General features: G+C 40.6%; 2 protein-coding genes across 2 annotated transcripts; both read right to left on the reverse strand.

Moving 5' to 3' along the window:
- Positions 1-2,806: 2,806 nt before the first annotated feature.
- On the reverse strand, positions 2,807-19,907 carry LOC148341924 (uncharacterized). Its single transcript, XM_088287996.1, has 2 exons — positions 19,860-19,907; positions 2,807-4,126 (listed from the first exon to the last, which is right to left on the reverse strand). The coding sequence occupies exons 1-2, from the start codon at positions 19,905-19,907 to the stop codon at positions 2,816-2,818; spliced, it is 1,359 nt and encodes a 452-aa protein (XP_088144122.1). The 3' UTR covers positions 2,807-2,815.
- Positions 19,908-20,058: 151 nt separating this feature from the next.
- On the reverse strand, positions 20,059-36,480 carry LOC148341925 (uncharacterized). The gene is made up of 3 exons (XM_088287997.1): positions 36,295-36,480; positions 25,711-27,423; positions 20,059-20,066 (listed from the first exon to the last, which is right to left on the reverse strand). Exons 1-3 carry the CDS (start codon positions 36,359-36,361, stop codon positions 20,059-20,061), a joined length of 1,788 nt encoding a protein of 595 aa, XP_088144123.1. The 5' UTR covers positions 36,362-36,480.
- Positions 36,481-72,089: the final 35,609 nt, after the last annotated feature.

Below are 72,089 nucleotides of genomic sequence, written 5' to 3' on the forward strand. Positions count from 1 at the left end.
GCTTGGGAATTAGGTGATGGGGACATGCTTTGAAGATTACGGCACTGACGAACCGGGAAGGGACCTGCTCTTCCGAAGTCGTCTTCATGCAGCGCCTTTTCTGATTTCCTTATATTTCAGCACTTCATTGAACTACTTGTTGGCCTGTTTGCTATTTCTGTTCTTTCTTTTCTGTTCCCAATTCCCCGAATTAGGTGATGGCGATTCACTTGGAAGTGGCTGTACTGAATTTACACCAACTGACCGGTACAAGATCGAAGGCTCATCTTCGGATATGCTTCCATGGATATTACGGCCCTGGATGAGGACCCAGTCCACTGAAGTCATCTTCCTGCAGCACTTCATTCAATTGACTCTTATATTATCTCATCTATTATCGCATAGCATCATTGTATGTGTCAAATGTTGCCCAGTTGGCATCCATTGCAGCCTGGTCATCCTGGAAGGGGGATTCCCCCATCTGTGGTCCCTTCTCAAGGTTTCTCACTTTTCCCCTAATGAGGTTTTGTGAGTTTTTCCTTGCCCTCCTGGGGGTTAAGATCGGGGATGTCGATTGTGGCTATGTAAAGCCCTTTGAGACTGTCTGTGATTAAGGGCTATACAAATAAAATTGACTTGACTTGACTATTTTTGTATTTATTTAATTACTTCTTTTTGTATTTATTTAAATACTTTGACTTTTACTTGCTGGTACGCCGTCCGGTGTGCCCTGTGAATGTTATGATCCTCCAGCTCACGGAAAAAAAGGTGGTGATACAAAGATATTTATTATAATCACAATATAGTCAGTATCCATTTACAATCTAGGACAATGAGGCTATGATATATATAATACCAATCTATCGGCGGAAAGAACGTAAAGCGCTGGTGGAACACTCGCACCAGGAAAAGGGAATAACTGTAGAACGAAAAACGCTTGCAAAAGGCAAGGAATGACTAACGAAGATTGCTTACCACGGAAGGATAAGAGGAGACCAATCATCGACAGAAAAAGAGAACAGAAAACGAGCCGAGCTGTAGCTGATAACGAAATGAAAGAAAAACGCGACAACAAGAAACACTTGAACAAGATAACGATCGAAGTACGGGAGCATGAGCAAGTAGGATAACAATCCGACGCCAGGTAGTCAGTGTAGGTGGATTATATAGTGAGTGTAATCAGTGAGTGAATGGGAATCCGGTGCGGGGCTGGTGGGCGCGTCTCGCAGCAACTGACGGCATGGCGCGGGACGATCGCTGGAGGAACGCCCACACAGCTGAAAAAACAAAAACACACGCTGCACGGATCATGACAGTGAAATGAAAGGTGGCATTCTTCATTTATTTATTTATTCATTCATAACTGACAGCCTCGCGCTCCGCTCGTGCCCGGGCGGAAGAGGTGCTCCTCTTCGGCTTAATTGTCACGCACGCCGGACCTGCTCCCCCGAAGCGCGTCTCCGTTCGGTTGAACTCGGTTTCATTTCGCCCCGCTCGTGCCCCGGGCGGAAGGTGCTCCTCTTCGGCGTAATTGCCACGCACGCCGGCCGGCCTCCTCCGGAGCTCTCGGAGCTCTCGTACGGTCCCGAACGGAGCGAAATGTCGCCCCGCTCGTGCCCAGGCGGAAGGCGCTCCTATTCGGCTTAACTGTGACGCACGCCCGCCCTCCTCCTCCGGAGCTTCCATTCGGTTATACTTAGGGCCCGCTTGGCACCGCCTGTGCTCGGGGAAGGTGCTCCTCTACGGCTTAACTGTGACACGAGCATGCCCTCCTCCCCCGGAGCTTCCATTCGGTTAAACTTAGGGGCCGCTTGGCACCGCCCGTGCTCGGGGAAGGTGCTCCTCTACGGCTTAACTGCCACGCACGCCGGCCGGAGCTCTGGTACGGTCCGAACCGCGCGAAACGTCGCCCCAAATCTTGCCCGGGGGACTTGCTCTTCTTCGTCCACTCTCTTCTTCGTCCACTTTCTTCTTCGTCCACTCCCCTCTTCTGCGCACGCCGGCCGTCTAACCGCTCCAGCGCCCCCTCGTGCCGCTCGGCGAAACTACAATGCCCCCGAATATTTTTTAGACCCGCGAAGCACTGAACCCGCGAAAGGTGAACCGCGAAGTAGCGGGGTATTACTGTATTTGACAAAATGATAGTTTTTCCAAAGTGAGATTCTGCTTAGCAACAAACCCCAAACACTTGATAGAGCTCAACCTAGAAAGTGTTTTAGCAAGTCAGAAATTTATTCAGAAAGTGAAATATTAAATGTATGTGAGGGGATATTTGAAGAGTTTGAGTTTTGTTCAATGGACCATACATATACGAGCCAGCCAAACACAGCGAGAAAATCAGCGCTGACTCCAGTCGCTATCAAGTTGCCAACTCCTGACATACCAAAACCTTTGAGAGAAACTGAGACTGCTTGCGTTTCTCTTTCTGGTTCTTTTTCGAGTTCAGTTTTTCACCTTTTCACAGCGTAATGAAGGCCAGTTGAGCAAGTGGAACAAGTGATTTTATTGATGATTGTGCAAGGCAGCAATTTCATAAGCACAGTTTCTTCTCACACCTTTTCCATTAAGTACGATTAAAAAGACAACTGAAAAGCATAACGTTAACAAATGTTGTTCTAGGCAAAGGCAATAAATTTTATTTATAATGTTTGATGTGAACACACAAAAAAACTCATCCTCACTCAGACACAATGGTTCTTCTGGCACTGATCACATTGGCTTTGTGTCAATAAAAGATCTTTGCAAAATTCAATTTTATCATATTTTATTGAAAATCACATTCACATCTTACCACAAAGAGTCGGTTCCTTCAGTTTTTTTTGTCATTTTTTAAGCTTCAAGCATCGCTGCTTTTGTCACCAACACAATTGTGTCTCTCAGCACTATGTTTAGTGGAGAATGTTTTAGCACAAACGCTGCAACTGAATGGCTTGTCTCGACTGTGTGTTCTTGTATGGCTTGTTAAATTCGACTTTTGAGAGAAACTCTTGCCACAAACTGAGCATGAAAAAGGTTTTTCTCCACTGTGTGTTCTTGTGTGCATTTGTAAATGTGACTTTACAGAGAAGCGTCTACCACAAACTGAGCAGGAAAAAGGTTTTTCTCCAGTGTGCTTTCTTGTGTGGCTTATTAAACTTGCCTTTATAGAAAAGCTTTCACCACAAACCAAGCAGGAAAAGGGTTTTTCTCCAGAATGTGTTGTTGTGTGTTTTGTTAAACTTGACTTATCAGAGAAACTTTTGCCACAAACTGAGCACGAAAAGGGTTTTTCTCCACTGTGTGTTTTTGTGTGGCTTGTTAACGTTGACTTGACAGAGAAGCATTGTCCACAAACTGAGCAGGAAAAAGGTTTTTCTCCACTGTGTGTTCTTGTGTGGCTTGTTAACGTTGAGTTTTGAGAGAAGCTTTTACCACAAACTGAGCAGGAAAAAGGTTTTTCTCCACTGTGAGTTCTTGTGTGGCTTGTTAACGTTGACTTTACAGAGAAGCATTTTCCACAAACTGAGCAGGAAAAAGGTTTTTCTCCACTGTGTATTCTTCTATGTTTTGTTAAAGTTGATTTTAGAGAGAATCCTTTGCCACAAACTGAGCAGGCGAAGGTTTTTTCTCCACAGTGCGTTCTTATATGTTCTTTTAAACTTGACTTTTGAGAGAAACTCTTGCCACAAACTGAGCATGAAAAAGGTTTTTCTCCAGTGTGTGTTTTTATGTGACTTGTTAAATTTGACTTTAAAGAAAAGCTTTTGCCACAAACTGAGCAGGAAAAGTTTTTTTCTCCAGTGTGTGTTTTTATGTGACTTGTTAAATTTGACTTTAAAGAAAAGCTTTTGCCACATACTGAGCAGGAAAAGTTTTTTTCTCCACAGTGTGTTTTTATGTGACTTGTAACATTTGACTTTCCAGAAAAGCTTTTGCCACAAACTGAGCAGGAGAAAGGTTTTTCGCCACTGTGTGTTCTTGTGTGTTCTGTTAAACTTGCCTTTTGAGAGAAGCATTTTCCACAAACTGAGCATGAAAAAGGTTTTTCTCCAGTGTGTAATCGTGTATGTGTTTTTAAATTTGACTTTAAAGAAAAGCTTTTGCCACAAACTGAGCAGCAAAAAGATGTTTCTCCACTGTGTGTTCTTGTGTGAATTGTCAAATGAAACTTTCGAGAGAAGCTTTTGCCACAAATTGAGCAAAAAAGAGTTTTTTCTTGACCGTGGTTTCTTGTGTGTCGTTTTAAAGACAACTTTGAGGTTAATGAGTCAGTGTGACATGCCCTTTCAGTTTTGGCTTGCCCATCATCATCATCATCATCGTCTGATGTGTCCTCATTATGTGCTTGTGATGGCCCCCAGTGGTCTTCATCACCTTCTGTTGTCACGTGATGACTTGAGCTGCTGCTTGGAGGCTCCGCCCCTCTGTTGTCCTCACTCTCATCCTTGTTTTCATCTTCAGTCTTGATAGGGACAACGTTCACTGGTGACTTGTTGATCTCCTCCTCCTCCTCCTTTTTGATATGAGTCAAGTCTGGCTCCTCTTTCACAGAACGGAGATCGTTTTCACTGACGTCTGTAGGACACAAAAAGACAAATTTGGTTTGGTCAAGTCAAAGCTCAGGCGGCAACTTTGTCTGATATTGTTTCTACCATGCTACCTTGACTTGTGCCTGCCGCACACAGAGCAATGCGTGCGACCCCACTTTGGACCGGACCATGGGGGTATTTCAAAAAAATTACGTCCGATGATGTCAACCTCCCTTTCTTAGCAGCACAGCTGTGATAAACGAGCATTTAAAAAGGAAGCACGTTGCGGCTGATGCCCGATTTCATTCCTGACATAGTCACAGACGTTTTTGGAAGCGAGCTGAAGTTAGCACACACAGGCTCTTGTGTGCGTCTGATGGAACACCTGTTGTGGGACTCTAACATCTTGATGCAGACCACTGGGGGCCATCGCAACATAATGTCATTGATAAAATAGGAATCCTTCAAGCGAAATATGTTTTCAAGTATTTCATTTTGCATTTAGAGATAGTTTCATCGTGGGTACTTTTTGCTTACATTATAATCTGGATCCCTAAAAGAATTAAAGGGGCCCTGGAATCAGAGTGGCTATTTATTGCATGATTTAAGTTTGGTTTTTTTTTTTACCCAAAATGACATTTAGCCTGCTAGTACGTTCCGACATTCCCCTTTTTATATTTAAAAAAATTCTGTTTCTAAATGAACTTTAAAACAAAATTAACGTTCGAAGAGTCAAAACCCCTACACATAAATTAAGCAACAACACTTTCACTCTGACTTTCATGTTGACATATTTGAATAATGACTGTTTATATTAAAGTTATCCAATACATATTCAAATTAGACTAAGATACACCATAATATGATAAGAGTTCCCTGAATTATTTTGTAACTGCAATGATGCTTAACAGCCATCGGGTGTCAGTAATGAGTAACAAAGTAACACAAGACATCCCACTGATACATCATCAATGTCATTTGGATAAATTACCAGGAACTACGAGTTGCGGGGGAGATGCAAACCACCTGAGCCACAGGAACTTTATTACCAGGAACTAAATGTTCCTGGGCTTGTAGGTAGAAAAGGGGGTTTTGACGTTCTCCCTTTTTAAGCGCATAGTAAGCCAAAGATGCAGATGCATTCCTTGCAGCATGCGCTTGTTCACTGATGAGATCCGTGCAACCCTGGATGGATGCATTCAATGTATTTTAAATGTTTGGATGAGGTGAAACTATGCACACGTGCACAAAACAGTGCAGAGCCACCGGAGGTTCATTGACCGAGCCAGTAAAAATTTCATAAATAAGACCAATACGTACTTGATTTCTTAAAAAAACGTCATCATTTGTGTTTTATTCACGAACATTGATCAACCTCCATTGATCTTATTGCCGCAGTGTGCACAGTTTTTAGAGTCAGGTTGAATCATTCCATAAGGAATTGCTTGAACTAGATATGTCAGAGAGGTTGTGAAAAACGAGACAAGCCTGCACAAATGAATAACCCAGCCAAGATTGTCTTTGTCACTTGCGAGGAGCAGTCCGGCAAAGAGAAAAGCTTTCCCGCTCCTGTGCCGCGTTTTATTGAAGCACAGCAAAGTAATTTGTATATGCAAACTCATAAAGAATGGAAAAACATGAACACTTTGACTTTATCACACTTCTGTTCAATGCGAGCTAAACGGTTTTCTGTCAAACACGGTTCAAGACGTGCATCTGTTTTTGTGGCTTCCTGCTAAACTGCCAGCATAGACAACTCTGTTACCACTGAACTCACGTTTTCCTGTTTAAGAGGTCCATGTTTTTGTGACCTTCTATTAACCCGTAAGCATAGTTTTGAAACATGATGACATGACAAACTTAATTTCTTTCAAAATAATATAAAAACATTTGCAGATATAGCAAAAACAAATTGCAGAAGCTGTGGAGCAGAGCACATCAGTCAGACCCCGGGTCCACAACCCCTCTGGCAGAGACGCAAACAGATTTCGCTTCAGAGTGACCCATTCACTGTCTACCAAAGTGTCGAAATTCGGAAAATGTTCCATAACAGAAGAATTCGTAATGGGTGCTGAAACACCACACCCTGGTCGTGACATGGAGTATTCAACATCTGAAATTAACTCTGCCAAAAGTCTTCACCAATGGGCCGAAATCTTTAGTATGATGATGCGCACCGATAGTTAATGTGATTTGTGGCTCAGCGAACAGAGACAATTCATAGCGTTTCCTCTGCTCTGGGGCAAGGCACACATGCGAGGCAGCACCGGTAGACATCACAAATACATAATCCTAATGCAAGACGCACTTCTGACCCTCGAAATTGGGTGAATGCATCCTGAAAAACCAAATCATCATCACTCAGTGTTCAATGCAAAGGACCAATTGGTGGTTTGAAAGGGTGGAGGCGGCTACACCGCGCAGACCAGAGCAGGAACAAGACGTACCACTCGCGGGAGGATGGAGACCATGGTCTCAGAGGTGCCCAGTCTACTGGAACGGAGGACAACATATGCTTCCCCTGGCGGATGTGCACAGTCAAATTCAGTCCCTTCTGGAAATTTTAGTCCCATTCGAATTCCAGTGTTTGTTTCACAGGTGTGGGTTCGGTCCATGGCAGTGACTCGGCCAATCTCAAGAGTCCCACAAACGTGACAGTGTTGTTGCTCATTGGGATATGCAGAAGGAACTTGCAAAGCGTGAAATATCTTGTTCCACCATCTAAAACTGTTGTCCATCAGTCGTCATCGGAATGCTAAGACATGCCGGTCCTTGAATGCTGAGGCTCCGCGGGCACCCCTATCGTGGAATGTGGTCCCAATCGGGTTGAGGCGTCAACTGTGCGTTTGGAAGCCATAGAAGCGTTGTCGAAGGAGGGGGTAGCGATGGCGCCCCGTGCTAGAGGAGCTCTTTGTGACAGGCATGGCGCTGGACCACAGGATGGCACATTTCAGGAAGTGGCTCGGTTTGGACCGCTCATCACCCAGTGACACCACAGCAAGAGCACGTCCCACTCACAACCCATGTCTATAACCACCCCTACTTCTGTTACGTGACCTTGTTGACCGGCAGGTGCGGACAACAAGCCTGCTGTGGCGCTGCGTCACCAGAACCTGGCCCAGGAGCAGCGGAAATGGAAAGAGCAGACGCAATGGGAGCTGCATGCGTCGGCTGCTGCATGAGCTGCTTCCGCCCCGTTTTATTTAATCTTTTTCCCCCCATATTCTTTTTTCCTTTTCCCGGTGAATTAGCACTCTTGGCGCCCTGAACCCGCAAGTGTAACAATTCTTTTTCTCCATCTAATACAATATTTTCTTTCATCGATGCAGAAACGGGAGTTCTACTCATACTGATTAGCAGTTTCTCATTGACGGACTGTTCTGCATGATGTCAGTAACTGGGAGGCGCACGCCCTCGAGGACGGCCACTAGCACAGCTGTGTGGTGGTGACACTATTGGACGGGTCACTGGCGGAAGCTTCAATCCATTCGCGTCTCGCCCCGTCTCCCATAAGAGCTCACCAACTTAATCCCTCATCATATTTTACAAATGCCAATGCCAATTGGTTTTGTCTTCTGTTTATGATTCATATTCAATCCCCATGAACACGTCAATTATAATTTAGCTATTCTTTTTTAACTAACTAATATAACCCCGTTTTCCTCAACCAATGAGTCAGTATTCTTTGAAGTGGATTATGCGCAGACTAAAAATTTGTAATTTAATTTAAATCAATTTACTGAATCTCAAAAGGCCCCTCATAACATGATAATTCATCATATTCCTGTCATTTCCATCTCAAATGTCGTTCCATTAATTGAATTACCGTAGTACCTCGGTCGCAAAACTGAAGTATGGAACATTAGATGGGGTTTTTTTTGTTTTGCATGACCTTTAACCTTGCATGTTCTGTTTCAACAAAATTGTATCTCTTATCAGTATCCCTGTTTCATGAGTTGCTGCCGGGGGCACAAAGGAGGAGTTCAGAGAGGAATTTCACCGTCAGGGGCAATCCCAAACTTTTGTTTCCAGGACATTGTAACACTCTGGGCTGGTTTATTGTTCTTCTTATTGCAATTTTACTGCGTTCAGTCTTCCTCGAGACTGAATATGTTCTAGTGTTTGCCAAATAGTTAATCCTAGTTTCTCACTTTAGCTTTTCACTGTCAATATATGAACTTTTTAACTGCACAATCACTTCATTGAGGTCTAATTATCAATTGTTTACCATAGTCAGACTTTTGCCGTCAAAGAGACCTGTTCCTGAACCATATGTTCACGTTTTCATCACTCAGGGCTTTTCCGTGTTGACAAATCACATTCCACGGAACATGCATTCATCCTTTTATGATCTTAGATTTCTTAATTTAAATTACCCCTTTTTGCAATTAAGATTAATTTCACCCCAATGATTATGTAGCCAATTATCTTTCTCGTTCTAATTTTGCTTTAGTTATTCTCCAAATTTTTGAACATTTTTTATGCTGCATCTTTCAATGCACACTAGGACGCACACGCGTTAGTTGAACTGATAAAACTGAATATTAATGCAATCACATTTGGGTTTTAGAAGGGGCATTTCTTTCTACAAAGGAGGGACTGGCACTGGTTTATAACTATCACCGCTTTTCTCCTGCGTGGGGGCTGCCTGACTTCCTGGTCCCACAGTAGATGGTAGCCAGGTTTTTGATTTTGTGTGGCCTTTACCAGAACACGAGTAATCACAGGGTACATGTCTGAACAGCGTATCTCTTCCTACGTACCAGCGAAACCGTCGGGACCTCCACACAACGGTACGCCTCGATCCTTGCTGTGTTCCATGCCGCAAAGTGCCCAATACGATACGTGGAAGCGCGCTTCTCTTCATTATTTCTATTTTCAGCTCATAATTTTCCTGCTAAAATTTACACCATGGCCAGGGTCTGTGCTCAAACTGAGCTTATTCACGACTATGTTGTCTATAGCTATAGTTTTAAACTTCTTATTTCTCATCTCTTTAACCACTAGACCTTTCTTTTCTTTATCTTCTGCACATTTCTCCCGCACTAGTCCCCATTTACTTAGTTCCTATCATCATTTTTTAAATTTATTTTTTTTATACTTTTTCTAATGTTCTTTCGTAGTGCGGTACTTTGACATCTTTTTATGTTTATCCTTTGTCGCCTCAGAATAAAATCTTCACTTCTTCCACACTGTCAGACGAGACAGGTTGTGTGCAGTTATTCCTCTGTCAATACAGAAATTCTGGTTTGCTGATCCTGAAAATAGTTGGACGCGATACGACTGCTGCGTAGTACCACTCTGCCAACATTGATTAAACAAAAAGCATTTCTCAAATGAAAGTATAAGTGCAGTGCATCGATAAGATTGACTGGGATTGTAGTCATGGTGTTTACTGATGCATTCATATGCTAAATTTATATGACTTAGTTTAAATGTAAGACCTCAAAATTGCACACAGAGTATTTTCATGACCCACACTCTCATTCAGAACAAACAGATTCAGTCTGCTCAGGTCAAACTGATGACAAACCAGATAGCACTTCATGGACAAATACGACGAAACACATTCTCCACATAGGCCATCGAAGATTCAAACATATCAAGTTGGGCAGGGGAGGACGTCACAGGGACGCGATCAAGAACACCAAAAATACATAATTTGAACTGTGAAAATGTTACACCCTGAAACAGGGTGAAATAATCACAACAGTGTTGTGTGTTGTTTCCTCAGTAGACTTTACTAGAATGAGGAAAGTCTCCAACGGCCGCCTGCTAGGTTCATACAGACATAAATAATCGATCTCAGATTGTTCTTATTACAAACTATAGGAGAACCCAGATCGACAGCGTCACTAATGTGAAAAGCATGGAAATATTCAAAAGACAAAATTAATATTTAAATTCCTATCGTATTACAAATAATACATTATTTTATTTATACTTTAATATTTCAACTTGTTACAAAAACATACACCACACAATCTGAACACTGACAAGATTACAGGGGAATGTGAGCAGGAGAGACGGAGAGACTGCCGCCTGCCTGAGAGGGTCAGCCTTGGACCTGGAACGTGGGCCGGGCCGGGGGAAGGAGCAAGGACGACCGATTCAACCTACATGACCCTTGACATAGGAAACCTCCTATAAAATGTCAGGCTGGGCTGAGATCAGCGCGCCATTTTTCGATTGTACTCGTCAGTTTCTCGTCAGATTAACAAAAGGCCGCCCAGATACTATTTCCTGAACTCCAGAAATCGAAGAAACTAAAATATCGCAACCCTAATCAGCTGTTGTTGAGTCTTTATTTGGCCCTTTTCTTCTTGAGTACAAAAAACGAACACGCATTGGAGTAAGTTTGGCTTTGAAGATTCATTTACTAAATGTTTCTCATTTTCTCAGTGGCTCAACTCCAACAGTGGATATAAAAATACACTACATCTGTCAGCGTAGTTTTGAAACATAATGACATGACAAACTTAATTTCTTTAACAACATATAAAAACTGGAATATGTAAAATGTTAAATAATCAGTTCAAATTTTAAACTGGAAAAAAAACACGGAGTTTACCCCCCACTATTGGTTATTCTTTGGCATCCATTTTCTGCACTGATTTCATTTGGCATAAACAAATGTTCAGCAAACTGGCAAGTAAAAGGCAACATTTAAAAATAAAACGGCAATAACCTTGAACGCATTTCCCCAAACAACTTGATGTTGTGACGCATATTTTTAACGATAGAAAGTCGTTCTTTACAAAGCAAATGAGAGTAAGACGTGTACAAACCTGCTTTGTGTAGCACAACACGAGGCTGCTTGCAACCTTCGCCCAGAAGTTGAAGATGTTGCTCGTTCTCTTCTTTTATTTCACAAAGTTCCTCTTTGTACTCGGGTGTCGTTCTTTCACACATTTTCAAACGCCAATCTCAACAAATCCGCACTTGGTCTTTGCTTGGCGATAACTCGTGAGCTTCTCTTTGTGCGACGAGACGAATGAAAGAGAAAATGGCAGTCTGTTCAGCACTAAAGAGGAAGAACAGGCCACACCCCGCTGTGATATGATTGGCTGCTGGCTGTGTGGAGCACTGTCACCAACTCACCGACAGATGTCGCCATTTGCTATGCAAATCATCGTTATCTTCCTCTCAACATAGAGAAATACCTAAGATGCACATGAACAAACATTTTAGTTCCCAAATATGAACTTGAGAGATGTATTGAATTTTACTTTTGTTGCTGGTTTTATTTATACATCGGACACCATGTTGTTGGTTGGATAGTATTCCAAATGTATTTCTCTATTATTAACAGTTGACATGATGAAGTGAAACTTTATGTCAACATGTTTGCCTTTTTACAGGGTTTTTCGCCAGCGACGTGGTTGCGAATTTTAAATTAAAATACATCACTGTTTTATTCTCTAAATGTTAGAGTCTTAAAAAATGATTTCAGTGTTTATAACTTAACTAACTTAAAAATGTCATTATTCGTTTCAGTATTCATTAAACTACGGTGATTCATTATTTATTTCAAGATTCATTGAACTGTTTTAGTAATAATTTAGTATTCAATGTTTAATCGTGACTAAATTTACTTTTTCAATATTTGTGTCACTATTTTGTTCAATCTTAATATTATGGACAATTATTTTGCAAGTAAGGTTTTTGTTATTTATTGTGGCCACTTGCTTTTGAAGAAAGTGCCTTTAGCTTCTTGTACGAGAGGATTCTTTGTGAAGCCAAAACAACACGACCTTGACTGATAAGTAGGCTCAACGCAGAAAAAGTATCTTTTTGTTTTAAGATTACACAGTTCCTGTCAAATAAATCTTCATCTTCCTGTGTGCATCAGTATCTTCCCACGCACTTCTCCCACTGAGATCACTCTGCAGACTGACTCAAAAGACAATTTATTTTCCAGACTATCTCATTGATCTTCCCTTACTGCTGAAAATTCCACAACAATCTGGGGTCAGACGTGGGATAGCTGAAGATCCGCCGGTGAAATTCAGGGATGCTGGCAGGTAACCTCCGGGGTTCAATTCAGACAGCAGCAGCAAAAAACTGCGTGATGCGGATCATCTCCTCCGTGGTGACAAATAAATGCTGACTCCAGTCGCCATCAAGTTGCCAACTCGTGACATACTAAAGCCATTGAGAGAAACTGAGACTATTTGCGTTTCTCTATCTGGTTCTTTTTACAGTTCAACTTCTAGTTCAGTTTTTCACCTTTTCACACAGCGTAATGAAGGCCATGAGCAAGTGGAACAAGTGATTTTATTGATGATTGTGGAAGATACCGATTTCATAAGCAACGTTTCTTCTCACACCTTTTCCATTAGGTACGATTTAAAAGACAACTGAAAAGTATAACGTTAAAAAATGTTGTTCCAGGCAAAGGCAATTAATTTCATTTCAATGTTTGATGTAAACACAAAAAAATCATCATCACTCAGACACAATGCACTGATCACATTGGGCTTGTGTCAATAAAAGAGCTTTGAAAATTCAATATATCATATTTTCTAAATCACATTTACATCTTACCACGAAGAGTCAGTTCCTTCAGGTTTTTTTTTGTCTTTTTTTAAGCTTCAAGGATCGCTGCTATTCTCGTAGGGCTGGGCAATAAACCGAAAATTTACCGTGATCGAAATTTAATAAAATCATTTTGCCCATGTCGGTTAATTCGGTGTTTTAAAAAAAAAGAAGTCCTTTTAGTCTGCAGCTATGTTCATGCCCCTGTAAGACGGCTTGAGCGGCTGTAGTCATGTGACTCCACCCAGCTGAACAAGAAAGAAAACTGACGACGCGGTCGTAGCTGTCGATTCAAATCTAGAAGCAGCTGACACGGCTGAAGACGACGTAATGTTCGTTGAAATTGTTCCTGACTGGCTTGTCCCGAAAAGAAATTCGACATCTGTCGTTTGGAAATGTTTTGGGTTCCATAAAGACGATGTTTGAGCAAAAGAACATGAACTACAAAGTGCGTCGTAAGCACCTGAAACAGCGCGTCCAACCTTTTCTTTTTCACCACCCACAACACAACCATGCTGTTGACTTGGAGCTTGTGCTAAAAGTTCAAAGTGAGGAGCAAGTTTGGACAAGTGACAACAGCCCATAACGGAGGCGACACCATACGAGAGAACGTCTCAGAGGTGGACGCGATAGCCTAGCACATAGCTAAAGATTTAGCTCCTCTAGTTACAGTGGAGCGCACAGGATTTAAACGCCTCATGAAAGTAGCCGACGAGAGGTACGAAAATATTTGTCGCAAACCGTACTTCCCAATATGGACAACATCGGGACGGGAGCGGAGACATGTCAAGCATTTTGCATCCACATCCGACTTGTGGTCAAGTCGCAACATGGATCCCTGTTTGAGCCTGACCGTGCATGACATAGACGACAAGTGGCGACCGCGCACCAGCGTACTTGAGACAGCATTTTCCTGATGAAGTACACTTTTTTTATTTGGCACTGGCATTGCATTGACATTTTTTTCCATTCTAATGAGCATTTTGTTTACGGGCGACTAGCTCCTTTGCACATGGCATTATTTATATTGTTTTCAACATACCTTTACATAAATCTAGGCCTTTGCAAATGGCATGACAGCATCTCGGCACAATCGATTTGCAGAAAAAGATTTTGTGAGAGTTACCCTTTTTCTCCTGTTCTTTGTGACATTGTTCAAATCATGCAAAGCAAGATATTTGGAATGTTTATACAAATGGTTTTTGTACTATTATTTTTCATTGAAAGTAATGTGTACCAGTTGGTTAAAAAAAAAAACAGTTAATATGCATTTCCTGCATTTATTTTGATTTTAGGGGGAATTTATCGTGCATCGATCATTACCAAGGTGAAATTGCTCAATTTATCGCAATATTGATTTTAGGTCATATCGCCCAGCCCTATATTCTCACCATCACAATCGTGTCTCGCAGCATGCTGTTTAGTGGCGAATTTTTTAGCACAAACGCTGCAACTGAATGGCTTGTCTCCATTGATTGTTCTTGTGTGGCTTTGTAAATGTGACTTTTCAGAGAAGCATTTTCCACAAACTGAGCAGGAAAAAGGTTTTTCTCCACTGTGTGTTCTTGTGTGATTTCTTAAATAAGACTTTTGAGAGAAGCATTTTCCACAAAATGAGCAGGAAAAAGGTTTTTCTCCACTGTGAGTTCTTGTGTGCCTTGTTAAATTTGACTTATGAGAGAAGCTTCTGCCACAAACTGAGCAGGAAAAAGATTTTTCCCCACTGTGTGTTCTTGTGTGGCTTGTTAAATGAGCCTTTTGGGAGAAGCTTTTACCACAAACTAAGCAAGAAGGAGGTTCTGCAGTGTGTGTTCTTGTATGTTCTGTGAATCGGGACTTTAGAGAAAATCTTTTACCACAAACTGAGCAAGAAAAAGGTTTTTCTCCACTATGTGTTGTTGCGTGTTTTCTTAAATTAGACTTTCCAGAGAAGCTTTTGCCACAAACTGAGCAGGAAAAGGGTTTTTCTCCAGTGTGTGTTCTTGTGTGTTCTGTTAAATTTCCCCTTTCAGAGAAGCATTTTCCACAAACTGAGCAGGAAAAAGGTTTTTCTCCAGTGTGTGTTCTTGTGTGGATAGTAAACGTTGACTTATGCATGAAGCTTTTGCCACAAACCGAGCAAGAAAACAGTTTTTCACCACTGTGTGTTTTTCTGTGCCCTTTTAAAGACAGCTTTGAAGTGAATGAGTCAGTGTGACATGCCCTTTCACCTTGAGCTTGCCCATCATCATCATCATCATCATCATCATCATCATCATCATTGTCATGAGCGTCTGATAATGTGTCCTCATTATGTGCTTGTGATGGCCCCCAGTGGTCTTCATCACCTTCTGTTGTCACGTGATGACTTGAGCTGCTGCTTGTCGGCTCCGCCCCTCTGTTGTCCTCACTCTCATCCTTGTTTACATCTTCGGTCTTTGTTGGGACAACTTTCACTGGTGACTTGTTGATCTCCTCCTCCTCTTCCTCCTTTTTGATGTGAGTCAAGTCTGGCTCCTCTTTCACAAAACGGAGATAGTTTTCACTGACGTCTGTCGGACACAAAAAGACAAACATACATTTGGTTTGGTCAAGTCAAACCTCGTGCATCGACTTTGTCTTCTTTTGTTTCTACCGTGCTACCTTGACTTGTGCCTGCCGCATTAATGTTGTGATGCATGCAATGCGTGTGACCCCAAATTGGACCGGACCATGGGGGCATTTCACAAAATTACGGCCAACGATGTAAACCTCCCTTTCCTAGCAGCACAACAGTGATAAACGAGCATTTAAAAAGGAAGCACGTTGCGGCTGAGGCCCGATTTCATTCCTGACATAGTCACAGACGTTTCTGGAAGCTAGCTGAAGTTAGCACACACAGGCTATTGTGTGCGTCTGATGGAACACCTGTTGTGGGACCCTAACATATTGATGGGGCCACTGGGGGCCATCACAACATAATGTCATTGATAGAATAGAAATCCTTCAAGCGAAATATGTTTCCAAGTATTTCATTTTGCATTTATGGATAGTTTCATCGTGGGTACTTTTTGCTTTCATTATAATCTGGATCCCTAAAAGAATTAAAGGGGCCCTGGCATCAGAGTCGCTATTTATTGCATGATTTACGTTTGGTTTTTTTTTGTTTGGTTTTTTTTTTGCCCAAAATGACATTTAGCCTGCTAGTACGTTCCAACATTCCCCTTTTTACTTTTTTATAAAATTTCTGTTTCTAAAACAATTTTAAAACAAAATTAACGTTTGAAGAGTCAAAATCCCTACACATAAATTAAGCAACAACACTTTCACTTTGACATATTTGAATAACGTATATTTTAAAGTTATCCAATATGTATTAAAAATAGACTAAGATACACCATAATATTTTAAGAGTTCACTGAATTATTTTGTAACTGCAATGACGCTTAACAGCCATAGGGTGTCAGTAATGAGTAACAAAGTAACAACAACTCCCATTGTTCCGTCATCATTTTCATTTGCAAAAATTACCAGGAACTATGAGTTGCGGTGGAGATGCAAACCACCTGGGCCACAGGAACTTTATTACCAGGAACGAAATGTTCCTGGACTTGTTGGTAGAAAAGGGGGTTGTGGCGTACTCCCTTTTTAAGCCCATAGCAAGCCAAAGATGCAGATACATTCCTTGCAGCATGCGCTTGTTCACCGATGAGATCCGTGCAACCTTGGATGGATGCATTAAATGTATTTTAATTGTTTGGATGGGGTGAAACTACGCACATGTGTACAAAACTGTGCAGGGCCACCCGAGGTTCTTTGACTCTCACCCGACCAAGCCAGTACAAAGTTCATAAACAAATAAGACCAATACGTACTTGATTTAAAAAAAAAAAGAAAAAAACTTAATATTTTGTGTTTTATCCACTAAAATTGATCAACCGCCATTGATGTTTTCGCCGCAGTGTGCACATTTTGTAGAGTTAGGCAGAATTCCTTCCGTAAGGAATTGCTTGAACAAGATATAAAAACCAGAAAATTGAAAATGTAAAATAATCAGTTCAAATTTTATTTTAAAAAAACATGGAGTTTACCCCCCACTATTGGTTATTCTTTGGCATTTATTTTCTGCACTGATTTTATTTGGAATAAACAAATGTTTAGCAAACCGACAAGCAATATTTAAAAATAAAACGGCAATAACATTGAACGATTTCCCCAAACAACTTAATGTTGTGATGCATATTTTTAACGATAGAAAGTCGTTCTTTCCAAAGCAAATGAGAGTAAGACGTGTACAAACCTGCTTTGAGTGGCACAACACGAGGCTGGTTGCAAACTTCGCCCAGCAGTTGAAAATGTTGCTCGTTCTCTTCTTTTATTCCACAAAGGTCCACTTTGTACATGGGTGTCGTTCTTTCACACATTTTCAAATGATAATTCCAAAAAATCCACACTTGATCTCTGCTTGGCGATGAGTCATGTGCCTCTTTTTGTTAGCGGCTAGCTAGCTAACAAGCTAAGCTAACTACGCCGAAAAGCATCAACGCGCGAAGATGAGGTTATCGGACACAAAGACTTAATGAATTATGTCGTAGTCCTTTAGAGCAGCACTGGAAATCCTGTGAGAAAATTACAGTCAGTTCCACACTAAATCAGAAGAATTTAGCGGTGTTTGTTTTTATTTCGGCGTGGACGGGTCGGTGCATGTGGTCGAAGTCCTTTTTTTTTTTTTAACTTTATTGAACACTTTGAATAGACAGTACTACAGTATTACAAGATCAGTTCAGGTATTGAACGAACATATACATTTTTCATCCTTAAATAGAATTCACAACAAAGGATAATGAATGTAGAAAAAAATTATATTATAAAATAAAAATACACAGTAAAACAGGAACAATGTCTCTGGATATGTAATTCAGGCTTTTAAAGGAAAAAGGCACTCAAAAATGTCAATATCTTGTTGCTTTTCTTGTTGTTAATTAATTTAATCGAATTAAATATGGATTTCAACTCTATCAGGAAAGGCATAAATCTGGGAGAGGATCTTGAGAATTTCTGTTTGTGGATAAAAAAAAATTTGCATCAACAATGATTAAATTAATTAAGTATGCAAAATTGTTATCGTTTGGGTGACTATAATCGCAAATAATATCCTTCAGATTAAGAACACAGGGGGTTTCAGATGGTTTAAAGAAATGAAACGTTAAATCAGCCCAAAATTGCTTTGTGATCATACAGTCAAAGAATAAATGAGATATTGTTTCAGTTTCATTCCCACAGAAAGAGCAAATATTGCTAATATCAATAAATTTGGAAATTAAGGAATTAACCGGATATATATTATGTAAGATATTAAAATGTATCAACTTGGCTTTATTAGTAATACAGTGGTCGAAGTCCTTTTTTTTTTTTTTTTTTTTTTTTTTCTTTATTGCAAACTGTAGAAAATACAACAATTAGACAAATGTAAAAGTCATTATAGTAAATCGAACAATTGAACAAGAAAACGATCATGAATATAGTGGAAAAGAATAATATAACTATTAAGTAAAAATACAGATAGATTAACGGAGAAATAGAAACAAATAAAATAAATAAAGAATAAATAAAGATATTAGGGAACAACTTGCTTGGGGCAGAAAAAATAGGACTATATAAACACCTTCAAGTTTTTGCAGATCTCTATTGTTTTATGAGCCTTTTGTTTAAGAGAATATTTGATGGAATGGATGTACTGTTGAAAATCGTTGTAAAAAAACAATAAAGCATGGTTTCTTTCCACGAAATTTACAGGAGTGAATATGGTATTTTACCATTATAATCAAAAGATTTATCAAATAATATACATCTCTTTCGTCCATGTTATCTTCAAAGAAACCAAACAATACACAGTGGTCGAAGTCCTTCGGAAGCTGCGCGCTTGCTAATGACGTCATGCTTTAAGCACGTATTTTTCAAATATATTTCTTTGCCTCTGTGTTTTTTTTTAACCCTGGCTAGTCTATTTTAATATATATTTTATATAATATTTTAATTCGGTTGATTAAAAAAAAACTAAATTAACGCCACATTGGCGAGTCAGCTCCGACGTCACTTCCGCCTATGCCCCGAGAAGCCGCTGCTGGAACAGCAGTGGGAAGGTTACGTTTCTCCTACCGAACTTGCAACAATGCTGTGGTTCAATTGGGCTGCAAGATTGTATGAATATAATGTCTGCATATACTAGCAGTGCTTCTCAAATATTTCACGCCCGCCCCTACCAAGAAAAAAAAGATTCGCGCCCCCCCACCACCATTTTTTTCTGTCTTTTTATATTGATGTTAGATTGTCAATAAAATATCCCTTAACTAAGCTAAATTGACAAGAAATACAATTTTGAGAACGATTATCGCAAGCATCTCGAAACTCAGTACTCTGTTGTCCAAATATTGATGAGATGATAAATATTTACGAATATTTGTTTATGTTAAAAAAAACTTTATTAACATTAACAAACCAAACACAGTTATTAATACGTACAAAATAGAGAAAAGACAAAAAGAAGAGCAAGGGCGATTTTAAACAAAAATTCTACATAAATTACAAAGCAACAGCTTTAGTATGTATACGCGACATTTTTATTTTTTTTTCATTTATGGTTACTATGTGGCAGTCGGATGAACACACACGTCTGACTGGAAACTCGCATTTATTTGAAGACTAGCAACAACAGAATAATGCACAATCATAAATTTGCACCAAAAAACATTTTCATGAACACGCCCCCAAGCACTATGCCTGCTGGGTGAGAGGCATAGTCCTAATGTCTGCCACACAGAGGACAGCAGGGCCGCCGCCACGCATCACTACTTCAAGTTTAAGAGCCGTACTCACCGTCTTGAGGTTGCGGGTGTCATGATCATCGGACTGGTCGGCAGCCATTTCTGAAAAATCAACCCCGAGCTGGACTGGACATACGATCGCGCGCGATAGACAATCAGCTACAGGGTTACATTTACCAGCCACGTGCCCAATGTCTGTCGTAAACTCAGAAATGGCCGCTAAGTGCTGTTGCTGGCGGGCCGACCATGGTTCAGTGACCTTCGACATTGCCAATGTAAGTGGCTTATGAGCCACATAAGCCTTGAAACGGCATCCTTCAAGAAGGAAACGAAAGTGGCGCGTCACAAGGTACAATAACAACAACTTTCGGTCAAAAACGCTATACATATATATAAATATATATTTGTACATTGATGTTAGATTGTCAATAAAATATCCCTTAACTAAGCTAAATTCATAAGAAATATGATTTTGAGAACTACTATTGTGAGGATCTCGAAACTCAGTACTCTGTTGTGCAATTATTGATGAGATGATAAATATTTACTCATACGTTTTTTTGTAAAAAAAAAAAAAAAACATTATTCACATTAGCAAACCAAACAGTTATTAATACGTACATAATATAGAAATGACAAGAAGAAGAGCGAGGGGGATTTTAAACAAAAATTCTTTGTAAATAACATAAAGCAACAGCTTTAGTATGTTTGCGATACGTTTTTTAAAATAATTTTATGGTTACTTTACGTTTTTTTAATGGTTACTGTAATGTTCCGTCTTCTATCTTAAGAAGTCACGCAGGCAACGTGACGCTGCAAACTTGTGTCTATTTATTTATTGACTTGCATTCTCGTCGATGTGCAGACACACTTGTTCGTCTGGTAACCAAAACACACGTCAGGCAATACTGCCAACTAGTGGCCAATGATATAACTGCTATCATTACATCTCCCTTTCAAACGTTAAACAATGCCTATGCCTTTTTTTATTATTATTATTGTTTATTATTATTTTTATTTTGTTTTGTTCTCAATTATTTTCACTTCTTATCAATATCCACACATTTTTATGACAACAAGCAGCTCTACAACAATTTTAGCAACAATCACACAACATTAAACATTTTCAATCAGCCTGTCCGGTTGTCGTCTAACTCTTGTTGATCTTCGAGGAGGTTCAGTAATCCCAGAAATTGCTGGTGGTTGAGGTCTGTGCTCCTTCGATGTATCCACCTGCTTTGCAGCCTCAGCCGCATCAGAAGATTTCTTCCAGTCCTCGGGAACCTTCAGAAGACTCCTGTTCCTCCTCACTCTTTGTCCATACTTTGTTTCCACAATGTAAGTTCTCGGTCCGGCTTCGATAAGGCAAAAGATGTATGCAGATTGTGCTCGATTGGACTTCATTTTCATCACATTTCTCTCTTATTGGTGATCTATTATTATACTTCCTGCTTCTGCGACATCCGATTTGATGACGTCATTTCCGGGTACGAACTACACTGCTCCATAACGAAACTAAAGTTGCGTTTTACAAAAAACATTTAGAAAAATATTTAACGTCACACTTCACAGTAATTTGAATGCAATAACAGGATTTAAATGAACTACAAATTGAAAACAGAAAAGCAATACTTTTCTAGCCACTCAAAAGGTAAACAATTTGCACGCTAGTATTATACAAAAACATTAACAGTAGGGACCCATATTGCTATTATTAAGGTTATATCGTTAGAGCAGGGGTGTCAAACTCATTTTTGTGGACGGGCCACATCGTAGTTGTGGTTTCCCTCAGAGGACTGTGAACCCATATAAATTGAATGGAAAGCCAGTTTTGAAATCAGAAGCTCGTAAGTAATTGTTCAACAATTTTTCCATTTATTTTAAAAGGGGAGGACTGCTAACAAATAAATGGCAATATCTCATATCTCAGTGTTGTTAAAAGTGAAGAAAATATGATAGAAACAGGAAGTTGATGCAGATGATTTGCCCTTTGCGGGCCACATAAAATGAGGTTGCGGGCCAGATCTGGTCCCCGGGCCTTGAGTTTGACATGTGCGTTCGAGTGAATTGTATGTACCTTGTTGCTTTTCATGTGCAGAATGTCACCGTGAGGGACATCTCTTGACCGCAAGAAACGTTCCAAGTCCCCCTCTAAGATTATTGCCGCATCTGACGTACTGTCGTCTCTCGAACAGCCGCGCATCAGAGGCTAGGCAAGCCAAACTGACCCGGAAGTACATAAACACGTATTGGAAAAATAAATAAACGAACATTCACTCAAAAAAAACCTACTTTGCATTTGCGAGGGAACGCAATCTTTGCAAGGGAAAGCAAAGATTTGTTGTTGTTTTTTTTTTCTTCCATGTCCCCTAAGGGGCTCCGGAATTTCCGAACGCCGTCAGAGGAAAAGGAGAAATAAAAAAGGAAAATCTGGATATCAGTCTGAATCGTGGCCTTTTTGCTGGACTACACTCCTGCCATTCCAAAAACCCTCAAGGACGAGAACAGATGTGGACTCCCCTTATGTTGCTCCTCTGCGCCATCTCGTCTAAACCGGGACCCATTCCTGTATATCCATCCCTTGATTTGTCGGGGACCCCTGTCGAAATCCCTGACCTGACATAAACTATGTTGAGGCCCGCTGCAGTTCAGAATCGTAACTCATTGTAGTGGCGGCTCAACGCAAGATTATACATTCACCAGACCAACAGTTGCGCTATGTTAGAAGTAGAAATGAAGAATTATTACCATCCATAAATTACAACGTATGGAAATACAAACGTAAAATGTTGTAGGGTTTCTCACCTGTTTCACACTCTTCACTTTGCCAGCTTTCTTGCTTGTCACTTTTTCCTGTTTGCTTGTCTTTTGGGTTGCGATTTTTGATTGGCTCTCTTAATCACTGAGGTCAGCGTCGATCTGGAGTAACTCAATGTCGGTGTAATGTGTGCAAAAATATACTTTATTTCTAAAGCGCATGTCACGTATATGGGTTTAAACTTGAATTGTTGTCTGTTTTGTTTTTTCAGCGTTACCAGTTTACATTAAGTACACTAAAGTCCATCAAAGGCTATTAATTACATAAATCCTACAATAAAGCATAACTTTAACTCTATTCATGGAAGTAAAGTTTAATTTAGGCTATTAAGTAACTCAGTGGTGGGCCTTCAAGGCCTTCTCTGTTGGCCGAACAAAATCAATAAAAAAAAAAAGATCATAATCATCGCATTGATGTCATATTATAGCTGAGCGTTTTATTTTTAGGTGAGAGTTTTGAATCCAATCGGAATTCCGCTCGCTCGTGTTGCTGGGCAGGTTTCACAATAGCAGGGGCACGCATTATGCGTTCCGAGGCCTTAAGATGCAATTGTGCGAGCATCTCTTCTGTCAAAGTCAATGAGCTTTCATATTTGTTAGACGGTTGCGATAGCCAATCAGATCACGAGTTGGTTACAGTGAGCCTTTTCGCTGGCCTTATGCTGAGGGTGATGAACGCATTTTGTGATTGGATACTCACTTGTGAGGGGGCGGCGCTATGCCGAATCAACACACCCAAAAGTTGTAATTGGCGGCCGTTCTAAAATCTAAAATATATTCTTGCTTTTTTTAAACCACAATGGCCGAAGGAAGGAAAAGTGTGGATTTAATTTCAGATCCACTTGCAAGGACATTTTCAAGTCGGACCTTTCAAAAGAAGCTATATCGTCCAACACTCACTCAGTGGTGCGTAAGTGTGTTTCTGGATATTATTTGTCCAGCCGTGGTGTCATAAATGTTGGTATTTTGATGGGGATTCATTCAAGTAGGACGAAGTAGGACTTCTTTGAAGGCACAGGTGTGAAATGCACTGAAGTAACTTAAAAAGTAAAATAAAATTACGATTGTTTAAGAATGTGCAAGAAAGAAAAATGTTGACAAATGCTAAAAATAATGATATTTTCCAGGAGGTATTTATTTCTTTGTTGTTTATTCATTCAATTCTATACTTATTTCAATATTTGAGTATTATTTTTCTTTCAATATGTAGTATATTTGTCTTTGAAGTGTGGGTCCTTGCTGCCTTCCGGAGAGGCAGCCGAGCAAGGCTGGATTGGTGATGGAAAAGAACTGGTTCGAAAAAGATTTTATCCTCGTCACATGCTGATGTCAAAAGAAGTCTCCCCAAAAACTTGAGCCCCCTCTCAGACATTCCCTTCTTACAGGGAATGCCCAAATAGGACATGAATATCTAATTTTCCCTTGTTGCATATGCATTCCCCTCACGCTAGTCTTTGGGATTTCCCTCCAAAAGTCCCCCTGAGGGAGAGCAGATGCGTCTCCCCGTTGATACGACCAGTCTACTCGTGACCACCTTAAATTACTCTCATATGCTGGAAGGTCACTGACCTGGCGAGAGAATTGCCCCCACCATAAACAATGCTCAGGCCTATTTTCTCTCAGGGCAGTATCTGGTTACATCGGAACTTCAGAACCAAGACTGGTCACTTCTGTGAGCTCCAGTCCCTTCATAGTTTCATAAAGAGAATTACTTCCCATATCTAAATTAGGCCATTTAAAAATACACAACTTTTTTTATTCATTTCAATGTATATTTAAGCTTGCTGATGTAATACTACAATATTTATTCAATTATTTTAATGTGTGAAATTATATAAATATTAATTTAAACCTTTTTATTTCACACTTGAATATTTCTTAACATATTTGTTCATTTGAATATGTATGCAATTTAAATTATTCCATCCATCCAGCCATTTTCTACCGCTCATCCGGGGTCGGGTTATTGAATTAATTTTTTAGTATTTTTTTATAATTCAATATTTATTTCAAGATCAGGACTCTTCTCAATGAGTTCAATATTTATAAAATGTTTCTATATTTCTTATTAATTGAATTAAGTCTGTATGTGGTTGCCAATTTTAAATTTTAATATTTCCCTATATCAATATATAAATAATCCAATCTATAAAAAATATAATAAAGCATGAAAAAAAATATTTGGTATATTTTTCCGAAGTGAGATTCTGCTTAGCAACAAATGCCAAACGCTTGATGGAGCTCAACCTAGAAAGTGTATTTAGCCAGTCAGAAATGTATTCAGAAAGCGAAATATTAAATGTATGTGAGGGGATATTTGAAGAGTTTGAGTTATGTTCAATGGACCATACATATACGAGCCTGCCAAACACAACGAGAAAACCAGCGCTGACTCCAGTCGCCATCAAGTTGCCAACTCCTGACATTCCAAAACCTTTGAGAGAAACTGAGACTATTTGCGTTTCTCTTTCTTGTTCTTTTTATAATTCAACTTCTAGTTACGTTTTTCACCTTTTCACAGAGCAATGAAGGCCAGTTGAGCAAGTGGAACAAGTGATTTTATTGATGATTGTGGAAGGCAGCAATTTCATAAGCACAGTTTCTTCTCACACCTTTTCCATTAAGTACGTTTAAAAAGACAACTGAAAAGCATAATGTTAACAAATGTTCCAGGCAAAGGCAATTAATTTCATTAATAATGTTTGATATGAAAACAAAAAAAAGATCATCATCACTCAGGGACAACGGATGCAAATTAGCCATTGGCTATAATTTGGCATATTTACAGGAAACTGTTTGATTAATATGCATTGTCCCTGTATACTTTCAAAAATAAAAACAAATACAAATACAAATACTCAGACACAATGGTTCTTCTGGCACGGATCACACGCTTAATGTCAATAAAAAAGCTTTGCAAAATTCAATATATCGTATTTTATTCAAAATCACATTTACATCTTACCACAAAGAGTCAGTTCCTTCAGTTTTTTGTTTTCTTTTTTTTAAGCTTCAAGGATCGCTGCTTTTCTCACCAGCACAATTGTGACTCTCCGCATGCTGTTTAGTGGAGAATTTTTTAGCACAAACGCTGCAACTGAATGTCTTGTCTTCACTGTGTGTTCTTGTGTGGCGTCGTAAATACGACTTTTGAGAGAAACTCTTGGCACAAACTGAGCAGGAAAAATGTTTTTCTCCAGTGTGTGTTCTTGTGTGACAAGTTAAACTTGACTTTACAGAGAAGCTTTTGCCACAAACTGAGCAGGAAAATGGTTTTTCACCACTGTGTGTTCTTGTGTGGCTTGTTAAATTTGATTTTAGAGAAAAGCTTTTACCACAAAACAAGCAGAAAAATGGTTTCTCACCACTGTGTGTTCTTGTATGTTGTGTTAAATGTGCCTTTTGAGAGAAGCATTTTCCACAAACTGAGCAAGAAAAAGGTTTTTCTCCACTGTGTGTTCTTGTGTGTTCTGTTAAACTTGACTTTTGAGAGAAGCTTTTGCCACAAACTGAGCAGGAAAAAGGTTTTTCGCCACTGTGCTTTCTTGTGTGACTTGTTAAATTTGATTTTAGAGAAAAGCTTTTACCACAAACCAAGCAGGAAAATTGTTTTTCTCCAGTGTGTGTTCTTGTGTGATTTATCAAATGAGACTTTTGAGAGAAGCTTTTCCCACAAACTGAGCAGGAAAAAGGGTTTTCTCCAGTGTGTGTTCTTGTGTGCCTTTTCAAATTTGACTTATAAGAAAAGCTTTTGCCACAAACTGAGCAGGAAAAGGGTTTTTCTCCACTGTGAGTTCTTGTGTGGCTTGTTAAATTTGCCTTACGAAAGAAACATTTTCCACAAACTGAGCAGGAAAAAGGGTTTTCTCCACTGTGTGTTCTTGTGTGGCTTGTTAAATTTGCCTTATGAAAGAAGCATTTTCCACAAACTGAGCAGGAAAAAGATTTTTCACCACTGTGTGTTCTTGTGTGACTTGTTAAATTTGATTTTTGAGAAAAGCTTTTACCACAAACCAAGCAGGAAAATGGTTTTTCTCCAGTGTGTGTTCTTGTGTGACAAGTTAAATTTGGCTTATAAGCAAAGCTTTTGCCACAAACTGAGCAGGAAAAAGGTTTATCTCCACTGTGTTTTCTTGTGTGAATTATTAAATGCGACTTTTGAGAGAAACTCTTGCCACAAACTGAGCAGGAAAAAGGTTTTTCTCCAGTGTGTGTTCTTGTGTGACAATTTAAATTTGACTTTACAGAGAAGCGTCTCCCAAAAACTGAGCAGGAAAAAGGTTTTTCTCCACTGTGCATTCTTTTGTGTGCTATTAACCTTGCCTTTTGAGAGAAACCTTTTCCGCAAACTGAGCAGGAAAAATGTTTTTCTCCACTGTGCGTTCTTGTGTGCCTTACAAAATGAGACTTTCGAGAGAAGCTTTTGCCACAAACCGAGCAGGAAAAAGGTTTTTCACCACTGTGTGTTTTTCTGTGCCCTTTTAAAGACAGTTTTGAAGTGAATGAGTCAGAGTGACATGCCCTTTCACCTTTGGCTTGCCCATCATCATCATCATCATTGTCATGAGCGTCTGATAATGTGTCCTCATTATGTGCTTGTGATGGCCCCCGGTGGTCTTCATCACCTTCTGTTGTCACGTGATGTCTTGAGCTGCTGCTTGTAGGCTCCGCCCCTCTGTTGTCCTCACTCACATCCTTGTTTTCATCTTCAGTCTTTATAGGGACAACGTTCACTGGTGACTTGTTGATCTCCGCCTCCTCCTCCTCCTCCTTTTTGATGTGAGTCAAATCTGGCTCCCCTTTCACAGAACAGAGATCATTTTGTCTGACGTCTGCAGGACACAAAAAGACAAATTTGGTTTGGTCAAGTCAAACCTCAGGCGGCGACTTCGACTTATATTGTTTCTACCATGCTACCTTGACTTGTGCTCGCCGCACACGGAGCAATGCGTGGACCCCAACTTGGACCGGACCATGGGGGCATTTCACAAAATTACGTCCTACGATGTAAACCTCCCTTTAGCAGCACAACTGTGATAAACGAGCATTTTAAAAGGAAGCACGTTGCGGCTGATGCCAGATTTAATTCCTGACAGAGTCACAGACGTTTCTGGAAGCGAGCTGAAGTTAGCACACACAGGCTATTGTGTGCGTCTGATGGAACGCCTGTTGTGGGACCCTAACATATAATTGGGGGCCACTGGGGGCCATCGCAACATAATGTCATTGATAAAATAGGAATCCTTCAAGTGAAATATGTTTACAAGTATTTCTGTTAGGTTCGCCGGTCGGCGAGGAGGGGGTGGACCCAAAATGCGAGGAAGCCGGGATTAGGGTAACCTAAAGGGAATTTATTCAACAAAACGAAACCAAAAGGCAACAAGGTACTAGGGACAAAATAACAAAACAATGAGGACGAACAAGGGCGCAACAGGACAGAACTGAACTCGACTGTGAAACGGGGACAATAACAAGTGACTACGAGCTATGAACAGGAATGACAGCAAAGAGTAACGGTGGCATGAGGAAAGGGCAAAGCAATGTCAGTGCTGTCCGCAAATGGGGCAATGCGCCGACGCTGAGCTGTTTAGTAGGGTGGTTTAGTAGTCCATTGATTAGGGGAGCAGATGGGAGTCAGGTGTGCGGGGCTAACGGGGAACAGGTGCGTGGCTGGTGGGAACGGAGAGCTGAGGGGAAACGCCCCTACTCAGCCTACCGGGGTAAACAAAAACAAGGACAAGGCATGGGACGTGAAAAATGACAACAAAGCCCTGCCATGACCGACACGGATCATGACAATTTCTTTTTGCATTTAGAGATAGAACTAAATGTTCCTGGGCTTGTTGGTAGAAAAGGGGGTTGTGGCGTACTCCCTTTTTAAGCCCATAGTAAGCCAAAGATGCAGATGCATTCCTTGCAGTATGCGCTTGTTCACTGATGAGATCCGTGCAACCTTGGATGGATGCATTCAATGTATTTTAAATGTTTGGATGAGGTGAAACTATGCACACGAGCACAAAACAGTGCAGAGCCACCGGAGGTTCATTGACCGAGCCAGTAAAAATTTCATAAATAAGACCAATACGTACTTGATTTATGTAAAAAAAAAAAATAATCCTTTGTGCTTTATCCACTAAAATTCATCAACCGCCATTGATCTTTTTGCCGCAGTGTGCACAGTTTTTGTCAAAAACGAGACAAGTGTGCACAAATGAATCACCCAGCCAAGATTGTCTTTGTCACTCGCGAGGAGCAGTCCGCCAAAGAGAAAAGCTTTCCCGCTCCTGTGCGGCATTTTATTGAAGCGCAGCAAAGCAATTTGTAAATGTCAACTCATAAAGAATGGAAAAACATGAACACTTTGACTTTATCACACTTCTGTTCAATGCGAGCTAAACGGTTTTCTGTCAAACACGGTTCAAGACGTGCATCTGTTTTTGTGGCTTCCTGCTAAACTGCCAGCATAGACACAACTCTGTTACCACTGAACTCACGTTTTCCTGTTTAAGAGGTCCATGTTTTTGTGACCTTCTATTAACCCGTAAGCATAGTTTTAAAACATGATGACATGACAAACTTAATTTCTTTCACAATAATATAAAAACTTTCGCAGATATTGCAAAAACAAATTGGAGTAGCTGTGGAGCAGAGCACAACATCAGTCAGACCCCGGGTCCACCATAGTGTCTTTAACTGCCAAAATATTATGTCATTTAATTTATTATAATTTTATTATTCATCAAACAATTGGCAAGTTGACTTTATTGATAATTTGTGTATAGTTGTCATGCAAGTTTTCTTTTCCTATTTGTGAATCGTTTGTACATGGAACAATAGGAAAGTAATTATATTGTTTGTTGCTCCGGGGACGTGTTTGAGAGTTGCACTGTTCATTCTCATGCGCTCTTTACGTGGCAAGGCAAGTGCCGTCGGACATGATTGACAAGCTGAGTCTGTTTGGTCGGCTGAATAAGATGGTAAACTTTCCCCTGTAAGATTACAGGTTAATATCCTGCTGGTTTTGTGTCTATAGTGGCAATGGTTAATATTTTCCGTTCTAATTGTCAGTTTTTGAAGTGACTTTTCTGCCAGCATTTGAAGCTCATTCCCCTCAGAATTATTGTGCAGTCATCGAGGTATGTTTTGCTGCTAACAACTATGTTTACACTTGATGGTGTTGCTGTGCTTTCTTTTCATTATCTTTGTAAATATTGTATATTGCAGTTGTATATTTATATTTTTTGTATGTTTTATAGTTTGACGGTGACAAATTAATAAATGTCAGCTGTGTGAGAAGATTCGAGACTTGTGATGATTATCTGACGGGAGTGAAAGTGTCGAAATTCTGAAAATGTTCCATAACAGAGGAATTCGCAATGGGTGCTGAAACACCACACCCTGCAAGTCACATGGAGTATTCTACATCTGAAATTAACTCTGCCAACCGTCTTCACCAATGGGCCTAAATCTTTAGTATGATGATGCGCACCGATAGTGAATGTGATTTGTGGCTCAGCGAACAGAGACAATTCAGAGACCAGAGCAGGAACAGGACGTACCACCCGCGGGAGGATGGAGACCCTGGTCTCAGAGCAGCCCAGTCTACTGGAACGGAGGACAACATATGCTTCCCCGCCGGATGTGCACAGTCAAATTCAGTCCACGGCAGTGACTTGGCCAATCTCAAGAGTCCCACAAGCATGACAGTATTGTTGCTCATTGGGATATGCTGAAGAAGCTTGCAAAGCGTGGAATATCTTGTTCCACCATCAAAAACTGTTGTCCATCAATCGTCACCGGAATGCCAAGACTTGCCGGTCCTTGAATGCTGAGGCTCCGCGGGCACCCCTATCGTGGAATGTGGTCCCAATCGGGTTGAGGCGTCAAGTGTGCGTTTGGAAGCCATAGAAGCGTTGTCGGAGGAGGGGGTAGCGATGGCGCCCCAGTGCTAGTGGAGCTCTTTGTGACTGGCGTGGCGCTGGACCACAGGATGGCACATTTCAGGAAGTGGCTCGGTTTGGACCGCTCATCACCCAGTGACCCCACAGCAAAAGAACGTCCCACTCACAACCCATGTCTATAACCACCCCTACTTCTGTTACGTGACCTTGTTGACCGGCCGGTGCGGACAACAAGCCTGCGGTGGCAGCGGAAACGGAAAGAGCAGACGCAATGGGAGCTGCATGCGTCGGCTGCTGCATTAACTGCTTCCCCCTGTTTTATTTTATTTATTTTTCCCATATTCTTTTTTCCTTTCCCAGTGAATTAGCACTCTTGGCCCTCTGAACCCACAGGTGTAACAATTCTTTTTCTCCATCCAATCCAATATTTTCTTTCATCGATGCAAAAACGGGGGTTCTACTCATACTGATGAGCAGTTTCTCATTGACGGACTGTTTCGCATGATGTCAGTAACTGGGAGGCGCACGCCCTCGAGGACGGCCACCCGGCACAGCTGTGTGGTGGTGACACTATTGGACGGGTCACTGGCGGAAGCTTCAATCCATTCGCGTCTTGCGCCGTCTCCCATAAGATCTCACAAACTTAATCCCTCATCATATTTTACAAATGCCAATGCCAATTGGTTTTGTCTTCTGTTTATGATTCATATTCAATCCCCATGAACACGTCAACTATTCGTTTAGCTATAGGACTTGTTGTTATAATCCCCCCAAAAAAATCAGCACTCCTGGTGTTTTAGAGTGGGGGAAAAAGAAGCAACTCAATTTGACCTGCATGAGGACCAGAGGCTTCACTGGGGTCATCAGGTGGGTCCCCTCCTTCATCGGTGTTTCGTTGATAAACCCACAACACCTCAGGATGGGTTCAACAGCGACATCTGTGCGCCTCAGGTGTGCCCCCCTCTGCCTCTGCTCCTCCTGCCTATTGTCAAAATTGGGAAGGGAGAAGAGTCCTTTACTAGGTCTTTGAAGTCTTATGAGGGTGTTCCTCCTCCACTTTTCCTCACATTTGGCATCGAACAGCCCAAGTGGGGTCCTTCCTCTTCATCCAGAGCCAATTGCTGCCTCTCTCCGCAGCCTCCGACAGCAATTTCACAGCTTGTCGTTGGGCCTGGCCTTGGATCCCCATGCTTCTCAGGAGCCTTGTTGTTGATGTGGCTACAAATCCTCTGCACCCGACCTCCACAGGGAGCACCTGTGTACGCCAGCCACGCTGCTCTGCCTCTGCTGCGATGTCCATGTATTTCAGGCTTTTGCGATTATAGGCTTCATCCACTGCAGACTCCCATGGGACTGTTAGTTCCACGATGTACAGGAGTTTCTGTGAGGTTGACCACAAGATCAGGTCTGGCCTGAGATTAGTTGTAATGATCACCGGTGGAAAGATGATTTTCTGATCCAGGTCAACTTTCATTTTCCAGTCTCGGGCTGTGTCCAGGAGGGTTGTTTCCACTCTTACAGATGGTCTCCCTGGAAGTTGTCCTGCTTTCACAAAGGCGATTGTGCTTGGGAGTCCAGGCGCGTGGGGAGGGAGGGCATTGTTGGTCGTTCTCCTTTTCTCCAGTATGATCGCCAGTTGCCGTAGGACCTGATTGTGCCTCCAGGTAGTGGGGGGGCGCAAATTTATTTTCTTCTTGGTAGGGGGGGCGTGACAGGAAATAATTGAGAACCACTGAACTAATATAACCCCGTTTTCCTCAACCAATGAGTCAGTATTCTTTGAAGTGGATTATGTGCAGACTAAAAAATTGTAATTTAATTTAAATCAATTTACTGTATATCAAAAGTCCCCCATAACATGATAATTCATATTCCTGTCATTTCCATTTCAAAATGTCAATCCATGAATAGAATTACCGTCGTACATCCGTCGCCAAACTGAAGTATGGAACATTAGATGTTTTTTTTTTTTTGTTTTACATAACCTTTAACCTTGCATGTCCTGTTTCAACAAAATTGTATCTCTTATCAGTGTTAACGATTTCATCACTCAGGGCTTTTCCGTGTTGACAAATCACATTCCACGGAACATGCATTCATTCTTTTATGATCTTATATTTCTGTATTTAATTCACCGCTTCTTGCAATGAAGATTAATTTCATCCCAATTATTATGTAGCCAATTATCTTACTCGTTTTAATTTTGCTTTAGTTATTATCTAAATTTTTAAACATTTTTTATGCTGCAAATTTCAATGTATACTAGGACGCACACGCGTTAGTTGAACTGATAAAACGGAATATTAATGCAATAACATTTGGGTTATAGAAGGGGCAATTCTTTCTACAAAGGCGGGACTGGCACTGGTTTATAACTATCACCCCTTATCTCCTTCGTGGGGGCTGCCTGACTTCTTGGTCCCACAGTAGATGGTAGCCAGGTTTTTGATTTTGTGTGGCCTTTACCAGAACACGAGTAATCACAGGGTACGTATCTGAACAGCGGAGTCGAACCGGCCCAGACTTAATGCATTACTCTTGCTACGTACCAGCGAAACTGTCGGCTCAGCCCCAGGCCCTCCACACAACGGTACGCCTCGATCCTTACTGTGTTCCATGCCACAAAGTGCCCAATACGATACGTGGAAGCGCGCTTCTCTTCATTATTTCTATTTTGAGCTCATAATTTTCCTGCTAAAATTTACACCGTGGCCAGGGTCTGTGCTCAAACTGAGCTTATTCACAACTATGTTGTCTATAGCTATAATTTTACACTTCTTATTTCTCATCTCTTTAAGCACTAGACCTTTCTTTCCTTTATCTTCTGCACATTTCTCCCACACTCGTCCCCATTTACTTAGTTCCTATCATAATTTTTTTAATTAATTTTTTTTTTTAATACTTTTTTTAATGTTCTTTCAAAGTGCGGTTACTTTCACATCTTTTATGTCTTAATCATTATGGAGGCCTCTTGTTTAAACGATAATTGAAACTAACACAGGGACATTTTCCATGACCAATCAGCCAGCAGACCCACACGCACAAGCTTTCTTTAACGACCCCAAAAGCCCCGACCGCTTGGACACAGGCGCACAACACCCTTTGTGAGTAAAAGCATCTCACCGAACGTTCAGCCGGCCGGCTGTTGAACGCCTGCGCCCCAGCACCCTGAGACCCTCAATGGAGCAAAATGCCAAAAATGTGGTATATTTTGTTGTTGATGCTCAGCTTCCCTCCGGACAGGTCGCCGAGTATGGCAGAATTGGTGATGGAAAAAAATTCTCTGACACAGCCATTTTGGTTAGAAAGAGATTTTATTCTCGTCACATGCTGATGTCAAAAGAAGTCTCCCCAAAAAGAAAAAAGGGAAAGGTGTCCCCTCTCTCCGGCCTTCCCTTCTTATAGGGAATGGCCACACCGGACATGAATATTGAAGGATTGTATTACGATTGCTGGCATTATTTTAAACACTTACGGGACAGAAGGTCAATTATTTAATTTAGCAGGTTCATATTTACTGAATATGTTAAACATTGATTAAACAAAAAGCATTTATCAAATGAATGTAGAAGTACAGTGCATCGATAAGATTGACTGGGATTGTAGTCATGGTGTTTACTGATGCATTCATATGCTAAATTTACATGACTTAGTTTAAATGTAAGACCTCAAAATTGCACACATAGTATTTTCATGACCCACACTCTCATTCAGAATAAACAGATTCAGTCTGCTCAGGTCAAACTGATGACAAACCAGATAGCACTTCATGGACAAATACGACTAAACACATTCTCCACATAGGCCATAGAACAGCGGTCGGGAACCTTTTTGACCTGGAGAGCCATAAAATCTAATTATTTCTAGATATATATTTTTTGAGAGCCATATAGTATTTTAAATATAATAATAATAAAAATAATAAAAGGTTTACTTTTAATGCGACTTCTGGTTCTGCATGGTTTTTTTTATGTCCTTAATTTGTGTTTCCTCGACTTGATTCGCCATCATGATGCTCCGATCGTGAACCGTTCTTGCTGACAGTGGCATGTCTCTTATTTTTTTGATTATCTTGGCTTTATTTGGAAAGTCATCAAAAGGTTCATTGGCCACATCAAGCATAAATGTTTTGGCATATTCGCCATCTGTGAACGGCTTTCCACTCTTCACTATTGCCAAAGCACCCGCAAAGCTAGCGGAATTACCGTCACCTTGCGTGGTCCAGACACGCAGTTGCTGCTGGCTCGTCTGCACTTTCCGTAGCAGCTCTTCGCATGCCTTTTTCCTGCTGTCCCCCGGTGGATATTTCAATGCAAAAGAAGCATGACGCGTATCGAAGTGCCGCTTTATATTTGAGCGTTTCATTGATGCAATTTTGTCATTGCATATTCGACATACTGCGGATCCTGCTCTCTCCACAAATGCAAATTCCTCTGTCCACGCAGCCTGGAATGTACGGTAATCATCGTCTTTTTTTCTTTTCGCCATCTTTTCTGTTACAAGGGTTGAGCGGGTTGAAGGGTTGAAATTTTATCTCTGATAAAATTAATTTCCGTACATTGACAATGACCCGTGACGTCCTTGCGATCGATTGGTTCCCGACCTGATCCTCGGGTCACCGGCGGATTGCAAGTGCCGCAACCCACCCCTGACTTTTAAAATGTATCTTTAAAACTAATTTTAAATTACTTAATATTATTAAGATTATCACTAGTATTTTAAAACCAGTTGCAAAATATATATATATTTTAATTTAATTTAATTTAATTTTATTTTATTTTTTTTCGGCCCCCTCAACTCCAAACTGTCTGGGAGCCATATGACGTCTCCGGAAGAGCCATATATGGCTCGAGAGCCATAGGTTCCCGACCGCTGCCATAGAAGATACAAACATATCAAGTTGGGGACGTCACAGGGACACGATCAGGAGTACCAAAAACACATAATTTGATCTGTGAAAACATACACCACACAATCTGTACACTGACGAGATTACAGGGGAATGTGAGCAGGCGAGACGGACAGACTGACGCCTGCCAGAGAAGGTCAGCCTTGGACGTGGAACGTGGACCGGGGGAGGGAGCAAGGACGACCGATTCAACCTACATGACCCTTGACATAGGAAACCTAGAAAATGTGAGGCTGGGCTGAGATCATCGCGACATTTTTCGATTGTGCTCGTCTGATAATAGTTTCTCGTCAGAATAAGAAAAAGCCGCCCAGATACTATTTCTTGAACTCCAGAAATCGAAGAAACTAAAATATCGCAACCCTAATCAGCTGTTGTTGAGTCTTTATTTGGCCCTTTTCTTCTTGAGTACAAAAAACGAACACGCATTGGAGTAAGTTTGGCTTTGAAGATTCATTTACTAAATGTTTCTCATTTTCTCGGTGGCTCAACTCCAACAGTGGATATAAACATACACTACATCTGTCAGCATAGTTTTGAAACTTGATGACATGACAAACTTAATTTCTTTAGCAACATATAAAAACCGGAATATGTAAAATGTTAAATAATCAGTTCAAATTTTAAAAAAACACGGAGTTTACCCCCCACTAATGGTTTTTCTTTGGCATATATTTTCGGCACTGATTTCATTTGGCATAAACAAATGTTAAGCAGACCTGCAAGTAAACGGCAATATTTAAAAATAAAACGGCAATAACCTTGAACGATTTCCCCAAACAACTTAATGTTGTGATGCATATTTTTAACGATAGAAAGTCGTTCTTTACAAAGCAAATGAGAGTAAAACGTGTACAAACCTGCTTCGTTCTCTTCTTTTATTCCACAAAGTTCCACTTTGTACTTGGGTGTCATTCCTGCACTCATTTTCAAACGCCAATCTCAACAAATCCGCACTTGATCTCTGCTTGGCGATAACTCGTGTGCTTCTCTTTGTTCGACGAGATGAAAGAAAGATGGCATCGTTTTTCAAAGTAGCACTGAAAGGATTTCCTTCGAGAAAACCGCAGTCTGTTCGGCACTAAAGCGGAAGAGCAGTGGACACACCCCGCTGTGATATGATTGGCTGCTGGCTGTGTGGAGCACTGTCACCAACTCACCGACAGATGTCACCATTTACGATGCAAATCATTATCTTCTTCTCAACATTGGAAAAACGTACGATTTGAACCGTATGCACATGAAGAAACATTTTAGTTCCCAAATATGAACTTGAGAGATGTATTGAATTTTACTTTTGTTGCTGGTTTTGTTTTCACATCTGATGTGGTGGATTGTATTGTTTGGGACTGACGGTGCTGTGCATGAGACAGGTTCATCTGGGCTGCAGCTGATCCTTGATTACGGCCTGCAGCTGATCCTGATTACGGGGATGGTATATATTGGGGAGGCACTGTTGCTTTAGGTTGATGTGTAAGCAGAGACAAATAAAGCCACCGACAAGCCTGCAGTTGTTCCCCCGTCTACTTTGTTCCGTTGAAGAACACGACATCTGACACCATATTGTTGGTTGGATAGTGTTGGAGCAGTTTTCTTTTGAGTAATGCAGTATGGCAACACCACCACTAGGGCAATTGATGACGTCAGCGCCAGTTGCGCTCATCCATCAATAACGAATGCAGGGGATGATTGCTCCCAAGATGGCGGCTTGAAGAGACGGTGAATGTCGAGCTCTCAGCATAAAACGGATTTATAAGACATTCCCGGGTAAAACTAAGGTATACAATAGAGCCAGTCCGACGTCAATTGAACCCGATTTGAATTATTGAACCGCTGAAAATGCCAAAGTCGGGGAGAAGAAGTGAAAAAAGCGGGGAATGTGGAGAACAAGCCTCTGCTAATGCTAGCGACCACGTCTTTAGCAACGTGATGGACGACGCTGTACATTTGACGAATGATGACTTTCCGCTGCTGCCTGTTACTCCAAGTAAGCCTCCGCTTGCCAAGAGACCTATTTTGTCCTACACCCTCGCTCAAGAAAGTGCTCTTTCTTCCGACGATGCTGTCCGCACTTTGGCCAACTTGATTAACTCAAGATGTGATGCTATTGAAAAAATGGTGGATACTGTTCGCTCAGAAATTAACTCAAGATGTGATGCTATTGAAAAAATGGTGGACATTGTTCGCTCAAAAATAAAAGAGATGAATGGAAAAATAACCCTCGTTGAAAAACGTCTTGACAAAAATGAGGAGGCTGTCTTGACATACATGACGCGTGTTGTTGACTTGGATAGCTACGGGCGACGTTGGAACTTGAGGCTACACGGACTACCAGAAGCAGAGAAGGAAGATGTACGCGCAGAGGTTATCGCTGTTTGCCAACACGTACTACCATCTGAAAAAGAGAAGTTTCCCGATGTTGTTGATGTGACTCATCGAGCAGGAAGAAAATTTCAAGACAATGCAAAGCCTCGCAATATCATCATCAGGTTCATCTCTCGTCGGATCAAAGAGGAACTCTGGAAAGCGGCAAAGAACATTGCATTTCTTCAGGCAAAGGGACTGCGCTTCACTGAGGACCTGACAAAGGAGGACCGCGATAATAGACAACGACTGTGGCCCAGAATTAAAAAGGCTCGAGAAGAGGGCAAGATGGCCTACTTTGTGGGTGGAAAGGGATACATCAATGGTTCAGAAGTTCGCATATAGAAGGGTTGGGTCATTGTTTCCTCAAAAGAGGAGACCTGGACTCTCTCAGGTGTATTGCAGTACTTTTCTCTTTTTTCTCAATCTTCTTGGGATCAAGTTTGAGTTGAAACCATGCTCCTAACCATTCTTATTTTCTTGAAATACTCTTCTAACTCAGGGTTCATTTAAAAAAAAGGGACTGTTCTTTTGGTATTATTAAACGGTTACATACTTAGTGTTTATAGCAACGCTATATTTATTTAATATGTAGCTATTATTACCTGGTCTTTATGACATGTTTACAAGTGCTGATCTCGACAATATACTTAATCTATCTTCAGGTTTACTTAAAGGTTTATCTTTAGCTCTAATTGTTTTCAACTGTTTGTTTAATGTTATTGAATCTTTCTTTTCTTTCTCTAAATGCTAGGGGTTTACGAAATTCTACAAAACGCAAAGCCTTGTTTCTTTTTGCCAAACAATTCAAAACAGACCTGGTCTATTTACAGGAAACTCACTCAGTCACAAATGATAAAAAATTCTGGAAATCACAATGGGGCAATAGTATGTGGCTTGCTCATGGCACTGAACATTCTGCTGGAGTTGCTACCTTAAAGAACAGATTTAACGGGGAAGTTTTGCTTACTGAATATGATCCAGCTGGTCACTGTGTTTGCCAAGCTATCCAAGTTAATGATCAAGTATACATAATAAGTAATATATATGGTTATAATAAAAAAACGGAAAATGATAATCTTATTAGGTCAATTGATGATTTATTGATTAACTGGTTAACTAAATTTCCTAATGCTGTGTTACTTATAGGGGGTGATTTTAATGTTATATTAGATAATAACATGGATAAATGGCCGCCTAGCTCGTCTAATCGGACAAACTCTAACTTAATTTCCTTTATGGATAAATTTGACCTTGATGATATATGGAGAGTAAAATATCCCATGGACAAAACATTTACATGGAGTAATAAAACAAGATCGAGCCAATCAAGAATTGACTTTTGGCTAATATCAAAGAGTGTTAATAAAAACAATATTGAGGTGGGCATACATCCTACCCCTCTCACAGATCATAAGGCTATATACATTAAGATTAACTTGTCGACATCTCAACTTGGTAATGCACGCTCGGCATATTGGAAACTTAATAGCTCATTACTCACAGATGATATTGTTAAAAAGGAGGTAAAAAAATTAATTTCTCACTTCATGTCTAAAGCTATAAATGAAAAACAATTCTGCACTAATTGGGAACTTTTGAAATTTGAACTTGGTAAGTTTTTCAGGAAATTTAGTAGTGAGTTGGCTAAATCCAGAAGGGGTGAAGAATCGAATGTGATATCAAGAATCACCTGCTTATCCTCCAAACCCTTTGATAATTTGACAGCGGCAGAAAAAGTGGAACTATCTACTCTGCAAACGAAATTAGATGAACTTTACGTTCAAAAAGCTAAAGGAGCATTTATTAGGTCCAGAACAAGATGGCTGGAGGAAGGGGAACAGAACTCGCATTACTTTTTTAATTTAGAAAAACGTCATGCCACTATTAATAAAATAAATAAATTAAATGTTGATGGAACACTTACAGAAGACCACAATCTTATAGCGAAATACTGTTGCCGTTTTTATACAAATTTATACAGTTCTAAATTTTGTCAGGCGTCAACCGAGGCCCTTTTGAATCCTTTAATTGTTAAAACAATTACGGAAGCTGATATGGTCTTATGTGATAAACCTATTACACCAGAAGAAGTAAAAGAAGCTATTACTCTCCTAAAGAATAAGAAATCTCCAGGTAGTGATGGATTAGTTTCAGAACTGTACAAATCCTTTGAATCTGAGCTGACTCCATTCCTTTTTGAAGTTTATGTAGAAAGTCTAAAAAGAGGAACACTTCCTATAACAATGACTCAAGGTTTAACGACATTAATTCCCAAACCAAACAAAGATAATACTCTGATTGATAATTGGCGTCCGATTTCGTTGCTTAATAATGATTACAAAATCTTTGCTCTGATATTTGCCAGAAGACTGAAAAGAATTTTGAACTTTCTTATTGATGAGACTCAGTCAGGATTTATGCCCAAACGACACATAACAAACAACATTAGACTAGTTATGGACATACTAGATTACTCTGATATTTTGGACCTTAATGGCTTTATTTTATTTCTTGACTTTTATAAAGCCTTCGATACAGTTGAACATCAGTTCATAATTCATTCATTAATTAAATTTGGCTTTGGTAATTATTTTTGCTCAGCTATGAAAACTCTCTATGAAAACGGTAATAGCTCCATTAAACTATCAGGTGGCACGTCCCCTCGATTTAAAATCTCTAGAGGTATACGGCAGGGCTGTCCTGCCTCCCCATATCTGTTTTTAATCGTGGCACAAATGATGGCTTATCATATCCAAAGTAGTGCTGTTGAAGGCATTTCTCTCCTCGGCAAAGAATTAATACTGACACAACTAGCAGACGATTCAACACTTTTTTTGAAAAATGAAAACCAAATTCCTATTGCTATCAAAACCATCGGGGAATTCTCAAGGGCCTCCGGTTTATGCCTGAACATTAAAAAATGTGAACTTATTGCTATTAAAAACTGTGATAATTCTGAGCTGTATAACATTCCCATAAGAAATGAAGTGAGATATTTAGGTATCTTGATAACAAAAGATCAAAAAATGAGATGCGCTACAAATTTCTCTCCAATTATTAAAAGTACCCATAACAAATTAAACCAATGGCTTCTTCGTGATCTGTCGTTGAGAGGTAGGATCTTGCTTGCCAAGTCAGAAGGACTCTCTCGTCTTATATATGCGGCTATGGCATTACATGTCAATAAGGAGATCCTTAAAGACATTGACAGAATACTATATAACTTTATTTGGAAAAACAGACATCATTATCTAAAAAAGACTGTCGTTATGAATTCTTATGAAACTGGTGGCCTTAACTTTTTGGATTTTCTTACAATGAATAATACTTTTAAGATCAATTGGTGTCAGGTTTAAAAAGGTCCTGACGCCTTCATTAGACTGAATTAAATGCAGAGAACCAGAGGAATAACCAGGGAAGGTTTTGTCTTTTCTCCATCGCGATGGGAGGAGAAGCCAGGAGGTGAAGTAGGCGTCTTGCCAGTTCAATCTCCCGCACTCTCACTGACTCCTTCGCCCATCCCTCTGGACTTTATTCAGAGAAAAACGAAACCTATGGAAAGTGAAACTTAAAACAAGCGTGTGGGTGTGCGCATGTGTGCTGAAGCAATGATGTGCGTGTCTGTGAGTGTGTGTGTAATTATCATTGATACAAATAGTGTATAAAAAACATGATTAAAAATACACAAACTATTTACATACTCTCACATTTCCCCCCTGTTTGTCGGATTTAAATCATGTCCATACGGCTTTAAGATGAGTCATCAGGGAATAAAACATATAAAAATACATTTCAATGTGCCTAGTGAAAAATAACAAAACTGTCTCCACGCAGAGCTTGTCTCTGGGGGACTCGATGCAGGCCCCTTGCCTCGCTGTAGGAGGAGACAGCCGTCTTTACCTCCCGGATCTTCGTGTGTGGGGCTTGGGCGACAAGTCCATATTCATTTTACGTTTCAGTGTCCAGTTCGAGTTCGTCATTGTCCAGTTCGAGTTTGTCATACTCAACATCAATCAGATTGTAATGTTACTTTTGGGCAACAAACATGCAATCAATCATCATTTTTGTCATGAAAATAATGCAACAAAAACAGACTACACATAACAAAAAATGAAAACCATAATTATCCCGATATATATTGTGTCTTTCAAATTCTTCATAGTGGTCATAACATCAATAATTGTTTCATTTTTAAAACTTTAAATGCAATTATGTTCTTCAATCAAGGCTCAAATTTCTTTATGTACGTCATTAATTTCCAAACCATATCTAATCTTTTTATTCTGTGGCTTCAACATTCGTATCTGTGGCTGCTGGTGTGGTTCTGATGTGCGTGTGGTCCGAGATTGTGACTCGGGGAGGGATTCGCGTTGCTAGGCCTTTAGCTGGAAACCGGTGAAGCTTGTACTGCAACTGGTGGATCCAGCTGCCACGCCCCGCGACCTTTGCAGCGTCGGGGTCACCGCCATCATCTGGCGAGGGCCATCTCAGCATTCACTTCCCCCCAACGGAGTCGTTTCAACACCTTGAAGAAGAGTTGGTCTCCCACACGGACGTGATTTCTGTAAATCAGAACACACTTGACCAGTATTTGCGTCTTTTGCATCTTTTTCGGTCAAACATGTTTTTTGTTGGTGGTTCTGATGAACCTGAGAGTCTATAGGGGATAGTGTCCTTCCTTCGGCTGGCATTGTCCTCATTGCTGTGATTGAAACACAGTCTGGCCATTGTCTCTTTTTTTTCATTGTCTTGATAAGTCTGGCCATAACAGTTCAATTAGTGCGTTCCACAAGTCCTGCAGACTGTATGCACAGTGACGCTTTGAGTCCATTTTTTAACAACTGAACCACTTGTTACAACATCATTCACAAAATGCATCATTTTCACTTCAAATCACTTCTTGAAATTCCAAATGTCAGGATAATTTGATTACACAACACTTTTCCCAATCGTTTTTAGCATCAGCATGTGTTGATGGAAACAACTTAATCCATTTTGAAAACATTTTAATTATAACCAAACAATATTGCAACCCAAACAACTAACACTTTGTCTAAAAAAAAGTTTTTTGTTGAAAAGTCTGTATGTGGGAACAATTTCATATCATATCTCCTCCCTGTTGAGGCACGACGTCTGCTCGTGTCTCACTCAATGTTTGCATCATTGTCCACCCAATGTGCATGTTCAATTAGTGGTGCCTTTTTCCCTGGCCGGAGATCAACTTGTCAAGTTGATTTACTGTGTGTGTGTGTGGGGGGGGGGGGGGGGTGTGTGTGTGTGTGTGTGTGTGTGTGTGCTTTCATTAAACCTCTTGTGCTATGTTGACTCTGGGGTTATGGCTTGGCTCCAGCCTTTATTCAATCGTAATCGTGTCATTTTCTGTTCAGAATTTTTTTTTTTATTTACAAATACTTAATTAGACGTGCTTTATGCGCAACTTTTCTTTTATCTTTTGTGATTTTTCAAGCACCCGTTCGCCCAAAATCAACAGAACACAAGAACATTTTATCTTGACCATTGTAACCATACAGCTCATACAAGATGGGAAACTCCAAATTTTAATTAGCTCACAACCGCCTACGCTCTTCCTGCTTATCCTAACAATTTCTCTTTTACAAGTTATCTGTTGGTATCACACTACTAATACTCCCATCGCATAAAAGTCAGCGTGATTTCTTCCTACAACCTTGGTTCTCAGACACTTTCTTATCAGTCTGGAAGGTGCACCTGGTCTTCATGTCTTTACACGTCTTAACTCCTCCAGTCGGGAGGAAAAAATGTCAAAAAGTCAAGTCATGGGTTTGGTGAAAATTTGGACGGCTCCACAGTCGTGTGGCGCCTTCTAAATGGTGCGTGGAAAAAGAATGACGCTGGGCTTAAATGCATCGCACCTTATTAATGTAATGTTACAATTAAATCGCCGTGCAATGTGAATGTCGTGTGATGGAATGTAATTTTTTTCATTCCTTAAAGCAGCAGTGAAAGCTCTTGATCACACTCTTAAGTGGTTCTCTGCCACGAAATCCAAATTGTTGTGACTAATATGCAAATGGATTCACTTTCCTGTGTTTCTGCAGCAACACAAGTCCATGAGGCCATTTTTTGCAGTCACTGTTTGCCCAAATGGCTTATAATAATAATTTGGTAGTGCATTAAGATGCTTTGTTAATACAATCTTGCAGTGTATCTCCACAAGTTCCAACATACACAACCCATTTTATGGCCATGATACTATTGTTTTAAACTCACCCTAAGCCTGTTGGGCTCTTTCTCTGCCGCATAAACTACAGCCCTGAGAGACTTTGGGCTCCAACTTTATCTATGAAAGGTCAGGGACTTAATGGAGGTCATGAAAGTCCTAAGGAAGGTGTCTACACAAAAGTGGTCTGGCAAAGTTTTATTACTATTTTTCTTCCCGCTTATCACTGACAATGCGTCCTTTTAAAGTTTTGACTCTTGTTTAAATTCGCCCTTGCTTATTGATTCTGATATTGGAGGATGGCCGAGTGGTCTAAGGCGCCGCGTTCCGGACCCAGTCTCCCCAGGAGGCCTGGGTTAGAATCCCGAATTTCCCCATTGTGGGACTAATAAAGGCATTATTATTATATTAAAGTCCAATTGTCAGTGTATCACGGCCTAATAAGCAAAACGCATGTTGATGTAGAAGTCCTTCTACACACACTTTTTATGTTAGTTTTTTTCTTTCGCCATGTGATCCTCTGTTGCTTCTCTCTTCGTCCTGAAAAGTTATTGTTTATCACAAGACTCTCTGCTTCCTTCTTTTTTTTAAATGTTTTCTCTTTTTCTTCCTTCTGCTCAACACGTTCAAGCTTTTTGTGCATAATTTAGAATCTTCTTTTCCATTTTACAAGTTGGCCAATTTAAATTAGGTTGTTTTATTTGAAAAGCCTGTAATTCTCTTTTTCCTTTTTCACATAATCACAAATTTCTTATCACAAAATGAACATGTTAATTCTATTTTATTTTTATTTATTTTTTTTCTAATCTTGACTCATTTCACTTTGACCAATTCTACTTCAAAGTGGACAAGTACACATCAATGTTATTTGCAATTTCTAATTTCTTCTCTGCTTTAATGAAAATTATATCCCTTGCCAAATTTTTCCTGTATCATTTATATTTCTGCATTTCATTGCATCTCTGGCTATCCTCCTCCTCTCATTCAAATGACACATTCTTTAATCACTAAACTCTCTCTCTTCCTCCTCCTCACAGGGGCCTCTCCACAGTCTGCTCCTAATTTCCAAATTCACTGTAGTTTTTCCACAACCACTCAAAACTACCAATGTCTCGAATCAAAATTTAAAAAAATCAGGAAACACCTATGTTTTTGCAAAAATTCCTCGTTCACTTTCAAAAGCTTCATCCAATTGTTAAAATTTCATAACACCTACTTCTCCCTTTCTGAAGGAGACGCAAGTATACAATTAAGTAAAAACCATCATCAAAATGATATATCTTGTCTATTGAATCATGTAAATATAAATTGTCTCATCACTAAACTTTTTCTGTAAATTAATCACATCCGCACAACTTGGGCTCTCATTATTCTGTAAAAATAAAACTAATTTCAATTCATGCAACCAACTCAGTGGCCTTCTGGGTCCCTCAACCACACAGGTTCTAATTCTGTTACTCTGTTCCATTTTTCCCCTTGCAAATCTGACTATGGCCCCTTTGTCACTTGCCCTATCATTTGAAATTGATTTATTATAAGCAATCCTATCTGCACCAATGTCACATAAAAAAGGGTAATTGGTGTCCCATTACCAATACGGTTATTTCAGCTCAATCATTTAATCAAAAGCCAATATCTTTTGGAAATTTAGGAAAACCTCTTCATTTAAAAACTTAGTCATGCTGAAGGCTGCTTCTTCTCAAGGCAATTTCTTGCTATCTGGCCTTCTTTTAGTGTGGTCTTCCTGTGTGGTTGACGGCAGTTTCTGGCAAACTGTCCTGATCTGCCACAATTGTAACAAATATCATCTCCGGTGGGAAGGCGTCCTTGTCTCAGCCTCTTCCACCTTGATAAAAGACATTCTGACCTTTATTTTGATAAAAAGTGTCTATAGACCTCTGTTTCTTTTTATTTTCTATCTTCTCAGCATGGAGGGCGTGATTTACATACTCCTCCAGGGTACCTGTTGGCAGGCAAATGTAATGTTTATTCACCCACTTATGAATTTCCTCTCTTGATCCTGCATGTGAAGCATTCTTCAACTGCTGTTGAAATGCCCCATCCACATCACCATCTTCCTGCGGCCCGCTGTGGTTTTGAAACACAGCTGTCATTCTCACTTTGTATTGCCCAAATGTCTCATCTTTTCTGTTTCTTGTCACCCTCTTCTCTTTTTAAGGCTACCCTCATCCAATATTCTGTTTCTTCAAAGCCATTTTTCTTCATCTTTTTGTGGTCTTTCTTTGTCTTTGCTATGATTGATTTCTGCAATGCGGCTATTTTTCGTGTTTTTAACTGACCATTAAAACCATGTTCAGCTTTCCATGAGTCTAAATACTGAATTTTATCAAGATCCTGTTTTTTCGATGAACTTCCTTATCTTCACTCATCTTTTTAAACCAGCCTAGGCGTCTGGGTTCAATTTTTTATTTTTCAGAAAACGCACATCAGGCTATTTCTCTCTTTTCTTTTAAGCCTATCCCGTTGTATAAGTTATTTTATTTAATTTCAAATTTAAATGAATTTATCTCCTCAAATCATCTTCTTTATTAATTTCTTTTGTAAATTTGGGAATTATTTTTCTCAATAAGATCTCGTCACTCATAAGTAGCCTTTTGTTGGTTACTAATCCTTGATTCCATTTTATCTCTACTTCATCAATCCTTTTAGCATAATTCCAACCACTTTGATCACTCTCCCTGACATTTAGACACACAGACAGACACTCAGACAGACACACAGACATATACACGGGCCCACAAAACGACACACACAGTTCTCAACACTGAACAACTTCAAACAAGAATAACATGTTAGTAATAACAGCAACACAATCCATCTTTATCTTTTGCCCATAATAAGTCCTTTAATTCAACTAATATCGCTCATAATTATGTGTGTGCAGCCCTATAGGGCCAATGCAGCCTCTGCCACAAATGCACACTGCCACTTATACACGCAACACATTGAGGTGAGCGCTTTTTTGGTTTATCTATCTTTTATTGGGGTTTTTTTGTCTTATCGATGCAGTTCTGTCTGATCTAGTTCTCATTCTATGTGACGTTACCTGATAATGTGGGTGGTGGGGGGGTAATTCAGGATGCAGGGGGCAGTTGCAACCCCGCCCCTTCTTTACCTTCTTCAACAACCCTCTCTGTCATCCTCAAATACTATTTCTGTTTATAACCCTTATTGCATTATACGGGATAAAATACCAAATGGTATTTGTAATCCCCAATCACACCATTCACTCACTTTGCATACAGCAAAATGATCATTCCACATCTGGTGTTGTGTGTGCGGGTTTTTTTTTTTTTTTTTTTTTCTCTTCAGCTTCTCTGCAAATTCTTCTCTCACTACCCTGAAACCTGATCCTTCAGGCTTGGCCCAGCCAGACCTCTTCTTTTGCTGTTGTCTGGTCAGCTACTTCTCCAAACCCACACACACACACCCCCCCCCCCCCCCACACACACACACACACGCACGCACGCACACTCACGCACGTACGCTCTTTCTCACTGACTCAAAACCCCCACCTTTTTTTTCTCTTTGTCCTTATATACACACACACACACACAGCTGCGCAGCTACAAAGAATATTCAAATAAAAATAATAAAAACCACCAAAAATAATGCCTTATTATTCCCTAAATTTCAATGTGAAATTGTGAGTAGACCTCTAAGTCGTCGATAATTTCCAGCCTCCCGAGAAGTCCAGCTTCCCTTCAGCGCTATTTATCGACACCGAGGAACTTTTAATCGATGCTACCGTGATGTCGGTTTGAACGAGTTACGACCTAATTTCTTCTTTTTGTATCTCCCTAAACAACACGATCGTGGTTTAGACGTACCGCAGGACGTTCTTTTATGCTACCGTGCCCTCCGTAGGGGAGATCCAGCCTCCCGAGAAGTCCAGCTTCCCTTCAGCGCAATGAGTTATGGCATAATTATTTTTCTATAACTCCTTAGACGAGCACGATCCAGTTTCTTTTCTTTTCGACCGAACTACTGCAAAACGGCCGGCGCGCGCTTCCTTACTCACATAAATCACCCCTTACGAATTGTGTTAATATTTTAAATTTTAAAATGGTGGCACAAAATAATTTGAAAAACAATACCTGGCTTCCTCCGGATCCGCCTGGTCCGACAGGGAACCGACATCCGGGCGGACGGCCGCGCCGCAGCTCAGAGGCCCGCTTTCAAATGGTGAAGCGCTGACGTCAGATTCGTTGGCCCCCGAAATATCCAGCGACGTTCGTCCGTCCGGGTGTGGCTCCCGGGTTTCGGCACCAATAAATGTCAGGTTTAAAAAGGTCCTGACGCCTTCATTAGACTGAATTAAATGCAGAGAACCAGAGGAATAACCAGGGAAGGTTTTGTCTTTTCTCCATCGCGATGGGAGGAGAAGCCAGGAGGTGAAGTAGGCGTCTTGCCAGTTCAATCTCCCGCACTCTCACTGACTCCTTCGCCCATCCCTCTGGACTTTATTCAGAGAAAAACGAAACCTATGGAAAGTGAAACTTAAAACAAGCGTGTGGGTGTGCGCATGTGTGCTGAAGCAATGATGTGCGTGTCTGTGAGTGTGTGTGTAATTATCATTGATACAAATAGTGTATAAAAAACATGATTAAAAATACACAAACTATTTACATACTCTCACAATTGGATCAAGCAAATGTATCAAAACCCCGACTCAATATGGAATCTTATTCCTCTCCATATGTTATCAAAGCTGGGTGGTATTGATTTATTTCTTGTCAGCAATTATAACATTGATAAAATCCCTGTTAAGTTGTCAGCTTTTCACCGCCAGGCATTTCTTTCTTGGTCACTTATCTACAAACACAATTTTTCACCCCATAAGTATTTGATCTGGAATAACAAGGATATTCTTTATAAGCATAAGTCACTCTTTCTGGAGTACTGGTTCCAAAACAAAATCATCTGGGTCGATCAGCTGTTTAATAATGAAGGACTTCTGTTTACATATGAGGAATTTCTTAGGAAATATCGTATCCCTGTGACACCTGGTGATTTTGCCAAAGTCTTTGGAGCCATCCCCACTGGTGTTTGCATGCTTTTCAAAGGTCAGAAGCGTTTGGATTTTTACAAAACCGATTATCTCTCCCCAACTACCATAACCGTGGGGAAGGTGTGTTTACTTAGCGGCTCCATTAATAACAATAGGCTCATAAGGAACATGCTCCAGAAAGACGTTACAACATTACCCAATGTTATTCCACGCTGGAATATGTTTGTTAATGATATACCGTGGAAAAAAGTCTGGCTCCAATCAAGCAAATATCTAATCACAAACAAAATTAAAGAAATATCTTTTAAATTGATACATAAATTCTACCCATCCAAAATGTATATAAACAAACTATTTAAGATCGGTATTAACACGGACTGTAGTTTTTGTAACAAGTGCCCTGAATCTGTTACTCACTTATTTTGGTATTGCCCTTATGTTCATTTGTTATGGCAGAAATTATGTGATTTTATACATAATAATATTGAAAGTGATATAAGAATTGCTTGGAAAAATGTGTTGTTTGGTTTCTTTGAGGATAACATGGACAAAAGAAATGTATTTTATTTGATAAATCTTTTGATTATAATGGTAAAATACCATATTCACTCCTGTAAATTTCGTGGAAAGAAACCATGCTTTATTGTTTTTTACAACGATTTTCAACAGTACATCCATTCCATCAAATATTCTTTTAAACAAAAGGCTCATAAAACAATAGAGATCTGCAAAAACCTGAAGGTGTTTATATAGTCCTATTTTTTCTGCCCCAAGCAAGTTGTTCCCTAATATCTTTATTTATTCTTTATTTATTTATTTTATTTGTTTCTATTTCTCCGTTAATCTATCTGTATTTTTACTTAATAGTTATTGTTAAAAAGGTCAGGTTGTTTTGTAGTATGCCGTTGTAGCACCCTCTGGTGGCTCGCCTGTTCATACAATTGAATTTTAGATGGGCATGTTTTTTAGCCACCTATTTTAGGACCCACGAAAGGTAACAGACAAGGGATGTACAGTCATTCTCTCCGAAGCCATCCAACCACAAGGTGTGCGTGCATTAGCATAAACCACACACATACACACATCCATATCGAAACAAATTAAACTTTACATGGACCAAACTGGTTTGATTATTCCTCATCTGGACAATATTGTGTTCTAACTGGACATACTGCAGCGGTTATCAACTCCTGAAAATCAGTCCTACAAGCAAATATTTTACAGTTATATTATTCTTTTCCACTATATTCATGATCGTTTTCTTGTCCAATTGTTCGATTTACTAAAATGACTTTTACATTTGTCTAATTGTTGTATTTTCTGCAGTTTGCAATAAAGAAAAAAAAAATAAATAAAAATAAATAACGAATGCAGGGAGAGAGCCAAGATGGCTGCGACGTAAGAGAACGTATGTTGTTCAGATAGTCAAGGGGTTTTGTGATTAACACCAAGTTATGTAAGTACAAGTTGATTTTTTTAAGCTTTCACGCATCCAACCTTGTATTTTGAAGTGAGACACGTTTTCTTTGGATGGGAAAGGGAGTTAAAGGGAGGAAAAGGAAGAAAAGCAATAACTTGTCGACAGCGGAGTCCTCAGTCATGCCCAGCGACGACACAACTGCCGCGGTAACAATGGAAGAAGTTGATGGAAATATGGAACTTTCAAGCTTTAAAATGCCCCAGAACGGTACTCCAAAGAAACCGGCACCGAAAAGAGCAAAGCAAAGCGAAGATGAAGGTGGTATACTAGCGGCAATTAAAGCTCTATCTGCTAAACACGATGAGACCTTTCAGAAAATTTCAACCATTGAGAAAACAACGGAGGCCACTTCACAAGAGCTTGCAAAACTAACTGCGACAGTCCAAAAAGAAAAAGGAGTACAAATGGAGAAGGAAATTAAGAAACTCCAGGCTGAAAATAAACTCCTGAAAGCAAGTATTGCAGAGAGCCATCGCTACAGCCGTCGCTGGTCATTGAAGATTCACGGAATAAAGGAAGAAGACAACGAGAATATCCGGTCCAAAGTTATCACCATCCTGGAGGGAACTGCACCATCCACCCGAGGTTGCTTGAAGGAGGGGATTGACATCGTTCACCGCATTGGACAGAGACGTCCAGACGGCTCGACGCGCTCAACTATAGTCCTGTTTGCTTTGCGACGACACCGGGATGCTGTTTGGAAGGAGGCGAGAGGTTCCAAGTTTCTTCTTGACAACAAGCTGAGGATCACCGAAGCTTTGTCCCCAGAGGATAAAGCTTTGGCCTTTGGTTCAGAAAGCAAGAGAAAGAGGGGAGAAAGCTGTTTTCCGTGGTCCTTTCGTCTTCATAAATGGGAAGAAGATGGACTTTCCACAGGTAACTTAAAATAAATTGATCTTTTTGACTAAAGTGGGCTAATCCGGAACAAAACTGTAGAATGTTTGAGACTGTGCAGACTTTCATGGGACCCCTTTTGGAGACAATTATTATTTGATGTGAACTTGATTTTAAATAATTTGTTATTTTAATTATTTGGTTGTTTTATAGTTTATAATTTATTTAATTTCTACACTAGTATATTTCGAATACAAGGTTGTTTTGAATTTTATAGAAAAGATTCGTTTTGATTACAAAAGGTTCCTTATATTTATGTGTGTATGTGTGTGTGTGTTTGTTTGTTTTTTTATTTTATTTATTTTTTTATATATCTTCTGTCTTACTTATTTATATATATTAATATACACATTTTATTTAATTATTATTCATTTATTTATTATTTATTTATTTTCTTTTTTATATATTTATTATTACTAAACTCTTCTTTTTTCTTTTTTTTCTTCAAACGATTCCTATACTTTGTTGCACTATTCACTCGTCCTACAACTGTCTGACATCTTCAATCACTAAATAGTCTACACATACTTTACATCCTTTATTCTTCAAATTTGTTTAACTCACGATTGTGCTGTGAGAGCAACATGTTCTTTTACTAAATGCTTAGATAATTTAAATGGTTGTTAATCGCCACCTCTTCAGATATTTATTTTCTAAAAGCGCATTTCTTGTCTGGTATTTCAAATTTCTGTTTTCATGGATCATTTGTTTAAGTCTCTTAATGTTGTGTCCTTAAATGTTAAAGGTTTGAGGGATATTACTAAGCGGAAGGCAATTTTTTTGTTTTGTAAAAAATCAGAAGCTGATTTAATTTTACTTCAGGAAACACATTCTAGTGAGTCAGACGTTAATTTTTGGAAAACACAATGGGGGAATCGATCTTATTTTAGCCACGGCACTAATCATTCTGCAGGGGTCTTGATTTTCTTGCATAAATTCAAGGGAGAAGTTCTTGAGACAATATCTGCTAGTGATGGTAGATGGATTCTGTTGATAGTTAAACAAGACAATGCTAAATTTATCATTTGCAACATATACGGATTTAACTCTCACAGTCTTAATAAAATATTATTTGAATTATTAAATTTAAAATTAAAGGACCTCAACAAAAAATACCAAGGAGCTGTCACCATTATTTGTGGAGATTTTAACGAGTGCCCAGACGACACAAAGGATCGATATCCTCCTAGATTATCCCAGAGATCAACAAATAACCTTCTGTCATTACTTTGCTCTAATCTCTCCCTGACTGATGCTTGGCGTTTTTTTTAACCCCAATGTGGTGGAATTCACTTGGTGTAATAGAAATGCAACACTGAAATCTAGAATAGATTTATTTTTAATATCATCATCTATTCTTCAATTTGTAAAAGAAGTTTATCATCAATATGCCCCATTAACAGATCACATGCAAATAATTTTAAAATTGGGTAAAACCCAAGAAAACCCTGGTTTAAGAGGATACTGGAAATTTAACAACTCTTTACTTAGTGACGATTCATTCAATAACTCCATCAAATCCTTAATAAATGACATTCTAAATGATCGGGCGGACAACAACTTTAGTAGGAAATGGGAGTTTTTCAAATTTAAGGTCCGCTGTGTTTCTATAAAAAGAAGTAAAGAATTAAAGAAAGAGAAAAACCTCCATGAATCTGATCTGCTGGATAAGATTGACTATTTATTAAAAAATAACAATCTAACCGAAGAAGAACAACTTGAATTGAAAAAGATTCAACTACAATTGGACCAAGTGTATTTAGATATGGCAAAAGGAGCATTTTGGGCCCGGTGGTTAGAGGATGGGGAAAGAAATACTAGTTATTTCTTTGCTCTTGAGAAAAGAAACATTAAAAGAAACTCAGTTACTGCTCTTAATATTGATGGAACTCCCTCCCAAGATCAAAAGTTGATATCTGATTTTATCAGTAAATTTTACAAAAATTTATATGAAACGAAATTTAACGAAAACGACTGTGAGAGGTTTATGAAGAAAGTCCACAGTATTCCTCTGATCAAAGAGGATTTTAGATTATCTTGTGACTCAAATTTGTCCTTGGCAGAAATTCAAGATGCTCTCGTATCCATGAAAAAGGGGAGATCCCCCGGAATTGACGGACTCTCTGTTGAATTCTACGTCCATTTCTGGGATCACATCAATATTCCTTTAAATTTAATGTACAGCGAGTGCGTCAGTCGGGGAGAGATGACAACTACAATGAAGCAAGGAGTTATATCGCTTATTCCCAAACCTAATAAAGATCCTTTATTAATAGAAAATTGGCGCCCCATTACACTATTAACAATAGATTATAAGATCTTGGCTTTAGTTTATGCAAACAGGCTGAAGAAAGACCTGAACTCCATCATTGCAGAAACACAAACAGGATTTATGAAAAATCGCCACATCAGCTGTAATATAAGACTAGTCTTGGATTTGCTAGATGACGCCGATGATGTCAAATCTAAGGCTCTTATTTTGTTCCTGGACTTTTATAAAGCCTTTGACACGGTTGAACACGCATTTCTTTTCCAATCTCTTCGGGCTTTTGGTTTTGGGAATAACTTTGTTAACGTTGTCCGTATGTTTTACAAAGATATCAATAGCTCTGTGATAGTAAATCAGAAAACATCTAATAGATTCTCTGTCAACAGAGGGGTCAGACAGGGCTGCCCAATTTCCCCCTTCTTGTTTATTATTGTTACAGCGCTATTATCTATTTATATTCGTAATGACAGAATACTGGAAGGGATCACCATTTTTGGCAGGGAACTTAGAATCTCTCAACTTGCAGATGACACCGCCTTATTCCTAAAAGATAAAAACCAGATAGCTCATTCTATAACATTGATTGATGACTTTTCCAAGGCTTCGGGATTAAAACTAAATAAAACCAAATGTGAAATTCTACCCTTACAGGACTACGAAGATTCTGTATTGGATGATATCCCTTTGAAATCGTCAGTTAAGTATTTAGGAATTTTCATATCTAAAAATCTTATAGTTAGACAGCATTTAAACTTTTCAGACAGACTTAAAAAATCTCGACAGATATTTGGTTTATGGCTCCAAAGGGACTTATCTATAATAGGAAGGGTACTCCTCTCAAAAGCAGAAGGTTTATCTCGTCTTGTTTATCCATCTTTGTCTCTTTTTGTGAAAGAGTCAACAGTCACTGAAATAAATAAGATATTTTTAGATTTCATTTGGAAAAATAAATCCCACAAACTCAAGAATAGAGTACTAGCTAATTGCAAAGCGGAGGGGGGTCTTGAAGTCCTGAATTTCTGTGATGTTCTTAACACATTTAGGATCACCTGGTTAAGGAAGTGTCTCTCGAATCCAAATTCAATCTGGTATTTTATTCCTAATTACATCTTCCGCAAAATTGGAGGACTTCACTTTCTTCTTCAGTGTAATTTTGTGCCAACCAAATTACCTCTCAAACTCTCCAAATTTTATCAACAGGCCCTGCTTGCGTGGGTATTGGCCTTTGTCCACAATTTCTCACCTCACAAAACTCTCCTTTGGAACAACTCCAATATACTTGTTCGAAACAAGTCTCTATTTCTTCCCAAATGGCACGAAAAAGGAATTAATCACCTCCTAAATTTATTTGATGAATTGGGTAATATGCTATCTTATGAGCAATTCATGTCTGTACACAACTTTCCAATTCCTTTTAAAATCTTTAATTTAGTAATACGTGCCATTCCTAATGGTCTGATTCATCTTATGGCAAACCACTTAAAATATAGTAAAGCTGCTCCTACAGATTCTATTTTAACACTAGACGGAATTGAATTAATAGACATAAAATGTAATAATCAGCATATACGTCGAATTCTATTAAAAAATAACAAAATTGTGCCCAGAGGGAAATCTTTTTGGAATTCTCAGATTATGGACGTAAATTGGAAAAAAGCATGGCTTTTACCTTATAAATACTGTATTAGTAATAAAGCCAAGGTGATACATTTTAATATCTTACATAAAATATATATCCAGTTAATTCCTTAATTTCCAAATTTATTGATATTGGCAATATTTGTTCTTTCTGTGGGAATGAAACTGAGACAATATCTCATTTATTCTTTGACTGTATGATCACAAAGCAATTTTGGGCTGATTTAACGTTTCATTTCTTTAAACCATCTGAAACCCCCTGTGTTCTTAATCTGAAGGATATTGTTTGCTATTATAGTAACCCAAACGATAACAATTTTGCATACTTAATTAATTTCATCATTCTTTATGCAAAATTTTTTATCCACAAACAGAAATTCTCAAGATCCTCTCCCAGATTTACCCCTTTCCTGATCGAATTGAAATCCATATTTAACTCGATTAAATTAATTAACAACAAGAAAAGCAACAAGATATTGACATTTTTGAATGCCTTTTTCCTTTAAAAGCCTTAATTACATATATCCAGAGACATTGTTCCTGTTTTACTGTGTATTTTTATTTTATTTTATAATATACATTTTTTTCTACATTCATTACCCTTCGTTGTAAATTATATTTAAAGATGAAAATGTATATGTTAGTTTAATACCTGAAGTGAACTTGTGATACTGTTGTGTTGTACTGTCTATTTAAAATGTTCAATAAAGTTTGTTATTAAAAAAAAAAAAAACAAAAAAAAAAACGACGCCATCTTTCATTCGTCTCGTCGAACAAAGAGAAGCACACGAGTTATCGCCAAGCAGAGCTCAAGTGCGGATTTGTTGAGATTGGCGTTTGAAAATGTGCGCAAGAACGACACCCAAGTACAAAGAGGAACTTTGTGGAAAAAAAGAAGAGAACGAGCAACATCTTCAACTGCTGGACGAAGGTTGCAACCAGCCTCGTGTTGTGCTACACAAAGCAGGTTTGTACACGTCTAACTCTCATTTGCTTTGAAAAGAACGACTTTCTATCGTTAAAAAATATGCATCACAACATTAAGTTGTTTGGGGAAATCGTTCAAGGTTATTAACGTTTTATTTTTAAATATTGCCTTTTACTTGTCGGTTTGCTGAACATTTGTTTATGCCAAATCATCAGTGCAGAAAATATATGCCAAAGAATAACCAATAGTGGGGGGTAAACTCCGTGTTTTTCACAGTATAAATTTTGAACTGAAAATTTAACATTTTGCATTTTCTGTTTTTTATATCTTGTTCAAGCAATTCCTTATGGAAGGAATTCTGCTTGAATCTAAAATATGTGCACACTGCGGCGAAAACATTAATGGCGGTTGATCAATTTTAGTGGATAAAACACAATAAGTTAAAAAAAAAAGTACGTATTGGTCTTAATTATTTATGAACTTTGTACTGGCGTAGTCGGGTGAGTGTCAATGAACCTCGGGTGGCCCTGCACAGTTTTGTGCACATGTGCGTAGTTCACCTCATCCAAACATTTAAAATACATGCGCAGGCTCGCTCGCTCGCAATCCTTTATATGAAAAGAAGCAAAAAGATTAAAACAATTATATCTTCATTTTCACACACAAGAAAAAAAAATGTGGACTTCCATACTTTATACTTCATTTTTAAATTATCCCATTTTTTTTTTGCCTGCAGGGGCGTAACTTTGCCTTGCAGCTCAAGTTTTTCCACGATGGTCCTGTATTAAATAAATAAAAATACATGCAAAAATAAAGGAAGAAAAAACGGGTAAAAAAGATGCAAATATTAGTCAGAAATCCTGGTGTTATGGGTAACATGCAGATTATATTATTCATTAATATCAGTAATTGGGGAGCACATTGTCGGGGGTACATGGAATTTATACAGGGCACATTCTGTGCTAGAATAAACAGCTGCGTGTTAGCGCAAATCTAATTCAAACACAAATGGCTGATGAATGGAATAAAATTGCTATCGTGGGTCTCGCCATTCTTATGCGTTTTCTTTTTGATATTTTGAGTTTAAATGGATGGAAATAAATAAGACAATAACCCGTCAAATATTTTTCCCGATAGAAATTGTATTTTTGCCTCCATGCTGTGGCTGCGGAGAACTTGGCCCCTGTCAAGAGGCTGTCGTACTCCCCGCGCAGCTTGATCAGCGCGGTCATCTCCTTGCTCCCTAAAACGTAAGGAAAAGATTAAATAAAATAATGCTAACATGCAGAAATAAGACAATTCAAATGTTTCAGCCGTACCTCCTATTAGGGCTGGGCGATATGACCTCAAATCAATATCGCGAGAAATTGACCAATTTTACCTCGATAACGATAAATTCCCCCCGTGGACTAAAAAAAATCAAAATAAATGCAGGAAATGCATATTGACTGTTTTTATTATTGACCAACTGGTACACATTACTTTCAATGAAAAATAAAAGTACAAAAATCATTTGTATAAATTCCAAAATAGCTTGCTTTGCATGACTTGAACAATGTCACAAAAAAAAGGGTACCTCTTGCAAAATCTTTTTCTGCAAATAGATTGCGCCAAGATGCTCTCATGATGTAAATAATGTCAAATAAAAAAATGCTAAAGAAAATGAAAGAAAATGTCAATGCAAGCCAAATAAACAAGTGGGCATCATCGGGAAAATGTGCCGTCTCGAGTACTCTGGTGCGCAGTCGCCACTTGTCATCTATGTAATGCACAGTCAGGCTCAATCAGGGATCCATGTTGCGACCCGACCACAAGTCGGATGTAGATGCAAAATGCTTGACATGTCTAAGCTCCCGGCCCGATGTAGTCCATATCGGGAAATACGGCTTTCATGAAGCGTTTAAATCCTGTGCGCTCCTCTGTAACTAGAGGAGCTTTATCTTTAGCTATGTGCTAGGCTATCGCGTCCACCTCTGAGACGTTCTCTCGTATGGTGTCGCCTCCGTTCATGGGCTGTTGTCACTTGTCGAACCTTGCTTCTCACTTTGAACTTTCAGCACAGCATGGTTGTGTTGTGGGTGGTGAAAAAGCTTCTGGATTTGAATCCCAGCTACGACAGCGACGTCTGTTTTCTTTCTCGAGCAGACTGTTGGAGTCACGTGACTAGAGGCGCTGTTGCGGTCTTAAAGGGGCATGAACATTGCCGCAGACAGAAAAGGCTTTTCTTTTTTCTTTTTTTTAAACACCGAATTTACCGACATGGGCAAAATGATTTCGGTCATTGTACTAAATTTCGGTAACGGTAAATTTTCGGTTTATCGCCCAGCCCTACCTCCTATGCAATAGTTCTTAGAGCTACCTTAGTTACATTTGGCCGATATCGCAACTAATAAAATTATCTTAATCTGGAGCTAAATATCCAAACAATGCTGCCCAATATTTCTCATGAGTGATGTTTTAATATTGCATATAAATAACTTATACTTACACCTGAAAGTGCACTCCGATGAGGCGGAACACGTGGCTTCGGGAGTTTGCATCTTGCGAGTGTAGAACGGCGTAGAGGAAGAGCGAGGATTTTAAGGCTGCGAAGGTTGCATTCTCGTAGCCTTCACTCAGGGCCCGTCTCCATGGAAACGAGGACAGATTATAAGGCTAGTTCTCGGAGGCCACGTGAATTTGGACACTTGCGTAAAGTGTATATATGCAGGGTTCGCGGTTAACTTTAAAAACTGCTTGCCCATAGGGCAAGTGCCACTAAAATTTGACTTGCCCGAGTGGCCAAATTACTTGCCCGACTTGGGCAAGTGACAATTTTTTTTCTCTAAGAATAAAATGTTTATGGTTGTAAAATGTGCGCCACAAATGTAAATAAACATATAATCTGAGAATCATAAATTAATCTTGTTTTCATCATCAACCATGAAACCCTACTCACAACAGCATGTATCATCCTGTGCAGTTATTGAAAATGTTAATTGTAGTTTTAATAATTAAAATAAATTGGGAAAACGATATTACAGCAATCCAGATTATCAATTTTAAGTCCAGGAGAGCCTATTAATTGAGTAATCACATGAGTAAATTGTGAGTGTGGGAAATTTGTGTATTCCTTTAGGACCAGTGCCTGTGGCGCTGCCTCCATAAGTTTCATAGCATAAACAGAACACAGTCACTGACACTATGTCAGGTCACATCATGGAGCTAATGAATTAACAGCCAATAATCAAATATTACTCCCTTCCTTACTCACAACTGAATTGTCTACTTAAAAATATTTGAGCTATTTTAGTCATGTCAGAGGAATCCGAAATGTTCGGACGAACTCGTCGCCACTTGTAAACATGCGCAGAAGGGAAGAAAACTTCCGACTGTCAATTTTCGGACGAAATATCGTTGGTTTTTGTTGTGTTTTTCAAACTTCAAATGAGGATGCAACTACAGCGAGTTCCAATACTGCGGGATTTATTGTCGTCCACTTTAACTCGACATTCACTGAACTAACTGATCCCCGTAGCGCCCGCCCATTGCCCCCGATAAGGCCAATGGACCATACCACAACATAAGGGGGTGTCTGGGTTAAACCATCACCATACAGTGCACACAAACAGATCACGTCACAGTTTTCGGCGAAATTAAAGATATTTGGCTGCTTTAAAAAATGCTTGCCCGGTCGGGCAAGTTGCCCATAATTTTACCTTGCCCATGGCCAAATTTCACTTGCCCCGGGCAATCGGGAAGTGGTTAACCGCGAACCCTGATATATATAAAGTGTTCGCAGTTCGAACAAACATCGGAGTTCGAACGCCGGTACGACGCGTGAGTGCCAACGCGAGGGTGGGATGCTGAGCGGCGTACGGGTGTAGATCGCTCTCTTGCTCTCTTTGTGACCAACTGTTGTCGCGTGCGGACGTGCTGCGTTTTGCTCTCGCGTTTTATATAGGTGTACGAAGTGTTTTAGCCCCTAATCATGCCTCCAAAGAAAGTCAGTGCAAGCATCAAAGGAATGGTTTCGGTGTTCGAACAATTCGCTTTTCGAACAGGGTTCAGGAACGGATTATGGTCGAGAACCGAGGTTCCACTGTATGTATGTATGTATGTATGTATATATATATATATATATATATATGTGTATATATATATATGTATATATATATATATATGTGTATATATATATATATATCCCCATCTTCTGTACCGCTTCTGCTCACTTTGAGTCGCTGGAGCCTATCCCAGCTATCTTCGGGCAGTAGGCGGGGGACACCCTGAACTGGTTGCCAGCCAATTGCAGGGCACACAGACACGAACAACCATCCGCCCTCACATTCATACCTAGGGGCAATTTAGAGTGTTCAATCGGCCTCCCATGCATGTTTTTGGAATGTGGGAGAATACCGGAGTACCCGGAGGAAACCCACGCAGGCACGGGGAGGACATTGAACCCACAACCGATGATGTCTCTCACTGTGAGGCCATCATGCGAACCAGTCGGCCACCGTGCCGCACTGTAGAAACAATATAAGACAAAGTCGCCGCATTAGCTTTGACTTGACCAAACCAAATGTGTGTTCGTCTTTTTGTGTCCTGCAGACGTCAGTGAATATGATCTCTGTTCTGTGAAAGAGGAGCCAGACTTGACTCACATCAAAAAGGAGGAGGAGGAGGAGGAGGAGATCAACAAGTCACCACTGAACGTTGTCCCTATCAAGACTGAAGATGAAAACAAGGATGAGAGTGAGGACAACAGAGGGGCGGAGCCTCCAAGCAGCAGCTCAAGTCATCACGTGACAGAAGGTGATGAAGACCACTGGGGACCATCACAAGTACAAAATGAGGACACATTATCAGACACTCATGACGATGATGATGATACTAATGATGATGATAATGGGCAAGCTAAAGGTGAAAGGGCATGTCACACTGACTCATTCACTTCAAAGCTGTCTTTAAATGGACACAGAAAAACACACAGTGGTGAAAAACCTTTTTCTTGCTCAGTTTGTGGAAAGAGTTTCTCTCAAAAGACAAATTTAACAATCCACACAAGAACACACAGTGGAGAAAAACCTTTTTCCTGCTCAGTTTGTGGCAAGAGTTCCTCTCAAAAGATAAATTTGACAATCCACACAAGAACACACAGTGGTGAAAAACCTTTTTCCTGCTCAGTTTGTGGCAGAAGCTTCTCTGATAGGTCAACTTTAACAAAACATAGAAGAACACACAGTGGAGAAAAACCTTTTTCCTGCTCAGTTTGTGGCAAGAGTTTCTCTCAAAAGCCAAATTTAACAATCCACACAAGAATACACAGTGGTGAAAAACCTTTTTCATGCTCAGTTTGTGGCAAAAGCTTCTCTGATAGGTCAACTTTAACAAAACATAGAAGAACACACGGTGGAGAAAAACCTTTTTCCTGCTCAGTTTGTGCCAAGAGCTTCTCTCGAAAGTCGCATTTACGACGCCACACAAGAACACACAGTGGAGACAAGCCATTCAGTTGCAGCGTTTGTGCTAAAAAATTCTCCACTAAACAGCATGCGGAGAGTCACAATTGTGCTGGTGAGAATAGCAGCGATCCTTGAAGCTAAAAAAAAGACAACAAAAAACTGAAGGAACTGACTCTTTGTGGTAAGATGTAAATGTGATTTTGAATGAAATATGATAAATTTAGTTTTGCAAAGCTCTTTTATTGACACTAAGCCAATGTGATCATTGCCAGAAGAAGCAATGTGTCTGAGTGATGATGATTTTTTTGTGTTTACATCAAACATGTAAATGCAATTAATTGTCTTTGCCTGGAACAACATTTTTTAACGTTATGCTTTTCAGTTGTCTTTTTTATCGTACCTAATGGAAAAGGTGTGAGAAGAAACTCTGCTTATGAAATCGTTACCTTCCACAATCATCAATTAAATCACTCGTTCCACTTGCTCAACTGACCTTCATTACGCCGTGAAAAGGTGAAAAACTGAACTAGAAGTTGAACTATAAAAAGAACCAGAAAGAGAAATGCAAATAGTCTCAGTTTCTCTTAAAGGTTTTGGTATGTCAGGAGTTGGCAACTTGATGGCGACTGGAGTCAGCGCTGGTTTTCTCGCTGTGTTTGGCTGGCTCGTGTATATGTATGGTCCATTGAACAAAACTCAAACTCTTCAAATATCCCCTCACATACATTTAATATTTCGCTTTCTGAATAAATTTCTGACGAGCTAAAACCACTTTCTAGGTTGAGCTCCTATCAAGCGTTTGGGGTTTGTTGCTAAGCAGAATCTCACTTTGGAAAAACTCATTTTGTCAAATCTACCAAATATTTTTTTTCATGCTATATTATATTTTTTATACATTGGATTATTTATATATTGATATAGGGAAATATTAAAATTTAAAATTGGCAACCACATACAGACTTAATTCAATTAATAAGAAATATAGAAACATTTTATAAATATTGAACTAATTCAAAAGAGTCCTAATCGTGAAATAAATTTTGAATTAGAAAAAATACTTATCTATTAAATAAATTCAATAACCGACCCTGGATGAGCGGCAGAAAATGGCTGGATGGATGGAATAATTTAAATTGCACACATATTCAAAAGAACAAATTTGTTCAGAAATATTCAAGAGTGAAATAAAAAGGTTTAAATTAATATTGATATAATTTTACATTAAAATAATTGAATAAGTATTGTATTATTACATAAGCAAGCTTAAATATAAATTGAAATAAATGAAAAAATAAGTTGTGTATTTTTAAATGGCCTAATTTAGATATGGGAAGTAATTCTCTTTATGAAACTATGAAGGGACTGGAGCTCACAGAAGTGACCAGTCTTGGTTCTGAAGTTCCGATGTAACCAAATACTGCCCTGAGAGAAAATAGGCCTGAGCATTGTTTATGGTGGGGGCAATTCTCTCGCCAGGTCAGTGACCTTCCAGGGTATGGAAGTAATTTAAGGTGTCTTCAGTGAAGTCCTACTTTGTCCTACTTGAATGAATCCACATCAAAATACCATCATTTATGACACCAAATAATATCCAGAAACACACTCACGCACCACTGAGTGAGTGTTGGACGATATAGCTTCTCTTGAAAGGTCCGACTTGAAAATGTCCTTGCAAGTGTATCTGCAATTAAATCCATGCTTTTCCCTCCTTCGGCCATTGTGGTTTAAAAAAAGCAAGAATATATTTTAGATTTTCGAACGGTCGCCAATTACAACTTTCGGGTGTGTTCATTCGGCATCGCGCCGCCCCCTCACAAGTGAGTATCCAATCACAAAACGCATTCATCACCCTCAGCATAAGGCCAGCGAGAAGGCTCACTGTAACCAACTCGTGATCTGATTGGCTATCGCAACCGTCTAACAAATTTGAAAGCTCATTGACTTTGACAGAAGAGATGCTCGCACAATTGCATCTTAAGGCCTCGGATTGCATAATGCCCACTCCTGCTATTGTGAAACCTGCCTGGCAACACGAGCGAGCGGAATTCTGATTGGTACAACGCTCAGCTATAATATGACATCAATGCAACGATGATGATAATTTTTTTTTTCTATTGGTTATGTTTGGCCAGCTGAGAAGACCTTGAAGGCCCACCACTGAGTTACATGATAGCCTAAATTAAACTTTACTTTCATCAATAGAGTTAAAGTTATGCTTTATTGTAGGCGTTATGTGATTAATAGTGAAGGATTGTATTACGATTGCTGCCATTATTTTAAACACTTATGGGACAGAAGGTCAATTATTTAATTTAGCAGGTTCACATTTATTGAATATGTTCAACATTGATTAAACAAAAAGCATTCATCAAATGAAAATAGAAGTACAGTGCATCGATAAGATTGACTGGGATTGTAGTCATGGTGTTTTCTGATGCATTCATATGCTAAATTTATATGACTTCGTTTAAATGTAAGACCTCAAACTTGCACACATAGTATTTTCATGACCCACACTCTCATTCGGAACAAACAGATTCAGTCTTCTCAGGTCAAGATGATGACAAACCAGATCGCACTTCATGGAAAAATACGACAAAACACATTTTCCACATAGGCCATAGAAGATAGAAACATATCAAGTTGGGCCGGGGAGGACGTCACAGGGACGTGATCAAGAACACCCCAAAAACATAATCTGATCTGGGAAAACATAGACCACACAATCTGTTCACTGACGAGATTACAGGGGAATGTGAGCAGGAGAGACTGCCGCCTGCCTGAGAAGGTCAGCCTTGGACGTGGAACGTGGAACGGGGGAGGGAGCAAGGACGACCGATTCAACCTACATGACCCTTGACATAGAAAACCTTTAAAATGTGAGGCTGGGCTGAGATCAGCGCGCCATTTTTCGATTGTACTCGTCCGAGTACAGTTTCTCGTCAGATTAAGAAAAAGACGCCCAGATACTATTTCCTCAACTCCAGAAATCGAAGAAACTAAAATATCGGAACTCTAATCAGCTGTTGTTGAGTCTTTATTTGACCCTTTTCTTCTTGAGTACAAAAAACGAACACGCATTGGAGTAAGTTTGGCTTTTCAGGTTCATTTACGAAATATTTCTCGTTTTCTCGATGGCTCAACTCCAGCAGTTTTGGTGACCCCGACGTGATTTTCTCAAAAAGGGAGTCCTTGCGGCTTGTTCTTCACACTCTACAATATTCCAGGCCTGGACAATCAGAACAAAGGTAGGGGGGAGCCTGTTTATTAGAAGGCTCCTGATTTGTTATATTGCAGAGTGGAAAGACGTGGCCGATTTATTTTTAATTTTGTCAGTGTTTCTGGATATATTGTTTCTGGACTTCAGGAATGGTTGCATGCTTTGTATAGAATGTAGATTGCGCATGGATTACTAGTAATATTGGAAGCGTACGCAGGTGAAATAAGTAGGGGGCTCGGCCGGCAACAGAAATTAGCACCCGCAGTCAAAAAGGGGGACTCCTGCTCTGGCAGTCGAAGAAGGGGATGCACAGCTGACTATCAGAACGTGTGCACGGCGATCCCAATAAAGTGACGCTCAGTATAGTTAGTATAGTATAGTATATAAGTGGCCTGAGGCTGGGAAAGATTGGATCTTTCGGACCGCCATTATTTGTCGCTGCAGAGGCATACACAGTGGAGGGAAGTGCACAGCTGACGAGCTGATGATCGCACTGCAACCTCAAAAAAGAGTGCGCAGTCACGGTAAAAGAGCGGGCAGTCACGGTATACGTGGTTGACCGAGGCGTGGAGCGTTCCGGTTGCTGGAATATAGAATAGATTTTAAGGTGTTCCGATATTGTTGACAGTTTCTTGATTTCAGGGTGTTCCAATGTGGTTCACTTGCTCTGTTGTGTGTTTGTGCTGTTGTCTGAATGTTAATTGTGACATGTATTTGTTGTGCAATTGTCTATACGTTGTGTGTGTCCCGTGGCAATTTGTGGCCCTTTCTGTGCTGCGTTCTACTGGGTTGTTGTGTCTCATGTTTATAATTCCCGGTCTATGTCTTATGATGCTCAATTGGTTTAATGTTAGGGTGTGTAGAAGAAAGTAGAGTGTTAATGTCTGGTGAGTGATGATAAAAAGGAGAAAGTGGGGTTTGCGTCCCACACTCACTACAAAACATGCTTAAAGTAACGTGTGGTGCATACAATATATCGTGTGAAAGTTCAAGCGATCATGTGAGTGAATGCAACCCTGAAGCAGAACAGAACACTTTGTAGACCGGGGCGGGACGCCGACGGCGGTCAGCGATCCGCCGATTGCGCTCGGCGGTGCAGGACAGGGCCGCCCTGGCCTCCCTCCAGACGCAATGCGCCCGCTTAAGATGGAACTGGATGGACGGAACCTCCACCACCCCCTCCTGGGATGGAAACAGCGGAGGCTGGTAGCCATAGGCGGTCATGAAGGGAGAGCGCTCCGTGGCAGACGAGACCAGCGTGTTGTGCGCATACTCCACCCATGGCAGATGGTCGGCCCACAAGGATGGCCGATCGAGACACATCCACCGCAGAGCAGCTTCCAGGTCCTGATTTGTCCTTTCAGACTGTCTATTGGACTAAGGGTGGTACCCGGATGACAGGCTTGACGTAGCCCCCAGGGACCGGCAGAATCGCTTCCACACCCGGGACACGAATTGTGGGCCTCGGTCGGACACCAAGTCCGTCGGGATTCCGTGAAGCCTAAAAACATGAAGCACAAGCAGGTTGGCCGTCTCTAGGGCAGACGGAAGCTTAGGCAAGGCGACGAAGTGAGCAGACTTGGAGAAGCGATCCACAATGGTGAGTATGACGGAGTTGCCCCGAGAGGCAGGCAGACCCGTGACAAAGTCCAGGGCTATGTGTGACCAAGGTCGTGGAGGTATTGGCAAAGGGTGCAGAAGCCCCGCTGGAGGCTGATGCGTTGCTTTACTCGATGCACAGATGAGCCCGAGGGTACGACGAACCCCGGGAGGGCATGCCACCTTGGAGGATTGGCCCCACTTTAGTACTTCTGTGCGAAGTTGGGCCGGCACAAATAACCGGCCCACTGGGCACCCGGACGGGTTGTTGGCATCGTCCTGTGCCCCTTGGATTTGTTGCTCTATCTCCCACTGCAAGGATCCCACCAAGCAATGGTCTGGCACCAGGCTGTCAGGTCCCGGCCTTTCCTCCACTGGATCATGGATGCGTGACAGGGCGTCCGGCTTGGTGTTTTTGGACCCAGGGAGATATGTTAAGGTGTAATTGTATCGGCTGAGGAGCAAGGACCAACGTGCTAGGCGAGGATTAAGTCTTTTTACAGTCCGGATGTATGAGAGATTCTTATGGTCAGTGTACACGGTGAACGGTTCTATGGAGCCTTCTAGCCAGTGTCTCCATTCTTGAAGCGCGAGGACCACCGCCAACAGTTCCCGATTCTCCACATCGTAGTGGCCTCAGCCGGACTGAGCCGGCGGGATAAGAAGGCGCAGGGATGGAGTCTCTGGTCGACTGGAGAACGCTGAGATAGCACCGCCCCCACTCCTGAATCAGAAGCGTCCACCTCTACAACAACAGGAAACTCAGGGTTAGGGTGACGCAATATAGGCGGGTTGGTGAAGGCTCGTTTGAGGCCACGGAACGCGGTTTCAGCCCTTTGATCCCAGATAAAGATTGTCTTGACGGATGTGAGACGAGTGAGGGGTAATGCTTGGTGACTGTAATTCTAAATGAAGCGGCGGTAAAAATTCGCGAAACCCAGGAAACGCTGCAGCTGTTTAGGGTTAGTGGGTGTCGGCCAATCTACCACAGCGCGGGTCTTGGCCGGATCGGCCTAAATCTGCCCTTTCTTGATAATAAAGCCTAAGAACTGAACTGAATTCTTGTGGAACTCACACTTCTCCGCCTTGACGCACAACTTGTTTTCAAGTAAACGTTGCAAGATGGCCCGGACGTGTCGTTGGTGTTCTCCACGGAATTCAAGAAGATTAAAATGTCATCAAGAGAAACAAAACAACAGACGTTCAACATATCTCTTAAGACGTCATTGATTAGGCTCTGAAAAACTGCGGGGGCATTGGTCAATCCGAAAGGCATTACCAAATATTCAAAATGCCTAAAGGACGTCTTGAAGGCTGTCTTCCATTTATCCCCCTCGCGTATTCTCACCAAATGGTAAGCACTTCGTAAATCTAATTTGGAAAACACTGTTGCTGATTGCAACGGAGCAAAAGCGGAGTCCAGCAACGCAAGTGGATAGCGATTTTTAACCGCGATGTGATATCGTTCAGACTCTTGTAGTCCACACAAGGGCGTAATGTCTTTTCCTTCTTTTCTACAAAGAAAAATCCATATCCCACCGGGGATTTTGAAGGCTGAATCAATCCCGCCGCAAGGGAGTTGGTGATATATTCTTTCATTGCTGTTTGCTCGGGCTGGGATACTTATACAGGCGAGCAGAAGGAAGGGTCGAGTTCGGAAGGAGCTCGATGGCGCAATCATATGGAAGGTGCGGGGGTAAGGATTGAGCCCTATCTTTGCTAAAAACGGAGCGGAGGTCATGATAAACTTCAGGAACATTACCTAAGCAAATCATCTCAAGTGGCGTGGCACGGGTACTAAGTCCTTCTTCCACTGAGCGTAAACAATGGGCATAACAATAAGGGCTCCAATTTTCAAAAGACAGCCTACCCCAATCTATTACCGGTTTGTGAGACCTCAACTAGGGTAACCCAAGAACAATCGGGGCTGCTCTGGAGGGCATGACAAAAAAAGGACCATTTCTCTACGTGGTTACTTGATAATTTTAAGGTTAACGGTTGCGTTACCCGTTTAATATCCGCCAGGAGTCGCCCGTCGAGATCGCAAACTCTCTCGGGTTTTCCTAATTCTCTGACCGAGCAACCTAATTTAGCGACCAACCCGGGGTCAATGAAACAATCATCCGCTCCCGAATCAACGAGGGCACGAATGTGGATACTAGCACTTAGTCCAATAATTTCCCCGTCCATCTCAAGTCTTTTAGTGTCCCCAGGTCGTATGTCCATTTGTCCTCTGACCTCGAGGCTTGAGTTCTCTTCCCCGGAGTCGGGGTGCTCGAGGTGGCGGATAGCCGACTTACAGAATTATCCTTGCTTCTGTGGTGGTGCCCGGCGTGAGGGTCGTGTCGGACATGAAGACACCCGGTGGCCCAGTAAGCCGCAGTAGAAGCAAGACCCCGACCTGAGCCATCGCTGTCGTTCCACCGCATCCAGCCGACCTCCTCCCAGCTGCATAGGTTCATCAGAAGGAAGAGGCACTCGGTGCGCTGGCTCAGTGTGAAGCTGCTCTGCTCCTCTCTCTCGGATTCTCTCTCTCAGGCGTTTGTCCAGACGGATCGCCAGGCTGATGAGCTCCTCCAGTGATGCCGTAACCTCGCGGACGGCGAGCTCATCCTTTAAAGCCGAGTTTATTCCTCGGCGGAACACGGTTCGTAAGGCACAGTCATCAAAACCACTTTCCGCCGTGCAAATGCGTAAAGAAATGGAATAGTCGGCCACCGATCGGCTGCCCTGAGTGCAATCTAACAGTTCACTTCCAGCCTCCTTTCCCTCAACTGTGTGATGGAATGCCCGCTGAAACTCAGCCAGGAAAGCAGGGAAAGAAGACCGGAGGTCTGGTCGGGCATTGCTCACAGCCATGGCCCAAGCACTAGCTTGGCCAGTCAATAGACTCATCATAAATGCTACCTTGGTGCTGTCATGAACATACGTGAGGGGCTCTTGTTCGAAATTTAACCTACATTAATGAATAAACTCCCCACAAAGGCCAGGTTCCCCCCCATAATGGGAGGGGTGAGGTAAATTTGGCTCGCGACTGTGGTAGCCGGGCGGGAGAGCTCCGGTCGCAAAGGCAATCGGGTCGGAACCCGAGACAGTGCGTGACAGCAGGCTACCTATGCGGGCATCGAAATTCTCAAAACGGTGGGCCAGCTGGCCAACTGCGTTGCGGGGGTCCGCAAGCTCAGTCTCCTGCTGTCCCACCAATCGTCCTTGGCTGGCCAGAGCCTTGTAAATCTTCTCTGTGTCCGCAGAGTCCATGGTCGGAATATTTAGTTATGGTATTTTCCATCACAGCTGGAAAATAGGATCAGGACTCTTCAAGCGCAGACACAGAGAGATGAATTTTAACAAAGATATTTATTTTTACAAAAACAGGAACACTATATATATATAAAATCATACGCAATACCGACAAAGTGCAACTAAAGACGCGAGTGGAAAAACTGACACCAGGGGAATAGCGACGGGAACGAAAAAGGCTTGCAAAAGGCAAGGAACAAAATGAACAAAAATCGCTTACCACAGAAGGGCAAGGAAAACCAATTGATGAGCGAGCTCAACCGAGAAAATCAATAAAAGAAAACGGAAACACTAACAATGAACGGGAACAAGTTACACGGAATGCAATAACGAGGTGTCTAGAATTCACAACTTGGGACATGAGCATGAGCAAGAGGAATATTCCGACGCAGAGTAGTCAGCGTGGAGTGTTTAAATAGTGCAGTAATCAATGACTTGACGAGTGACAGGTGCGTGGCTGGTGGGCGCGTCTCTCCAGCCATGACGACATGAACAGGAACAAGCGCTGGAAGGAAACGCCCCCACTCCAGCTGGGCAAACACAAAACAAAAACATGACAGGACAAAACGGACCATGACACAAAAGGATTAGGTTTTTGGGAAAGGTTTTAATTGAAACATTTTCTGATCATGTTAAAAGAAAGTCTTTAGAACAGGAGATGTCTCGCAATTGATGAGAGGTTTACCAAGTATAAAGTTGGATTAAATAGTTCGGCAGCTGATTTATTAACTAATGTGTATCAAATGTAACAAAGGTGGACGACAGATGTTTTATGACTATGCGACACCAGCCCTGACATGACGACTTTTAAGGGCCAAGACAGCATTCCATAAATACCAGAATGCTAACGTCCACATCTATGAGCTGTTTGACGTCACAGGTGCAGGATCGTCAGCCACGTCCAGGAGGAACAGGAGAAACTACATTGCGGGGACTGAATGGGAAAATCAACAGACCCACAGTTGTAAACTTTGGCATACTCTGGCTAAATTGAGGCAAAATTAAGGAACTGCCAGCACAAATCTCAGTGTAATCAAGGCGGACGCGCCGAGGGAGGGGTCTTTGTGTGGCATTGGAAAGTACATTTTTGGTGAATGAAAGTGTGACAGAAAAAGGGTTTGCATGTCTATGAGGTTTGAGAGAATGTTTAAGGGACGGGCCTCAGGAAAGAAACCTGATTGAGGGCACCGGTAAGCCCGAACAGCACGTAGGATGCAATGGACGGACAGGCCTGATCAACCTGAATCCCTATTGCACTCCCAAGTACTGATTTTCAAATTGCTATTGGAGACAGATTGGACTAATCAAATTCAAGCATCAAGTGAATGATTGATTGACGTTAATACACAAAATTTATGCAAAACTGAAAGAATGGAGGTAATTTACCCCTTCTCGCTTGCAAGTGCCACTCCTCCAGTTCTCTCCACAGGTTTGAGGTGACATGTGACCTGTGTGACCAGAAGGCCAGAGAACGCTTCAAAAAGCGCCGCATCACGCCCATCCCGGAGGTTCTCCTCAACAAGGAAGGAGATATAAGATATTGTAATTTAGGGTCCACAAAAACAGATTAAGATATAGTTGTCGCTTTAGCCTGCTCATGTGCCTCGCAGGTTTTATGATTCACATTGGGTGCGCGACTAGATAACACACACCCAGTCCAGGATAGAGCAAAATTTTGGTGTATTGTTTAGACTTTTCCATAATATACGGCACCACAGCGGTGATACTTGAAGTTAATTTCAGTTAAGGGGGCGGTGGCGCTCTTTTTATGAAAAAAATACTCATTTAACGCAGGCACGAGCATTTGGGATGCCGCGGTCCACCGTCCACTACATCATCCACCGGGTCACTGGGGAAGTGGTGGCTCTTCGCCACAGAGTCATCCACTTCCCCAACACTGCAGGAGACCTTCAGGCAGTGACCCAGGGATTTGCAGGACTGGCGAGGCACCATGCATTTGCAAAAGTTGCTGGAGCAATAGATGGTTGTCATGTCCGAATCAAGCCTCCAAGTGGCCCTGATGGTCATGACTTATAAGAACCGCGAGCTTTTCAGCAGCATAATTATGCAAGCTGTATGTGACCATCAGAGTCGCTTTCTGGACATCTACATGGGCTGGGCTGGATCAGTCCACGACTCCAGGGTCCTCCGGCACAGCTCTCTTTACCAAAGAGGGCTGTATCCTCCTCCAGGGCACTTCATATCGGCAGATGAAGGGTATCCGTGCCTCCAGCGACCACTCCCCGTCATCACTCCTTACAAGCGGCCGGTGCAGGGCGTGGGGG

The sequence above is a fragment of the Idiotropiscis lumnitzeri genome, chromosome 2 (assembly GCF_059441095.1).
Source record: "Idiotropiscis lumnitzeri isolate Australia: NSW breed Sydney's pygmy pipehorse chromosome 2, RoL_Ilum_1.0, whole genome shotgun sequence".
Lineage (NCBI taxonomy): Eukaryota > Metazoa > Chordata > Actinopteri > Syngnathiformes > Syngnathidae > Idiotropiscis > Idiotropiscis lumnitzeri.

Excerpts from the sequence above, each read along its gene's own strand:
- LOC148341924 (XM_088287996.1), bottom strand. The coding sequence starts at position 19,907 with ATGGCTGCCGACCAGTCCGATGATCATGACACCCGCAACCTCAAGACG. Across the intron at positions 4,127-19,859 it reads ACACCCGCAACCTCAAGACG|TTTCATTTGACAATTCACAC; the intron begins GTGAGTACGGCT and ends TTCTCTCGAAAG.
- LOC148341925 (XM_088287997.1), bottom strand. The coding sequence starts at position 36,361 with ATGAGTGCAGGAATGACACCCAAGTACAAAGTGGAACTTTGTGGAATA. Across the intron at positions 27,424-36,294 it reads AAAAGAAGAGAACGAAGCAG|GGGAGCCAGATTTGACTCAC; the intron begins GTTTGTACACGT and ends GTTCTGTGAAAG.